General features: G+C 42.1%; 2 protein-coding genes and 1 long non-coding RNA gene across 5 annotated transcripts in view; all 3 read left to right on the plus strand.

The window, feature by feature from the left end:
- The first annotated feature begins 4,744 nt into the window (after positions 1-4,744).
- Positions 4,745-54,666, plus strand: engase (endo-beta-N-acetylglucosaminidase). Of its 3 annotated transcripts, none has more exons than XM_033644744.2 (14): positions 4,746-4,912; positions 19,471-19,550; positions 19,672-19,873; positions 22,550-22,698; positions 22,846-23,000; positions 24,067-24,215; positions 33,570-33,741; positions 43,285-43,391; positions 43,499-43,610; positions 51,245-51,432; positions 51,558-51,700; positions 52,096-52,195; positions 52,280-52,391; positions 53,346-54,666. In XM_033644744.2, exons 1-14 carry the CDS (start codon positions 4,815-4,817, stop codon positions 53,745-53,747), a joined length of 2,169 nt encoding a protein of 722 aa, XP_033500635.1. In that variant the 5' UTR covers positions 4,746-4,814; the 3' UTR covers positions 53,748-54,666. The 3 variants fall into 3 exon arrangements, with proteins under 3 accessions (XP_033500636.1, XP_033500635.1, XP_078017509.1); XM_078161383.1 differs by lacking the exon at positions 4,746-4,912 and adding an exon at positions 5,179-5,197; XM_033644745.2 differs by lacking the exons at positions 19,471-19,550; positions 19,672-19,873 and having other exon boundaries at positions 4,745-4,912.
- A 2,548-nt stretch (positions 54,667-57,214) lies between these two features.
- LOC144458612 (uncharacterized) lies at positions 57,215-59,964 on the plus strand. Its single transcript, XR_013488004.1, has 2 exons — positions 57,215-58,451; positions 58,697-59,964. It is a non-coding gene; the product is annotated as an uncharacterized LOC144458612 (long non-coding RNA).
- A 6,245-nt stretch (positions 59,965-66,209) lies between these two features.
- LOC117268876 (uncharacterized) overlaps positions 66,210-72,089 on the plus strand; it is a 10,889-nt gene continuing 5,009 nt past the window's right edge. Inside the window, exon 1 of the mRNA XM_033645614.2 lies at positions 66,210-66,401. Within this exon, the coding sequence (XP_033501505.2) occupies positions 66,210-66,401 (192 nt within the window). The remainder of the gene's footprint in view (positions 66,402-72,089) is intronic.

Raw genomic sequence — 72,089 nt, forward strand, 5'->3', positions numbered from 1 at the left:
GAGCATGGATACCAAGAGGCGAAGCTCAATAGAGCGCCCCATAGCAACAGACTCGCCCATGGTTTCGTCCTACTGCCGCCATATTGGAGTGTCAGCAGACCGCAGCAGACCCGCTTGCATACAAAAACACACAGACAAACTTAAGTATATCGCTATTAATTATGCTTACAATGCTACTCACCTCGTGATAGCTTGGTCACAGCTGCTTTTTCACGTTTTTGTAAAGCAAAATATAGACCTTTAAAAAAAAAACACAAAACGAAGAAAAACAGCCTAGATGGCATCTCTACATGTTACATCCGCTTATGAGAAGATTAACTTAATCACTCAATCTACAAAAAAAAATTCAATATTTTAATTAGAAACACATTAATGGCGAAGTCACATAGTCAGGAATAAAGATTTATTTACAGTTTGTACAGTAAGGGGACAGTAATAATAATATAGGCTATTTTAATATGATATATTTTAATGCTAAAGCAGTAATCAGTTCTGATATAAATGGTCCAAGAGGCCATATATATATATATATATATATGTATATATGTATATATATTTGGTAGATTGGCTTATAGAGTGATTTTGAAGGAGTAATTAAGTTAATCTTCTATAAGTGTTATCTTCCCTCCAAAACTGGCATATTAAATGGATATTAAAACACTTTAAAACTTAGACCTCAGGAGTTCTTACCTGTCGGGATCCTTCGGGAAACGATGGAAGGCCAGGTGCGGGGTGTTCCACTGATAGTTGTTGCAGTTAATTGCACTACACTGTTTTCATTTACTTTTTTTCTCCTCTCTCCTTGACATCTTGCATGTTGTCTGGGCGCAACCAGAGATATTATCCAATATCTCTGGCGCAACAGTCCAAGCTCAACAGTCCAAAATGGCGGTAGCGCCCCTAGTGGCTGTTGGCAGAAATTCAACTGAGCTTCACCCCTTGGTATCCATACTCTTTGTCCACAGTGCATTCATTTCTATTGAGGAAGGAGCTGTATGCACAAGTAAAATAGAATAACTCACTGAATTTTCAACTGATTTTCACGCAGTTTGGTTTGTTACAAACGGCACACATGTAGCTATGATACAGGATGCTTTCGTACATTAAAAATGCGGGATTTCATGCTTTAATACTTTATGCAGATAGCAACAGCATGTCATTTAGGTCACAACACAGTTCTTTTATTCACCTCAACCCCAGAGTGGGATATATATATAAATATATATATATATATATATATATACACATGTATATATACATATATATACATATATATATACACACACACATATACTGTATATACTGTATAAACATACTGTATAAACACAATATACCCGATACAAAACATAGTATAACATATTAATACATTTATTAATATATTTTAATAAAGAAAATGCTTGATTGTTGATTGAGTTTATTTCTCACACACACTCACTCTCTTTTATACCCACAGCCATCAGACTTCATAATTCTTTGTTAAATAGATGATCTTACAGACTTCTTTGAAATTTCCTTTGGGGATTAATAAAGTTCTTCTTATTCTTATTACAGTGACTGCTGTGATCCCTCAAAAGTAGTAAAAAAACATTTTCAATATTTACATAAACACTGAAATTAATTTTGGTATTGGTATTATAACTATGAAAATGGGACTGTGGTCAAGATATTTTGAAAAAAGATACAGAAGGATGAGCAGCAGGGGATATTTGCAGCACACCTGGTGGAAAAGTGAATATGTGCACAAAGGTGTGCTATACATAATATGCTATACTGTTTTGTCTTGTGTATATTGTGTTTATACAGTATGTTTATACAGTATATATATACTGTACATATATATACAGTACAGGCCAAAAGTTTGGACACACCTTCTCATTCAATGCGTTTTCTTTATTTTCATGACTATTTACATTGTAGATTCTCACTGAAGGCATCAAAACTATGAATGAACACATGTGGAGTTATGTACTTAACAAAAAAAGGTGAAATAACTGAAAACATGTTTTATATTCTAGTTTCTTCAAAATAGCCACCCTTTGCTCTGATTACCGCTTTGCACACTCTTGGCATTCTCTTGATGAGCTTCAAGAGGTAGTCACCTGAAATGGTTTCCACTTCACAGGTGTGCCTTATCAGGGTTAATTAGTGGAATTTCTTGCTTTATCAATGGGGTTGGGACCATCAGTTGTGTTGTGCAGAAGTCAGGTTAATACACAGCCGACAGCCCTATTGGACAACTGTTAAAATTCATATTATGGCAAGAACCAATCAGCTAACTAAAGAAAAACGAGTGGCCATCATTACTTTAAGAAATGAAGGTCAGTCAGTCCGGAAAATTGCAAAAACTTTAAATGTGTCCCCAAGTGGAGTCGCAAAAACCATCAAGCGCTACAACGAAACTGGCACACATGAGGACCGACCCAGGAAAGGAAGACCAAGAGTCACCTCTGCTTCTGAGGATAAGTTCATCCGAGTCACCAGCCTCAGAAATGGCAAGTTAACAGCAGCTCAGATCAGAGACCAGATGAATGCCACACAGAGTTCTAGCAGCAGACCCATCTCTAGAACAACTGTTAAGAGGAGACTGCGCCAATCAGGCCTTCATGGTCAAATAGCTGCTAGGAAACCACTGCTAAGGAGAGGCAACAAGCAGAAGAGATTTGTTTGGGCCAAGAAACACAAGGAATGGACATTAGACCAGTGGAAATCTGTGCTTTGGTCTGATGAGTCCAAATTTGAGATCTTTGGTTCCAACCGCCGTGTCATTGTGAGACGCAGAAAAGGTGAACGGATGGATTCCACATGCCTGGTTCCCACTGTGAAGCATGGAGGAGGAGGTGTGATGGTGTGGGGGTGTTTTGCTGGTGACACTGTTGAAGGCACACTGAACCAGCATGGCTACCACAGCATCCTGCAGCGACATGCCATCCCATCCGGTTTGCGTTTAGTTGGACGATCATTTATTTTTCAACAGGACAATGACCCCAAACACACCTCCAGGCTGTGTAAGGGCTATTTGACCAAGAAGGAGAGTGATGGAGTGCTGCGGCAGATGACCTGGCCTCCACAGTCACCGGACCTGAACCCAATCGAGATGGTTTGGGGTGAGCTGGACCACAGAGTGAAGGCAAAGGGGCCAACAAGTGCTAAACACCTCTGGGAACTCCTTCAAGACTGTTGGAAAACCATTTCAGGTGACTACCTCTTGAAGCTCATCAAGAGAATGCCAAGAGTGTGCAAAGCAGTAATCAGAGCAAAGGGTGGCTATTTTGAAGAAACTAGAATATAAAACATGTTTTCAGTTATTTCACCTTTTTTTGTTAAGTACATAACTCCACATGTGTTCATTCATAGTTTTGATGCCTTCAGTGAGAATCTACAATGTAAATAGTCATGAAAATAAAGAAAATGCATTGAATGAGAAGGTGTGTCCAAACTTTTGGCCTGTACTGTATATATATATATATATATATATATATACATATCCCACTCTGGGGTTGAGGTGAATAAAAGAACTGTGTTGTGACCTAAATGACATGCTGTTGCTATCTGCATAAAGTATTAAAGCATGAAATCCCGCATTTTTAATGTACGAAAGCATCCTGTATCATAACTACATGTGTGCCGTTTGTAACAAACCAAACCGCGTGAAAATCAGCTGAAAATTCAGTGAGTTATTCTATTTTACTTGTGCATACAGCTCCTTCCTCAATAGAAGTGAATGCACTGTGGAGGCGAAGCGAGACCCATCCAAGATGGCGGCCGGCTAGGACGCGCTCAGGCAGTCAATGCGACGTCTATGTATATAAAGAGACAGTGTCCTTTTTGGAGAGGCAGGGACTTTAATAAAGACATCTGAATGTTCTTGTTCCAATTGTAGTAATTAGTAGGTGAAAAAGTATGTTTGTAGGCTAGTAAAAGTAGTAGTAGAAGTAGTAGTTGTAGTAGAAGTAGCTGTAGCAGCACTACTGTGTGTTTGTCTGAGTTTGTCTGTGTGTGTGACAGTGTGTGAGAGAGATAGACAGATGCATCAGTGAGAGACAGAAAGTGATGGTCTCATCAGCCAATCACCTGTGTCTTCATAGCTGGGGCATTTTCTGCCAGTCAGTATAGCTGCTGATAAGACAGAGAAAAACCACTTGAAAAAGACACCCAATGAAATCCTACGTCCTATTCAATAAAATCTCCTTATTGTGAGCATCACAAGACTTTGTTGAAGAAGCAGATATATCATTTGTGTGGATAATGTTATTCTTTTGGCACTCAATTGCTTTTTTGTGTTTTTTCTATTGCTTCTGACTGTGGAGCTTCCCTGGTGTGGGATTAATAAAGTCTTATTTTATCTTAGAAGTTTTGGGTTTGTGGGGATGGGTGTGAAGTTTTTCATTTGTGTTTGTAATTTTGAGAAATGGAGCATTCAAGAAATTCAAGAAATGCCTCTTAGCAATCAAGAAAAACTGGCACTGCATGAACTCCTCCAAAAGAGACAATACAAACAAAAAGTTGCTGGATAGTGTTAAACTGACTGCATCTCTATTAATGCAGGTCTGCATTGTAACATAGTAAAAACTCAAATTAACCCAATAACTTTATATAAAAGATACTTAATACACTGCCTTATGTAAGTCACATTTTTGTATATTATTGGTTACTTTAGTACAAGGCCTTTAGGTTTTTGTCATTTTAGCGTTTAGAAATGACGCTCTTATTGTGAAGGAGTGGGGTCGGAAGTGTTGAGCTGTTGTTGCTGGCAGAACACACACTTAGTGTTTTTCCTTTGTAGAACAGTTTGTCTCTCAGCTTTGTTGAGAAGAATGGCTCTGAGTGACGACGCAAACAGTCTTCCACTGCGCAGAGAGGACGGAGAGGAACATGATGATGTCGGCGTGAGGAGCGACTCGCGAGACTTACTGTAACGTTACTCAGTTACTCTCACTGTGCTTACAGTTTACAGTAGCACGGTGGCAATTTAATTCACGTAAAGTTGAATTCTTCTAGTCATTGAGAGAGATAGCAGTTAGCTAACATGGTAACACAGTTAGCTAACACGGTTAACTGTAAAATGATAAGGTCACTGGCTCCGTGGTGTTTCGACCTTTAATGATCAGGCTGGTTCGAGGTGAAGTTGGCCTCTGCTGGAAAGTGAACGAAATGTGTTCCTTTTACTTTTAATAGGCACTATAGCTGACTTGAAAAAGTACGTGTACTCCATGCAGTATGTACGCAATCTGGACATGACCTTTGACCCTCTTTCTTATTTATCCGTTACCCGGAGAGCTCTGCTGTTGTTATTTTGCAATAATTATGCATACATTGTAGCTTCTAACATATTATATTCACGATAGTAAAAGTACAGAGACTGTACATTTCTCATTGTAGTAATACTTATGCTCTTTTGTTGTGGGTTATGTTTCTGATTATTTTATTCAATTAAACAATAAGTAATACTTTTGTTACTACTTAAGTGGTCATCAGTTACTTCAATTAATCAATCAGTTTTATTTATAAAGCCCAATATCACAAATCACAATTTGCCTCACAGGGCTTTACAACATACAACATCCCTCTGTCCTTAGGACCCTCGTAGCGAATAAGGAAAAACTCCCCCAAAAAAAACCCTTTCACAGGGAAAAAAATGGTAGAAAGCTCAGGAAGAGCAGCTGAGGAGGGATCCCTCTTCCAGGACGGACAGACGTGCAATAGATGTCGTACAGAACAGATCAACTTGTGCAATAACCCCTTTCACCCTGACTGTATATATTCTGTTTGTGTAAATAATCTTGTTCAGTTTACAATATATATATATATATATGTATATATATATTTATTTACGTTTATGTTTGTTAATAATTCCTGTTTATTTAACTATATATTTGTTAATACTATTGTTTAAATTTCTTATATTTTCACGTATCTTTCCTCTCTTGCAAGGAGCACCTGTAACATAAATAATTTCCCCTCTGGGATCAATAAAGTATTTCTGATTCTGATTCTGATCATGATAAATTAACAGTAATCCGTATGACACAATGAGACAGAAAGAGAGACAGAGACCGAGAGAGATGCAGGACAGACGGTAATGACAGTAGCTTACAACAACATTAATGAAAGTAATAATATTATAATAATAATTACGGCTATTGTGGTACAATATGTTGAAAGTATATATTAATATCTGATAGTATACATATGTGACAATAATCATATGTGTATAATAACAGTAGAAGTATGACTAATGATAACAGCAGCAGCAGGAGGCATTTGGCAGGACCACGGCAGCAGCACAACCACACACGTCACACTATTCAGGCACCGCTGTGATATAAGTTAACCTGCGAGACAATGGAGCACAAAGGCTCCGGAGAAGAAGCCGAGTTAGTGACATGCAGTACGGCCGAGTTAGCAAGATGCAGTAACAGGACATGAGAGAGAGAGAGAGAGAGAGAGAGAGAAACTGCCTGGTGTATTATAGGAGGTCCTTGAATGCAATGTCATCCATCATAGCAGCTTCTGACAGCTGTTAGTCAGCAGTCAATGTGCTGTCAAGCTGTCACCTGTTTGCATCTCAGTCAATGTGATGTATCGTCTGCTGTGCAGAGGATTGTGGGTCAGAATGGTTCAAAAAGCATGCCGGCTTGTCCTAAGTGCTACATCGTAGGCAACTGGACTTTCTTGAGTTTCTTGAAGACGTATCACCTCTCATCCCAGAGGTTTCTTCAGCTCTAATACTGATAGTTAAATTTGAACTAATGAATCTTTTTGAACAACTCTTCCAAGTGTCCGATACGTATCAGGCCAGCTTGTCGAACATCTGAGAGCTCATGAATCCCTCCTGCCAGTCACAATTATTGTAGTTAACCATTCAAACTGCCTATTAGTGAACCAGATGGAATTGGATTGGACTCCAGTTCAGACGGCTGAGTAGTTACATTCATTGAATTAGACTGAGTGAACCATTCTCTCAAGGTGGGTCCTAAGGACAGAGGGATGTCTTACGCTGTAAAGCCCTGTGAGGCAAATTGTGATTTGTGATATTGGGCTTTATAAATAAAATTGATTGATTGATATTCTGCTTGCCCAGGAAGAATGACAAATCAGTGTGGTCAGGTCATATTTCTGTAACATCTGTTCTATTTCATCCTTCCTGACCACCAGAGGCAGTGCTTTAAGCACTGAATGTCTCCATCTCGTGCATGCGCAGGTCGAATATCTATACCAACAAAGTCACCTGTGACCCCTGATGACCCCGGATAACCTATATCTCCCAGTGACATCAGAGGATCTGTTCCTGTTCATCTTCTCGCTTTTCGCAGGTGGACTGCACGTCACTGAGCTCTAGCTAAAAGCTAAAATTTCAACGTTGCTTCACTGCTGTTCGTCGCGGGTAGCCTTGTGACAACTTTGTCGGAGTTGCGAGCTGCTCGCCCTCCAAGGGCTGCGACGAGCTAACACTCTGATGAGAGGATTGTTGCGGTTTGCCGTGGACTCTCCTTCGGATCATCATCCTAAAATCGGTTGGTCTCTAACGTTACAGCTTAGTGATAAATTTACTTTATTAAGTTTTTTCTTATTATTTATAACGCTAACTAATTGTTGGTGAAGGCAGTGTACTCGCTCCCTCTCCCGACATTTGTAGTGTTATTTAATGTACTTTGTTTACCTGTCTTAGCGGTTAGCATTGTGCCCGCTTGAGCTAACTTGTAGCTGTGCTTGCTTTACTTTCATGGTTTTCACCGGCGTTTTCGCTCAGCCTGCTTAATTTATACATGTTGGTGACAACTCAGTTGTGCCATTTTTTGTGTTTATAGTCACAGCAATCTAACCTTTGTTGGTGAAGGCAGTGCTCTCGGTCCCGCTCCCAGCATAGGTGTGTATTATTAACTATTTAAAGAGTTAGCTGTGTGTGCTTTGATTTCATAGTTATCACCTGCATTTTCGCTCGGCCTGCTTTAATTTATACATTTTGGTGGCAACTCGGTTGTGCCAATTTTTGTGTTTATAGCCACAGCAATCTAACCTTTGTTGGTGAAAGCAGTGCTCTCGCTCCCGCTCCCAGCATAGGTGTGTTGTCCACCTATTGACTGTATAGTTAGCTGAGGTGTTTACACTTAAGCCTAACTTATATATATTTGTTGCAACCCTTGTTGGTGACGGTAGTGTGTTCGCTCCCCCTCCCAGCATTTGTTGTTATTCTTTGGGTTAAATTCCGCTGGTTGTCACTATGTTGGGCAACCACTGTTGTTCGGCTTGTATGGCTTCTCTGCAGCCTGAAGATGGCCATGACGTGTCCCTCGTGCCTTGGTCTCGAGCATCTGAGGGAGGGCCTTTCGGAGGATCCATGCATGAACTGCAGCTTCATGCCTCGGGTAGTCTGAGTGGGCGGAAGTTCGCTGCAGAGATCAGCCTCTCATTGGGCGGAACAAGCCACCCGCCCTACCACCTCTGGTTGTGCAGCAGTTTTCAACCGTTTTCAACACGTCCTTTACTAACTTTTGCGGTGTTTGATCTTGCGGGGATGTAGCCATTTTTCTGCCATGGTTCGCGTCCTGTAGGCAATATTTTTGTGGGCGTGTTACACCAAAACCTGTTTCCCCCCGGCAATATTTTTGCAAGCGCACCGTTGCTGTGGCACCGCCCAGAACGATTGTGATTGGTTGAAAGAAGTACAAGCAGCCAGGGCGTTTTTTTCTCCAATCTCAAAGTGAGAGTTGGCCCAGCCAGACCTTTCTTTTCTTGAGAAAGGTCTGGTGAGTGAGACTATGCCTCGGGCAGTGAGGGCTGCTAGACTGGCTGAGGTGGAACAACTGTTGGGCCATGTTCCATCACCAGAACAGTTGACTCCAGCTCAACCTAGCCGGTCAAAACGTCAGGCTGTTGAGACTGAGGGCGCCTCCTCCAGGAAGTAGGCCAAAGAGTCCAAACTTTCCTCCAAGGTGGACCAGTTAACTGAGGAGCTTAACCAGATGAAATCCCTCTTCCTAGCCCTCCAGTCTGGGACTGGTGCAGGGGATGTGGGTGCTACTGCTCCTCCTGCGGCCATGTTGGATCCGGAGGATGATGATGTGCTCTCTATGGCGGCTTCGGCCACTGAGTTTGCTGAATATGGGGCAGACGTGGTCTCCCAGGAGCCAGCCTCCCGTGCCTCTGATGTGAGCTTCCGTTCTTCGGCCCGCAGTTCTGGGGCCAGTTCCAAGGATAACTCTATGGGGCTATCATTCGTATGGCCCTGGCCCGCCTTCAGTTGGATGTTCCACAAGCTCAGCCAGCTCCTGCCAGTGCTTTTTTCAGGCATAGTCCGGCCCCTGCCACCTTTATTGCATGCTGCTGGAGGGATACTAGAGCCCTCTCTCATGCAACATGCGATGGCCGAACCCTGGCAGCCATGCAGGATGCAGCCAAGTTTGGCTTGGGTCGCATGCCAGCGATTGAGCCGACTATGGCTGCTCTCATTGTCTTGCCTGATGAGACTCTGAGGCCAGATGCAAGGTGTCCTCGCCCCCAGTGTCGGGTCACAGATGACCTGCTCTCCAAAGCCTATGACGCAGCGTCACGCATGGGACGCATAGGTAATTCATTGTCACACCTCATGCTCGCTCTCTCAGCATCCCTGCAGGAGGCTATGCTGGATGCTTCCATCCACAATTTTAGTGATGTGTCTCTGCAGGCTTTTGCGCTTATGTCCAGAGAGCTTGGGCGGTTGACGTCTACTCTCGTCCAGGCTCATCGCCAGGTTTGGCTGGCACAGTCACCTCTCACTGAGTCATGCAGGAGGACCCTCCGCAGTGTTCTGGTGGAACCTGGTGAGCTGTTTGGGTCAGCTGCTTTAGAGGCACTCGAGCGCACGGTCCAAGCCAGACAGACAAGACAACAGCTTTCTGAGCTCCACAGAAGTGCGCCTCCTCCCAGCAGGCCTAGGGGTTCTTCAGCTGCCCCCCAGCGCTGCTCTCATCCACAGACTTACCCCAGTGGCCACCTTAGGTCTCAGTGCCCGGCTCAGCAGCCTGCTCAGCGGGCAGCCCAGGACTTTCGTGTCCCTGAGCGACTGCCCTCTAGACAACCTCAGACCTTTTATGCTGCCCGTCGCCCCCCCAGAGCCTCTAGAGGCCGGGGGGCCAGGCGTTGAGGGCCCGGGGCCGGTCGTCGTTTGGCCTTTCACTTTCCCCACGGGTGTTCACCAGGTGCGTGGCAGTAGCCCTATCGCCACTACAGTTGCGGGGCATGAAGATCCTGCCATACCTGGACGACTGGCTCATCTGTGCACCATCCCAGTCTCAGGTGGCCCAGGACACGGTGCTGCTCCTCTTTCATGTGGCCCAGCTGGGTGTCATGGTCAATCTCAAAAAGAGTTGCCTGGTTCCCTCACAAAGTACAATTTTTCTGGGGGTGGCTCTGAACACGATCACCATGAAGGCCTGTCCATCGCCTCACCAGGTGGAAGACATCCTCCGCCTCCTTCCCCTCTTCCGAGAGGGCAGGTGGCTACCCTATCTCCAGTTTATGCACCTCTTAGGAAAGCTGACGGCTGCTGCAACTGTGATTCCCTTAGGTTTGCTGTCACTACGCCCCCTTCAGAGGTGGCTGAACAGCTTCCACTTGGATGCCAAATGGCACCGGCGCAGGACATTAAAGGTGTCGCGGCGTTGCCTCCTTGCTCTGGCTCCATGGAGAGAGCGGTCATATCTGCTTCAGTGCATGTCCATGGGCTCCATTCCATCCCGTTGAGAGGCCATTACAACAGATGCCTCCCTCTCAGGATGGGGTGCAGTGTGTCAGAACTGGACAGCTCAGAGGCTGTGGTCTGCTGGGGACTGCACAGAGCACATCAATGTGCTGGAGCTACGGGCCGTGCACATGGCACTCAGGTACTTGATTCCACATCTGAGAGGGAGGCGTGTGCTTGTACGGTCAGACAATGTCTCAACCGTCTCTCACATAAACCACCAGGGGAGCACCAGGTCTGCACAGTTGTTGCAGGTGTCCCGGGATCTCTTGATGTGGGCGGGCCCCCGCCTAGCCAGCCTGAGGGCAATGTATCTGCCTGGGGAGCGGAACCAGGCTGCAGACTTCCTCTCCCATTGCAAGCCTCCGCCGGGGGAGTGGCGGGTTCATCCAGAGGTGGTGCTCAACATCTGGGACATATTCGGCAGGGCAGAGGTAGATCTTTTTGTCACAGAGGAGTCGACCCATTGCCCCCTCTGGTTCTCCTGGACAGAGGAGACAAGCCCTTTGAGCCAGGATGCTCTTGCCCACGATTGGCCAGAGGGTCTTCTTTATGCATTCCCACCAATCCCTCTGATTCTTCCAGTACTGCAGAGGGCCCTCCAGCGGGGCCACAGGTTGTTGCTGGTAGCCCCCTTCTGGCCAGGGAGGACATGGTTTCCTCTGCTGCACAGGCTCTGCCACAGCTTACCATGGCGCCTCCCCGACAGGAAGGATCTCCTGTCTCAGTTAGGGGGCCAAATTTGGCATTCCGACCCTCACCGTCTGCAGCTATGGGTCTGGCCGCTGCAGGGCCCGACCCACTGCTGACTGATTGCACAGACACTGTCTGCAATACTGTACTGAATGCCAGGGCGCCTTCTACCAGAGTCCAGTATGAAAACAGGTGGAAGTTGTTTTCTGCGTGGTGTTCGGACAGGGGTGAGGACCCAGTGAGCTTTTCAGTTCCTAAAGTGCTTGAGTTCCTACAGTCGCTCCTACAGGACGGCCAGTCCCCCGCTACCCTGAAGGTATACGTGGCAGCCATTTCCTCTCGACATGCTTGAGTTGATAACAACATGGTGGGGTGCCACAGACTTGTGTCCCTCTTTCTAAAGGGAGCTTTGAGGCTACGTCCTCCACAAGCGCCTAGAGCTCCAGCATGGGATCTGCATATAGTGTTGGATGCTCTGTGTTTACCTCCTTTTGAGCCCCTGGCACAGGCGGAACTGAAGTGGATGTCTGCAAAGACTGCTTTTCTACTTGCCATCACTTCAGCAAAGCGTTTTGGGGAGCTACATGCCCTGTCCGTGAGTGACTCATGTCTGAGGTGGAATTCCGATGGCTCAGGGGTCACTCTGTGGCCGAATACAGCTTTTCTTCCTAAGGTTCTGTCACCATCAAACCTTAATCGACCGATCCATCTGGTGCAGTTTACCCCCCCAGAAGGCGAGGGGAAGGACAAATTGAGGCTGCTGTGTTCTGTGCGGGCTTTAAGAGTCTATGTAACTGCAGCCGCGAGTATAAGGTGGTCAGAACAGCTGTTTCTCTGTTATGGCAGTCCTAAGAAAGGCTGCGCTCTCTCCAAACAGCGGCTGTCTCACTGGATTGTGGATGTCATCACCTAGGCATATAAAACAAGTGGTCAACCCCTGCCATCCGGGGTGAGGTGCCATTCTACTCGGGCTGTCTCTACATGGGCAGCCCTGCAAGGTGTGCCCCTGGAGGCCATATGTGCTGCGGCATCATGGGCTTCATGGAATACCTTCTCCAGGTTCTGTCGGGTGAATGTTGCCACTTCCCATCCACTGGGTGTGGTCCTGTTGTCCGGGTCTACTGCTTCCTCTCAATGAGGTATGTATTGGGATTCCTCGTGACTTTGTTGTTATGGGTCATCCAGTGCTTAAAGCACCGTTTTGTGAGAAGATTCTGCAGGAACAGATTCTCTGATGTCACCGGGAGATATAGGTTATCCAAGGTCATCAGGGGTCACAGGTGACTTTGTTGGTATAGATACTCGACCTGCACATGCGCGAGATGGAGACATTCAGTGCTTAAAGCACCGCCTCTGGCGTTCAGGAAGGATGAAACAGAACGAAAGTTATGTATGTAACTACGGTTCTATGAATCCTGGATGACCGCCAGAGTGTTCTGTCACTCAGAATCCTTGTGGTTTCGTGATAAGATTCTGTAGAAACAGATCCTCTGATGTCACCGGGAGATATAGGTTATCCGGGGTCATCAGGGGTCACAGGTGACTTTGTTGGTATAGATACTCGATCTGTGCATGCGCGAGATGGAGACAGTCAGTACTTAAAGCACCGCCTCTGGTGGTCATCCAGGATTCATAGAACTGTAGTTACATACATAACTTTCGTTTCATGGGCTAGATACATCCCAGCAAGCAATAGTCGTGATTTAAACGTATTGGCTATATTTAGCTCTGATTTAGTCTAGCTACATGTAACCCAAATCTAGCCGATTTAATTCTGAAATTGATTAAATGTAATTTTCGCCATTGCAGATGGCGTGTGGTATGATATTCAATCACGTATGGAGAGTCAACAGTAATTAAAATATGTTTATCTCCATTTTTTGGACATGGTCTCTACATAGCCGTATAACTGATGATGTCTACACTTTGGCTATGGTTAGATGTCTACCAAATTTTCACTGACAGCCCAAATTCAGCCGTGATTTAGCCTAGACGTCAGGTCTTCATGTAGACGGCTATTAGACGTTTTTTAAACCAAAAAATGCTTGCTGGGATACAAGCATGGGCTCATTACTTAAAGAATACATTATATAACACATAAATTGCTTAACTAAAGTTAGATGTTTTACTGTATACCATAAAACATTATTTTGTATCAATACTCACCCCCTGTTGCTTGGAATATCCAACAAAAAAAGTTATATTCCATAAATAGCATTAGAGCAGTCAGCTTGCCACTCAAATGACCTGCTAGATGTCACGTTAGGCTCGTTCGAGATGAGCCAAGCCTGTGCAGATTTGATCACCGGTGAACGCTGCACAATATATGCCAGTTAGTTTTGTGTCCGACTTCATCCTGACTTGCTCTGACGTCATCCAAAAGTGGACAGCGATAATCTCGCGAGAGTGACGTGGCCACAGTTTTTACGGCCAGGCTCTACAGTTGCTCTCCACTGACTGTAAGACCCGGAGCATGATGGGAAATGCCTGGCTCTCACCTGATCTAACAGGTGATTGGTTTGGTATTGACTCAACAAGATGTTGAATTTCAGATATTCAGATTTTATTTGTCTGATTTGAAGGTTTATTCTGTGAACGGAAAAGATGTTGTGTGACTGATGGTGAAATTTAGTTGTCAGAGACTAAATACATTCATCATAAACTATACAGAGTCTACTGTATATTAACATTGGACTGTTGTAATTATTGAAGTATTACACAGCGTTACAAAGACTTGTGGTCAGTGGGATGTGAGGATTCTTAAAATAACATCTGTACAGATGTGAAGTCCTGACTGTATCTGACCGATCTTTAATGAAAGCTGTTGTCTTGTATTTTTTCCCTCTGAAAATATTAACCTTACAGTCAAGACACAATTTATTTAGCCTCTGTAGGTCTGCTCAGCTGCTCTGCAGCAGCTAACTGATATGATGCTAATTTACATGAGAATTCTTGTAAAATGGAGGTTGAACCATGAACATAAATTACAGATTGCCTGTAAAGCATTTTAATAACTCAATAATAATAATAATAATAATAAACTTTATTTATATAGCACCTTTCATACAGGGAGGTGTAGCTCAAAGTGCTTTACAACAAAATAAAAACAGACAAATACAATTTTAAAAAAACAAAAAAAAAACAAGTGCAAATCCTGCACAATGAAACCAAGAATAATATAATATGTAAAAGATAAAAGTAAAACAGCGGAATGCATGGAAGTAGATAAAAAATGTGAACGATGGGGATAAAAATCAGGGAATAGTGACTTAGTTGAAAGCAATGTTGAATAAATAAGTTTTCAATTGTTGTTTGAAAATGTTCACAGAGCTTGTATCTCTTATATCCTTGGGTAGTGAGTTCCATAATTTTGGTGCATAGTTAAAAAAGGCTGAGCTGCCAATTTTCTTATTAGAGTAGTTTGTATTTAAAAAGCCGGCAGCAGAGGATCTAAGAGGCCGTGAAGGATTATAAAACGACAAAGAATTAGTAATGTAGGCTGGTCCCAACCAGAGCATGCGAGCGGAGCGGGTGAAAATTTCCGCTCCTCGCTCGCAGACCTGTCATTTTGCCCTGTTCGTCTGCTCCGCTTGGTTCAGCGCATTCTTCGCTCCGCTCCGCTCCATCATAAATTTTATCCCGCTCCACTCGCTCACCACTCCGCTCAAAACAACTGCATCGTACTACCCTAACCTGTAATCTTCTATTCACAAATAAAACGGGGTCTGCCCATTTTTCCGACAGCCCATTGGTCCGACATCCCATTGTTCCGACCATATTAAACCCATTGTTCATGATGCCCTGTGGTTAAGGTCTGGTTAGGTTTAGGCACAAAAACCACTTGGTTAGGGTCAGAAAAAAAATCATGGTGTGGGTTAAAATGAAAAAGAAAGTGGTAAACACATAAGCCGTGAGCCTGCTTCAACTCAAGCCTTTCCCAGCTGACCCAGAGCTGGTCGCAGCGGACCATCAAGGCAGAAATATGCCCGCTGGGAGCCATTCAGCACCGCGGAGAGCTCCCCACACGACCCCGACCCCAGAGTTAATAACAGGAGGTTATGGTGTTTCATTCTCTCCTCTCTATGACACTTGTATCTCGACCAGTAGCCTACTTTTTTTGCGTTGCTGATCCTCTATGGTACACAAATAGGCTACAGTAATAATCACATATCGAAACAACGGGACGTCTGACTAATGAGAGGTCGGAACAATGAGAGGTCGGAACAATGCTACGGCACCAATAAAACATGAGCTTGGTAGATTCTCCGGGGAAGCCCCTCATCTCTCCCCGCAGTTAGGGACCGTTCTACACGGTACCGCTGGCAGGGTGGAAATAGTCAAAGTGTGGAGGAGACGGACCAGGTTAAGCGGCCGACCTCCGAAGCCCTCTCGCCTCTCCCCGCAGTTAGGGACTGTTCTCCACGGTACCGCTGCTTCTCTTCTCAGTTTCTTTTCTGAAGTACACAGTAAACTCCATAGTTTTGAAAGAAAATAGTGTGGGTGTGCGCAGGTGCAAAGATGCATTCTGGATGGGGCATGAGCGACCGGAGCGAAATTGGAGCGAGAGATAAGGCTCCGCTCCACCTTTTAAAAAAATAGCCGCTCCTCGCTCAACGCAAAATCCTCCCGCTCCCCGCTCCGCTCTGCTCACATGCTCTGGTCCCAACCCATTAAGAGCCTTAAAAACGAGTAAAAACTTTAAAATCAATCCTAAAAGATACTGGAAGCCAGTGAAGGTTAGCTAAAACTGGGGTGATATGCTCTCTCTTTCTTGTTCTAGTTAACAGCCTGGCAGCAGAGTTCTGAATTAATTGTAATTTGTCAATGGATTGCTTTGGAAGACCAGTGAAGAGAGCATTACAGTAGTCAAGTCTGCTTGAAATGAAAGCTGTTTTGGTCACCTTCTTTATGTGAGATTTAAAATTTAGGTCTGAGTCAAGGATAACAGCCAGGCTCGTGACTTCAGATTTAACCTGCACAGCCAAACTGCCAAGTTTGGAAAGAATTATCTCCCGTTTTGCTTGGGGACCAACTAATAAGATTTCGGTTTTGTCACCATTTAATTTAAGAAAATTGGTTTGCATCCACTTGTCTACTGCAGCCAATCCAGATGTTAGATGACAGATGGATTGGGTCTAGTGAAATATATAGTTGGGTGTCATCTGCATAGCTGTGGAAATTGAGGTTATGTTCTCTGTGTCATCACCTAATGGAAGCATGTACAGTGAAATATAAGAACTGGAAACTGACAATACACTGATATATGGGTCTGATAACATTTTTAATAAATCGACATCACATCAGACAGGATGTGAGTGTTTCTGTGACTTCCTGTACGGACTGAAGGCTGCTGGAAACTGTCGGGAAACTGTCCGACTTCACCGCAGCTTTTTGTCACCGCCCCCGGCTGCAGCTGTCTGCTCTTGTCTACTTTCCAAGCAAGGCACAGTTCCTCTCAAATGAGCCTATTGTCTCAGGAAAAGAATGATTTTGTCGGAGACAGACAAAAAAACAAAAGGAGAGCGTAATTCATTGCATTTTGTCCTTTTTTTTGTGAGCTGCAGACACTGCTAGAATCCTGGGCTGTAGGTAGAGGAGTTAGAAGCCACAGATGTAAAGGAGGATGGTGTTCCTGAAGAGCCAGCTGCATTAATGGTTGACCAAGTTAAACTGGTTGTTGTACTGGTAAGTGACGTGACGGAGGTGTCGTCTTCTCTTTCTCTACATGTACGAGGACCATCTAAATCGGACTCAGGTCGAGACCTCTGCAAGCCAAGGCCAATGGTGCATTCATCCGCTGCTTGGGTGGTTGTTCTTCAGAGTTCAGTGTGTTAATGAGATGTGGCAAGTTTTAATGTGGAAACAACATGGACACTACAAAGAAGATGTGTTGTATTTTATTGCTCAGAGCATTTAAACAACACATAGATTATAAGACCAAAGGAAACAGATCGGGTGAGCCATGAAATATGATGGGGTCAGTCATTCTTCAGATTTTTCTAACATCATGTGAATGCAGGACAAGGCTGTGGAGGTTACTGAGATGGCTGCAGTGCTATGTGCCTCAAAGAAGTTTACATTGCCTATGTGGGATGCGGAAATGTGTTAAAGTGAATATTAGCTTTATTGATGTAAACTTATACATGACTGGTACTGCAATGAAGAGGAGTTTTGTGGGGCGGGCAGCACGAGCTGTCAAATGTGCATGTCCTTTGCGGAGTGTTACAGAGAAACTCACACCATGTTTTGGTAAATGAATGAAACCCCATGTGTGTAGAGAGACGTGAGCTCTGAGTTTCAGAGTCATTAAGGTCACATGTGAGCCGTTGACCCACCTGGCCATTGTCTGTCGTTAGGGTTAGATGGGTCCAGGTGTGAATGGGTGTTAAGGTGTCTGGGGAATAAACTTAGGACTGCATTGTAAGTGGTGTTGTAGGCCACTTTCTCTGTTTAACAGTGGTCATTCCAGTTTGACGTAGATGGCTTCTTTCACTCTTCTTTCAAACCATTTGTCTTCTCTGGCCAAGATGTGTACATTGCTGTGCTGGAAGGAAATGTGCCCTCTCCTTTAGATGAAAGTGGACAGCTGAGTCTTGACCCAAGGAGCTGGCTCTCTTGTGCTGTGCCATGTGCTTGTGGAGTGGTTGTTCTGTTTACCCAGTGTACAATCTGTGCAATCCTGGCTTCATTGAACTGCATACACTACTCATTACTCAATAATGTAGTGTTTGCTGCTGTATATAAATCAGCTGAGCAAACCTGTCCTCCTCAAACAACAGAAATACATTAAAAACATTGGCCCAACAGTCAAAGACAGAACAGAAATACAAGACAAAGAATCCTCAAAACCCACTTACTGCAAGTCTCTGTGTTGCTAAATACTACAGTAATTAAAACAGTCCAATATTGATATACAATAGACTCTGTTTAGTTTATGATCTAAATGAGTGTATTTAGTCTGACTACTAAACTTTACCATCAGTCACACAACATGTAATCTGTTAAGAGAATAAACCTTCAAATCGGACAAATAAAATAAAACTCTCTCCAATTCAACACAAATGAAAAGTTTATATAAAACTTCATATTGTTGAGTCAACATCTAAACCAATCAGCTGTTACGAGGCAGGCGTTTCCCATCATGCCCTGGGTCATGCAGTTGGTGGAGAGCAAAAGCAGTGCCTGGTTCTAAAAACTGCAGCGCCTCAATCTTTTGAGAATATCGTTATTCACTTGTGCACGATGTCAGAGCAAGTCGGGATGAAGCTGGACGCAAATCCAACTAGCATGCGTTGTGCAGTGATCAGCTGTGATAATTCTGCCTAGGCCTGGCTCATCTCGAATGAACCTATTATTAACAATGTGGCAAGGTTGCAAGGCACTGCCATTGGGAGGTGCCGTTGCCATGAGGGGGTGTACTTGGTCTGAAATAGTGTTTGGGTGTCTGGTGCATGTCAAGTGACATCCACATGAATGTTTCCAAGTAGAACATTGCATTGTAGAAAGGTCTCAAGTCCACTCTTAAATGTGGAGACAATGTCCGCCTCCTGGACTTAAACTGCAAGATGGTACCTCATAAGAGGTGCCTGATGGCTGAAGGCTCTGGCTCCCATCCTACTTTTGGAGACATCAGGAAAAACTAGTAACTTTGCATTCTTGAAGTGCAGTGATTTGTTGGGATAATATGGTACTATCTCTGAGATATGATGGAGCCTGACCATGGGTCATGAAAACAGCATATTCTGATTCAATATTCTAAATAAGACCTTCTTTTGAATGTAGCGTTTTCTGATTAAGACATGGGACATGCCGGCATTTGTCAGGTTTTAGGAGCGTTCCTTGGAAATGTATACAGCACCTTTAGAATATGCTTCTCAATTGGGGTGTTCACCGCAATTTGCAACCCACAGCATCTTACCTTATCATCAAGTGTTGTTTTGTTTTTGTTTTTTTTTAAAGACAAAAACAAGTCTTGAAATGTGTTTTACTGCCCAGACTTCCATGTAGAGTTTATTCAAATGCATGAGTCTCACTTTACCACCTTGTACTTTCATTAGATTGGAGTCTTGTTTGGATCAACCAATGGATTCAAGCAGTGTCCATGAAGTGATCAAGTATCTTCCCTCACCACTACCAGGTGAAGAGATTTTGTTGCTAGTAGTGCATCTGTAAGACAGTCTGAAAAAATCTGAGCTGCAGTTAATGTCAGAAATCAAACCACACTTTAAACATGTTGTTTCATTTCCTCTCCCTCTCAGTCAAACATTACGATGCTGAAACCACTGAACCAATCAGTTGTGGTCTTCAAACTTTGGAGGAGCTGTTGTTGTGGAAACGAAGTGAGGCAAACCCCTTCAATGTGGCAGTAGTCCCCCTGGCACCTCGGGAGCCTCCCCTGACTAGTTGTCTACGTCGGACATTGGTGTCTCATGACATGATGGGTGGCTACCTAGATGACAGGTATGGATGCATAGTTTGGGATTAAAAACTTGTAGTTTTCTGGTCATTGAGACCTCTGCTTCTTAAAGTTATACTCCCTTCCTTCGAGCTCATGACTCATGTACAGTTCACAAGGATATTTCAAGACTTTGGGGCACTACTTGGTGCTATAGGTAGTGTACACTTCATTGTCCAAAATGCATGCACGCCTGAACACAACTCTGATATATGACTGTTGAGCATGTCATTCCAAAGCCGTGTAACATGTAACTTTTGTGGAAGATGTTGAACCTGCTGCAGTGATTTACTCTCATTCAAACACAAGAGCATCAGTAGGTGATCAGGTCTGGACATTGGATGGGGTTGAAGTGTGGGCTCTGGCTTTGTATACATATGTTAAGGCTGTCAGCATTAATGCGTTAATCACGATGCAGTTAAGGTCTATACATAATGCCTTTTTTTATATGCTTTTTTTTATGTGATTGCATTTATCTTGTGCTGCTATTTTGTCTCTTCAGTGAACCCTTACTTAAAGCTATAGTGCGTAACTTCTGTCACCTCCCAGCATTATTACAACTAATAAGCCGGCGGCACTTCTATGTACACAGAGTAACATTCGCCACACACCGTGTACACAGAGTAACACTTGCCAGTCGCCACACACCGTGTACACAGAGTGACACTGGCCAGTCGCCACACACCATGTACACAGAGTAACACTCGCTACACACCGTGTACACAGAGTAACACTCGCTTCACACCGTGTACACAATGCTACACAACGTGGCGAACACCAGGCTGCTAACATTACATTACGTTCATAGCACCATTTCCAAGAAAATAATAAAGTACTAGGTCCAGTACATGTAACAGCAACACATAGTACTCATAATACCGTAAGAAACCTCGGAGTAATATTTGATCAAGATTTGTCTTTTAATTCTCATTTAAAACAAACCTCACAGACTGCATTTTTTCATCTGCGTAATATTGCGAAAATTAGGCCTATCCTGACCCGAAAAGATGCAGAAAAATTGGTCCACGCTTTTGTTACCTCTAGGCTGGATTACTGTAACTCTCTATTATCAGGTAGCTCTAGTAAGTCCTTAAAAACTCTCCAGCTAATTCAGAATGCAGCAGCACGTGTACTAACAGGAACTAAGAAACGAGATCATATTTCTCCTGTTTTAGCTTCTCTGCACTGGCTCCCTGTAAAATCCAGAATTGAATTTAAAATCCTACTGTTAACTTATAAAGCTCTAAATGGTCAAGCTCCGTCATATCTTAGAGAGCTCATAGTGCCATATTATCCCACCAGAACACTGCGCTCTGAGAACGCAGGGTTACTCGTGGTCCCTAAAGTCTCCAAAAGTAGATCAGGAGCCAGAGCCTTCAGGCTCCTCTCCTGTGGAATCATCTTCCTGTTACGGTCTGGGAGGCAGACACCGTCTCCACATTTAAGACTAGACTTAAGACTTTCCTCTTTGATAAAGCTTATAGTTAGGGCTGGCTCAGGCTTGCCCTGTACCAGCCCTTAGTTAGGCTGACTTAGGCCTAGTCTGCCGGAGGACCCCCTATAATACACCGGGCACCTTCTCTCCTTCTCTCTCTCTCTCTCTCTCTCTCTCTCTCTCTCTCTCTCTCGTATTCTATTACTGCATCTTGCTAACTCGGCCATTCTGGATGTCACTAACTCGCCTTCTTCTCCGGAGCCTTTGTGCTCCACTGTCTCTCAGATTAACTCATATCGCAGCGGTGCCTGGACAGCGTGACGTGTGTGGTTGTGCTGCTGCCGTGGTCCTGCCAGATGCCTCCTGCTGCTGCTGCCATCATTAGTCATTAGTCATACTTCTACTGTTATTATACACATATGACTATTGTCACACATTGATACTGCCAGATATTAATACATACTTTCAACATATTGTACCACAGTAGCCAGAACTAGAACTATAATATTATTACTTTCAATAATGTTGTTGTAAGCTACTGTCATTACCTGCATCTCTCTCTCTCTCTCTCTCTCTCTCTCTCTCAAATTCAAATTCAAATTCAAATTCAAATGGCTTTATTGGCATGAGGTAACACTGTACATATTGCCAAAGCAAGCGTTTGGAATTCAAAATAATAATAACAATAAAGGAAAACAATATTTACAATAAATTTGTTATAATCTATACATCTCTCTCTCTCTCTCTCTCTCTCTCTCTCTCTCTCTCTCTGTCTCATTGTGTCATGCGGATTACTGTTAATTTCTTATGCTGATCTGTTCTGTACGACATCTATTGCACGTCTGTCCGTCCTGGAAGAGGGATCCCTCCTCAGTTGCTCTTCCTGAGGTTTCTACCGTTTTTTTTCCCCGTTAAAGGGTTTTTTTTGGGGAGTTTTTCCTTATCCGCTGCGAGGGTCCAAAGGACAGAGGGATGTCGTATGCTGTAAAGCCCTGTGAGGCAAATTGTGATTTGTGATATTGGGCTTTATAAATAAAATTGATTGATTGATTGATTGATTGATTGAATTGACTTTGTCATTATGGGGCACTGAGTGTAGATTAATGTGGAAAAAAAAATAATTTAAATGATTGTAGCATCAGGCTGCAACATAACAAAAGTGACAAAAGTGAAGGGGGTCTGAATACTTTCTGAATGCACTGAATCTACTATGTAATGTCATGCCATGCTCTCCTTTGTTGTCAAGGTTTGTCCAGGGCACCAATGCAGAGGCTCCATATGCCTTCTACCACTGGCAGTACATTGATATTTTCAACTACTTCACACACAACCTGGTGACCATTCCTCCTGCTGTGTGGACCAATGCTGCACATAAACATGGAGTCATTGTTCTTGGTGAGTGAAAAGGCCGAATATAGCAGAACCAGGCCCAATTTAGTAATGCTGGATATTATCATTTGATATAGAATTTGATGCACGAATATTTCAGTACTGTCTTAATCAGGCTTTCTGTCTTCATGTTTAAAATGTTCCATTTCCCAGGGACTTTGATCACTGAGTGGACTGATGGAGCCGCAGTGTGCGAGGCCTTCCTAAAAGATGAGGAGTCATACCGGGCAGTGGCTGATAAACTAGTCCAGATCAGCCACTGCTACGGCTTCGATGGCTGGCTCATTAACATAGAGAACTCCCTCAGTGTGAGTGATACTTCTAAACTGGCCATCACTTTACTTAGACTGATATTCTGTGCCCATAAATAAGCCATACACTGAGATACTCAGTTATGATTTTGATTTTCTAAATCAAAATTTGGAGGTCATAAGTTAAAAATTAAATTTACCAAGTCAAATTATAATTTACGACATCTAAAAATAATAACATGCTTAGTCTTTACTTAATATGAGTACTTTTATTTTTTTTATACCTAACTCTCCAGCATAGATAGGGTTTCTTCTTAACTCCACTCTCAATTTGATTTCCTGTTAATCATACATTTCTGTACTTTGTACAGCCTTAATGTGCCCCTTATTTGGATGACAGCCACTTTGTGTCATTTATTTGCTTAGCACAGCCTCTAAATTCATGAAAGCAATTTGGTTTGCTTTCTCTTAATGTAAAAATAAAATATGTGTAGCTTTTATAAGAACAAATGGGTTATTGCTCAAAGGCAAAAGAATTCTATTACAGTGCACTAGTACAATTAGAATTAAACAAAGTAATATTCCTAGCAACTCCATTTTGAGACCTGTAGACAGATCCCAGCCCATCCACATTAACTTGCAATTTTTACTTCTTTGTACAAATATTTTGAGGATGAAATATACTGAATTTTGTGATCCCTGTCTATTTGTCCAACACTACCAGCAGGTCAAAAATGTCACTCAACCTGTGAAGTATTTCACCATTTGAATATATATATATATATATCTATATCTTAGTTGTTGAATGGACTGCCATTAAATGTGGTACACAGACATTCAGGATAGGATTAATTACAATGGCTTTGGTGACGCTTTGACTTTTCATCTAGCGACACCATTGGGTCACATTTTAATGTGTCCATTACTTGAGTTTACGACCAAATACTTGCAGAACTAATGACATGCCCTTCATCCTCAGGCGGAGATTGTGTTCACTGATGATTATCAAATGTTAGCATGCTCAACATCACACATTTTGTCGTGGCTTTCTCTTTAACATCTTGATATTTACCATGCTAACTGAAGCATGCAATGTCCTGCTTGTTTTGTCCCCTGCTGGCAGACGGATGCAGTGAAGAACACACCTTTGTTCCTGCGCTATCTGGCAGACCAGATGCACGAGCGACTGTCTGGCAGCCTGGTCCTGTGGTACGACAGTGTGATCGAGAACGGACGACTAACATGGCAAAATGAACTCAACCAGTCCAACAGGTAGAGACATCGGTTCCTTTATGGTTTGAAAACTTAAAGTGAAACAGACAACTCCAATTTTTCCAAGTGGTATTATTATTGGTGTCAGTGTTGCAAGTTTTCTTTGCTGTTTTCATCTGAGCCTTGCCTGCTCTGAGGCTCTTTTTCTTTTGCCGGGTAGAGTTTCCACAGTTTCTTTCATTGTTCCTTTGTCTGCCATTTCTACTACTGGGGATAGTAACTGCAGTACTTTCACTGATACTGTTTGGTAACCAGGGATAGCCACTGGGAAATATGAAAGCGCTATCCTCTTCCCGAAGGTTGACACCCTTCTTTCGTGTTGTAAATCTAGCCTTCATTTTCCCGGGAGATTGTAGCCAGTGGCAGACAGAATTGCATTGTGAAAGCGAGGCTTATGAGTAACCAATCTAAAAGCCACAAAATGTCCACAGGCTGAGATCAGTGCATAAATAGTCTATTTATTGAAGACATCTGTGGTACAGCCCTGCGCGGGACTGTTTTCTTCAACCCGCTCCTGCCCGCTCCCGCTGAATTTCTGACCATTGCCGCCCACAACCGCAACGTGTGTATTACACTCCCGCCCGCTCCCGCAATGTGTATGTCCACTCCCACCCGCACCCGTAAAACTCTGAGAATTTCTGCCCGCACAATAATAGAGATTGATGATTTTGTGTCTTCTCCCGTCCCGCAGGAGAAAACACGTCATTTTATAGGCTGTTAATAAAGAGATTCATGGGGTTGTTTGTTTTGTTTCCCTGGCCTGCAGTCTTTTGACACACTGGTCAGGAATAGCACTCCTATTTCGTTGTTTTCATTTAGTTTTTAACGAAATAAAGGCTGCTTCATATTCTATTCTCCTCCTCTGTATTTTATTTATTTTTCTACCTTTATATAATCACGCAGTGATTGAGGTTAAGGCAGGCCTGGCACCAGGATGAAGTTACTGAGGGGGCGGTTAAAAATTATGAGGGGGCAAATCTTTATTATGCAACATAGGTTCACACAGTGAGTTATAAAGAGTGCGCAGCCGTGCGTAATTGTCGCGCGTAATGACAGCTCGTTGCCAGTGAAACACAATAAACTGCATGTCTTCTTTCATGTTTGTCTCATGACAGATGGAGCTGACAGACAAACAGACAGGTGGAGCAAGCGGCAAATTGGTATGAAAGCTGGTTCAGGCCAGGGCCTATTTGTCCATTTATGAATAAATATAGAGTGGAAACGCTTATGCATGTGCACCAAGATCCTGCAGTGGTTTTTTTTAGCCGCCCGTTCCCGCCTGCAGCAAAGTCCAAACTGCCCGCTCGCGCAATATTTGCATTGGGACCCGGCGGGACCCAGTCCCAATGCAGCCCTCTAATCTGTGGACTGATGATAGTCTGGGACTGAAATGTTAACTGCTGTATATTCACAATCATGTTTTTGCGCTTCGAGCACTTTTTTGTGCACAAATGTTCTAAATAACTATACTAGTTCTCAGCCTGTGGACCTTTTTGTGGCTTTGTAGCCTAGTTACATTGGTTTGCGGGTATCTCTTCTGCTGTCCTTTCTTGTTTGACTTGTACTGACACACCCAATACAACCTTTTTTGTTGCCCAAGCAGGCGCAGTTTCACAGCAGCCCTAAGTCATTAATCTATAGCCATTATATTGTGCAATCATCATTTAAACTTCACAGTGAAAAGTTAAGGCAAAAAAAAATCCTTTTCCACCTGAAAATTAGTAACAGAAGTAAATGCAACCCCAATTCCAAAAAGTTGGGATGCTGTGTAAAACAAAAATAAAAACTTGATAAAAAATAAAAATGCAATGATGTGCAAATCTGTTTTGACCTTTACTTAGATATGAAGATATGCATTGTTCAAACTGATACACTTTATTGTTTTTGGTAAAGATACACTCATTCAGAGTTTGATGCCTGGAACACATCTGAAAAAGTTGGGACAGGAGCATGTTTACCACTGTGTTAAATCACCTTTTCTTTTAACACTCATTAAGCATTTGGGAACAAAGGACATTAATTGTTGAAGTTTTAAAAGTGAAATTCTTTACCAGTCTTGCTTGATGTACGACTTAAGTTGCTCAACAGTCGTATTTTGCGCTTCATAATTTGGATGGCAGGCAGGTTGGTCTAGTGCCTGCACTCTTTTACTACGAAGTCATGCTGTTGGAACACATGCAAAATGTGTCTCATTGTCTTGCTGGAATAAGCAGGGACATCTCTGAAAAAGACATTGGGCCTCATTCACTAATATGTGCGTGGAAATGTTCTTACTTTGCGCACAAAATAAGTGCATACACAAAATCACTGTGGGATTCATGACACCTGCGCACTGGCCAGTTTTGTTCTCACCACCTTGCGTATGTGTGTGAATCAGAATCATTCTAAATTGACAGGCGCGTGCTCGCAATTTGTGATTAGCATACTACCACGCCCCCATATCTCCATATAAGGAAACCACTTGCCTAGAGTTGATTCATGAATGAAGGAAGCGGTTACGCGAGGAGAGAAGTACTAAAATTCACAGTTTGTTAGAAGCAATGGCGCCAAAAGGCAAAAACAAAAGAACTTTACAACCACAGAAATCGAAACAATTGTGTCCGAGGTGGAAGCCAGAAAAGGAATTTTCCAGAGTGTCTCTTCGGGAGTAACCATGGCAAAAAAAAAAAGGCTGTCAACGTAGTATCCCGGAGAAGCGCACTGTGTGAAAAAAAAGTGGTTCGACATAAAAGTTGATGCCAAAAAACGCATTACGGGTGGAGGACAAAGTCCACCTGATCTAACGCCACAGGATGAGAGACTAGCAGCAATAATTGGACAAACATCCATTCATGGAATATGTCCAGGAAATGAAGGTGAAAGTGATGACATCCAAGGAGAACCCCAAGGTAACTTTACTGTTATATTTGCAATTATGTGTGTTCCTAATTAACAGGCACAAGTCAATCGGGAAAACATTTTATTCAAATGAAAATGGCAAATCCGTTTGCAACAGTTTAACAACTTAATATGAATCGTAGGCCCAGACGATGCAGTGGATGAACCAGTGCCATCGACCTCTCACTCCCAGCTGCCAGCCCCACAGTCAATGCCTCAGAGCACGCCTCAGGAGTCTCATCGGCATGCCCATGTCCTGACTGACGAAGTTGTCCAAAATCAGCTGGCTCTCCTGGATGCAGTGAAGGAAATAGCGACAGGCATAAATAACATAAACGAAACACTGAAACAGTTATTGAATGTCCTCGCCAATAAATAAGTGCATGTGTATTGAAGTGCTGTGTGTTTAATTTACTTAATAAAAATGTAGACAAAGCCGAGGGAAGAATCATAACTTATTCAGTTTGCATTTTGAAATTACGCATTGTAACTTACCATCATTAAAGACGCTGCATCAATTCATGACAGGCCTGAATTGCAGCCCTGGCAGGAGGTCCCACATGTGGCTATGCGTCCTCTTGCGCGTAGTTTTGTGGCTGCGCACCGGGTCTTACAGGAATGCCAGGGGTCATTGCAAGATTGTGGAGGACACAGCATGCCAGGATGATCTTGCACACCTTCTCAGGGGTATAAAGTAGTTTGCCACCGGCTGTATCCAAACACATCCAACGGCCCTTAAGCACGCCAAAAGTGCGCTCTATTACGGCGCATGTGTGGGCATGTATGTTATTATAGTGCACCTCTTGAGGGGTTTCAGGGTTTGCGTATGGTGTCATCAGCCATGTTTTAAGGCCGTATCCCCGGTCACCTAAACAATATAACATTTTAGCATTAACGGAATAGAGACTTACTAAAAATCCTAACTAAAAACAATTGAAATAAAAGACAAGAACAAAAGATGCTCACCAACAAGCCATCCACTTCTCACAGCCCCTGCCTCCAAACGCATTCCCACTGTACTGTTTTGCAAAATAAATGAGTCATGGGTGCCTCCTGGCCAGCGGGCCACAGCGTTAAGGATATGGCAGTCGGCATTACAGATCATCTGCACGTTGATGGAGTGATAGTTTTTTCTGTTCATGTATTGCATTGAGTCAATCGATGGAGCATTCATGCGCATATGGGTACAGTCTGTTGCGCCAATTGTATTTGGCATTCCAGCTATGCCATGGAACCCCCGCTTCACATCGGTCTGATTATGTTCATCATATGGGAATTTGATATATTCAGGCAATAGCCTTAGGATGCCATTTAATACCCGTGGGATGACACAGCTCAGAGAGGGTTGTGAAATCCCAGCCCAGTCTGCTATTTCTCTCTGAAATGTACCTGTAGCCAGGAAACTGAGGGTGGACAGGAGTGGCACCTGATGAGGTATCGGATGAGAACGGCGTGTCGGGTGATTTAGATGCTCCAGAGAATCGCATAGTTGCAATAGCACATGCCTTGGCAATCGGAAACGGCTGATAAGCCATTCATCATTTTTCTCAAACATGTTGTGTCGGTCCCTGAATACGCGCTCTCTCCTAAGGGCATGGGCTGCAATATCCTCTAGCAAGGCTAGATATGCCATCTTAACACTTGCTCAGGTGAATCAGAATCGTTTATATACCCTGCATGCCCTTTAAAATGCTACCAATTAAACAATTGACTTTGGCCACAGATGCATAAGGCTGGTGTGTGCCACCAGCCTTGCAGCAGCTAGCCTCCACCAGCCCTGCAGCAGCTAGCCTCCACTAGCCCTGCAGCAGCTAGCCTCCACCAGCTTTGCAGCAGCTAGCCTCCACCAGCCTTGCAGTAGCTAGCCTCCAGCAGCCCTGCAGCAGCTAGCCTCCACCAGCCTTGCAGCAGCTAGCCTCCACCAGCCCTGCAGCAGCTAGCCTTCACTAGCCCTGCAGCAGCTAGCCTCCAGCAGCCTTGCAGCAGCTAGCCTCCACCAGCCTTGCAGCAGCTAGCCTCCACCAGCCCTGCAGCAGCTAGCCTCCAGCAGCCATGCAGCAGCTAGCCTCCAGCAGCCCTGCAGCAGCTAGCCTCCACCAGCCTTGCAGCAGCTAGCCTCCACCAGCCCTGCAGCAGCTAGCCTTCACTAGCCCTGCAGCAGCTAGCCTCCACTAGCCCTGCAGCAGCTAGCCTCCAGCAGCCTTGCAGCAGCTAGCCTCCACCAGCCCTGCAACAGCTAGCTGCGCTCAGCTATTGTTTTTCATCATGGCAAATGTAGTGCTTGCTCTTCTGGCTTTTTTCTCTCTGCCTACCATCAGCGAACTTGAAGTGGTTGGGAACAGTAGGCATCCCATTGAATACGGGGAAGACTGTACTACTCTAAATCATTACTTGCTTCCCAGAAAAAGCACCGGCTGGGATACCATTTTTTTCAAGTTCTGTCCCATCCGGACCATGCATTGTACTGATGATGCCATTTTGCCTCACTTTGTTGTATTATTTAGTGCATATGACTGGTTGCTATCGCTTTATTCTTATCCCCCAAGTCCTAGCAGTCCAAGGAATAGGCATAGTTCTATTCAACCAGTACCTACACACCCAGTGAGGAAGAAATGTTTTATTTTTCTTTTGCTTTTATTGTCTGGTAATATTGAACTCAACCCCGGCCCTGATATAAACTGTTTGAGTACTCCAGTTGATTTTAAATCCAGATCAGGGCTTGGTGTTGTATACCTAAACGTCAGAAGTCTATTGCCAAAACTTGACCTAGTTAAAATCTGGGTTAAATCGACTGACACTGACATTCTTGTCCTATCTGAAACTTGGCTAAAGAAATTCATCACAGACAAAGACATTGCTATTAAAGGTTACAATGTTTATCGTTGTGACTGTCCCAGAAAAGGTGGTGGCATAGCAATACATGTCAGACAGAAATTTCATGTTACTGTTCAATCATCTCTTTCCCTCAGCAGTCAATCTGAATTTCTTGCTCTGAAGTTGGAGCTTCTAAATGGACACTTTCTCACCATCGTAGGCTGCTATAGACCGCCCTCTGCTAGTAGTGAGACTTTATCATCATTGAATAAACAGCTTTCGACTTTAGACTTCAGTGAGATTCTTCTCACAGGAGATCTGAACTGGGATTGGTTATCTTCTGTTTCTGATAGTTTTAAATCTATGAGTGATTCTTTTAACCTAACACAAATAGTTAACGGGTCAGTACGCCCAAACCTTAAATGTCCAGAGAAATCCTCTCTTCTTGATTTATTCTTAACTAATTCTCCTCATAAATATTCAGATATTGGTATTTTTGCAAAAGATATGAGCGATCATTGTGTTATAGCCACTGTCAGACGAGCTAAGCTCCCAAAAGCAAGGCCACATATTATTCTAAAACGTGATTATAAACATTTTTGTGAGCAGGGTTTTCATCATGATTTATGGCACTTTGATTTGTCCAAGATCTCACTTTTTAATGATGTAGAGCTGACCTGGAAGTACTTTTATGATGCTCTTAGTATTATTATAAATAAACATGCCCCCCTCCGCAAATTTAGAGTGAAGGGTAGAAATAATCCTTGGTTCTCCCCTGAGTTGTCCAGCCTCCTTAAAGCAAGGGATGATGCCTGGGCTAAGGCCAGAAAATCTAAATTCCAGGATGACTGGCTGATATTCAAACAGCTCAGAAATCGCTTTACTTTCCTTGTTAAAAAGGCTAAGTCTGATTTTTATGTTGATAAAACTACCCGTAACCTAAATGATCCTAAGAAGTTTTGGAAAGTAGTCAAATCTTCATTTGGGGATGAAACCACAGACGAATTGCCTGTTTGCATAGTAAAAGATGCACATATTCTAGCTGACAAACCAGCCATTCTTAATTATTTTAATGAGCACTTTGTTTCTTCAGGATCTCTATTTGAGTCCTCACATCCACATCAATCAAATGTACAAGGGGTTTGCCTTCAATCACCACCTTTTAATGCTACTGCTTCAGGATTTGATCTGACTCCTTTTGATGTAGCTGAGGTCCTTAGGGCTCTACAGCAATTGGGTCTAAGTAAATCTGCCGGACCTGACAATCTTGAGCCCTTCTTTTTGAGGTCAGCTGCAGATTTTATAGCAGAACCTCTGTGTCATATTTTTAATTTAACTGTTTCTGAAAATAAGATTCCGAGAATATGGAAGTCTGCTTATGTTCTTCCCCTGCTGAAAGGTGGTGATCCCTCCATAGTTAACAACTATAGGCCAGTCTCTAAACTGTGTGTTCTCTCCAAAGTTTTAGAAAAGTTGGTCAGTGAACAACTCAAATGCTTTTTAGATGCTCATGGTCTCCTCTCACAATATCAGTCAGGTTTTCGTAAACAGCACAGTACAATAACTGCCGCTGTTAAAGTGGCAAACAACATCATAGAGGCACTAGACGGCTGGTAATATTGTGCAGCTCTTTTTATAGACTTGTCAAAGGCATTTGACACAGTCGACCATGTCATCCTTGCAGATAGACTCCAAAAGATTGGCTTATCTAACCAGGCTGTAAACTGGTTCTCTAATTATTTATCAGGTAGAACGCAGTGTGTCCAGGCCGCTGGGTCTTTTTCCTCTTTCCTCCCTGTTCTAAAGGGCGTGCCTCGAGGTTCCATATTAGGGCACTGTTGTTCACAATTTATGTGAATAATCTTTGTGATAATTTGTCTGATGCTGTGTCCCATTTTTATGCTGATGATACAGTAATTTATTGTTCTTCTTCTTCAGCTTTAAAATCGCTTAAAGTGCTGAATGCAGATAAATCAAAGACCATGCTATTTTCAAATGGCAAGCAGCTTTCATCTCACCTTCCTAGGTTGTCAACTGTTCATGGGGTTGAAATTGATATGGTCACATCTTATAAATACTTAGGCATTCTAATTGATGAGAACCTGTCCTTTAAACTGCACATCGATAAACTCGTTTCTAAGCTGAAATTGAAATTGGGTTTCTTTTTTAGAAATAAATCATGTTTTTCATTGCAAGTCAGAAAACATTTGATCACCACAACTTTTTTACCCTTGTTGGACTATGGAGACCTGCTTTTTACGAATGCTCCTGATCAGTTTTTAAAGAAATTGGATACTGTATACCACTGTGCTTTGCGTTTTATTACTGGTTGCAGCTACCGTGTACATCACTGTTCCTTATATGCCATCGCACATTGTCCATCTTTCTATGTTCGTAGACTCTCTCACTGGCTGACCTTTATTTATAAATCTATTCTTGGACTTCTGCCTACATATTTGTGTTTACACATGTGTAGAAACCTCAGCCGATTTGGCCTGCGTTCTCAGGACATCATACAAATGCGGGTCCCGAGAGTCAGAACTGAACTGGGCAAAAAGGCTTTTAAATTTTCTGCACCGTCTACCTGGAACGATGTGCAGAAGGACTTGAAACTGACACATCTTGTAACTCTGGGGGAATTCAAGACAATTATAAAAGACAGAGAATTACGTTCAATTGGATCTTGTGATTGCACTGTGTAATCATGTAATCCCACTCTGGTTTTCCTGTAGTATGTGATCGTATTTTATTTGTGTCTTGTGTGTTTGGTGTAACCATTTTGCTTTTGTGCTGCCGTCTTGACCAGGTCACTCTTGGAAAAGAGGTTTTAAATCTCAATGAGTTTTTTTACCTGGCTAAATAAAGGATATTGATTGATACTGATTGAATCTGTATGGTCCTTTTTCTCTTTAGCCTGGATGACATAATGTCCATGGTTTCCCAAAACACTTTGAAATGTGGACTTGGCAGACCACAGCACACTTTTCCACATTGTGTCAGTCCAGCTCAGATGAGCTCGAGTCCAGAGAAGTCAGCGGTGTGCCTGGATGTTGTTGATGCATGGCTTTCACTTAACATGGTAGAGTCTTAACTTGAATTTGTAGATGCAGCAATGAGCTGTGTTTACTGGAAGTGATATCCTTTATTCAGTCATGTTAGTCTTAAATGCAGGGATCGAAGGTCACTGGCATCTAGTATTGGTTTTCAGCCTTGTCCCCTAAGTGCAGAGATATCTTTGGATTTTCTGAATCTTTTGATGATGATAATTTGGATTGTAGATGGTAAAATCCCCACATTATGAGAGAGTTTTTCACAAAGTAGTGAACCTTGTGCCATCCTTGCTTGTGAACAGCTGAGCCTTTTGATTATGTGTTTTTCATACCCAATCATGATACTGTCAGCTGCTAGCAATAGCTTGTCTGCAATCGCGTGACTATTATGATGTGCAAAATTCAGATGGAGGGCAGGAAGTGTGAATTGGAAATAGAGGAACGTGACTACATAAAAGGGTTGGATGAACCTGCAGGCAGCAGGTATCATCAGAAAATTGAAACTCATGTTGGATGTGATCCATACAAATGAAGAAAAGTGTTTTTTCCTATAACTTGACCAAATTGCCTGTTCATTAATATCCAACATTGTATTGCAATCTCTCCATAACAGGATGTTTTTCGATGCTTGTGATGGTTTCTTCACCAACTACAACTGGACAGAGCAGAACCTGGAGTGGATGAAGGACTACAGTGGGGTCCAAGGCCGCCAGTCTGACGTCTATATTGGAGTGGATGTGTTTGCCCGAGGCAACGTGGTGGGAGGAAAGTTGGAAACCAATAAGGTAAACACTGTGGAACATGTGTTTCTGCTTATGAAGAAGCATTGATCTAGAGCCCTGCGCGGGACTGTTTTCTTCAACCCGCTCCTGCCCGCTCCCGCTGAATTTCTGACCATTACCCCCCGCAACCGCAACGTGTGTATTACACTCCCGCCCGCTCCCACAATGTGTATGTGCACTCCCGCCCGCACCCACAAAACTCTGAGAATTTATGCCCGCACGATAATAGAGATCGATGATTTTGTGTCTTCTCCCATCCCGCAGGAGAAAACACGTCATTTTATAGGCTATTAATAAAGAGATTCATGGGGTTGTTTGTTTTGTTTCCCTGGCCTGCAGTCTTTTGACACACTGGTCAGGAATAGCGCTCCTATTTCGTTGTTTTCATTTAGTTTTTAACGAAATAAAGGCTGTTTCATATTCTATTCTCCTCCTCTGTATTTTATTTATTTTTCTACCTTTATATAATCACGCAGTGATTGAGGTTAAGGCAGGCCTGGTGCCAGGATGAAGTTACTGAGGGGGCGGTTAAAAATTCCGAGGGGGCAAATCTTTATTATGCAACATAGGTTCACACAGTGAGTTATAAAGAGCGTGCAGCTGTGCGTAATTGTCACGCGTAATGACAGCTCGTCGCTGGTGTTTTTTTTTGTTGTTTATGTTGTTTTTTTTCTGAGGCTCACCCTTCTGATGAAAGATTGTTACACTTGAACAGTTTTAAATTAAAACAGGACGGCACACGTTGTGAAGGTAGATACTGTCACTATAAATGACTTTATAGTGGAAGAGGAAGAGAGAGTTCCTCGTTTGAAGCCTGAGTGGAGCCGACTTGTGAAGCAACCTGTAGCAACTTAGCTTGGTTTGCTAAGCTAATGGCTACATCCAGCCCTCCCAATGAAAACCAGCAACTCATTAAGAAAAACAGGATCATTGTCAACCTCAAGGAAGACATCCGAAGGCTGTCAGCGGAACTCAAGTCCCAATCTGAGCTGCTGACAAACACCCTGGACGTGGCTCACGAGCAGTCTCTACAGATCTCCTCATTAAAAGCTGCTCTTCAGGACACAGTAGCCTGGGATCCTACCTCCTCTCCTCCGCAGCCCAGCAGTTTAACGCCCCGTCGTAAGCCGCAATGGTTGGAGGTGGTGTTGCGGAGCAAAAAAAGGACCTCGCTCGGCATCGGTCTCTCATCCCACCTCAGCCTTTCCAACAGATTTGAGCCTCTGTCATCGCGGGTCGAAGCGCCGGACTCCGATAAGCTCAAGGATGATGCAGCCCATTCCACGTCTCCCCAGTCCGGGAGTCATCCTCTGCCGGCAGCTCCCCTCCTGGCTGAAAGCTGGCAGGCTCCCCGCGTGGACAGCTCTGTGTCCCCCCTCGCACACACCACGGAAACAGAGCGGCAACAGAGGAAACACAATGGCTTAACTCATAAAGGTGAGACTATGAAACTGAGCAATAACAAAGTTAACGGGTCACAAGCCAGTGCCAGGCCGAGAGCCAGAGAGCATTCGTCCAAAAACAAAGCTAAGAGGATATTCTGATTGGGGATTTTATAATGAGGCAGGTGGAAATGGCCAGGACTGAAAATCTAACTGTGAATAACACATCAGTCAGAGAGGTGGCAGCTATGCTACCAGACATCATGTCTACACGGCCACATATTAAGAAGATTGTTATTCATGCTGGCTCATTTGACATCCTCACGAATAAATCTGGGTCTGAGACCCTAAAGAAAGACTTTTTGTTTTTATTGGAAACACTTAAAAAAAACTTCACTCAGGAGTGTCTTTCATCTCTGGACCTATCCCAACACTCAGCAGAGGTTGCGAGTCCTTCAGCAGACTCCTTGGCTTAAGCACCTGGCTGTCATCAGCCTGCCTCGAGCAACAGGTTGGATTTATTGATAATTTTAATATTCTTTGGAACATAAAAAGCCGCTTCATGCCAGACGGGATTCACCCAAACAACCTTGGCTCCAGACATCTTGGCTGCAACATACAGTACAGGCCAAAAGTTTGGACACACCTTCTCATTCAATGCGTTTTCTTTATTTTCATGACTATTTACATTGTAGATTCTCACTGAAGGCATCAAAACTATGAATGAACACATGTGGAGTTATGTACTTAACAAAAAAAGGTGAAATAACTGAAAACATGTTTTATATTCTAGTTTCTTCAAAATAGCCACCCTTTGCTCTGATTACTGCTTTGCACACTCTTGGCATTCTCTTGATGAGCTTCAAGAGGTAGTCACCTGTAATGGTTTCCACTTCACAGGTGTGCCTTATCAGGGTTAATTAGTGGAATTTCTTGCTTTATCAATGGGGTTGGGACCATCAGTTGTGTTGTGCAGAAGTCAGGTTAATACACAGCCGACAGCCCTATTGGACAACTGTTAAAATTCATATTATGGCAAGAACCAATCAGCTAACTAAAGAAAAACGAGTGGCCATCATTACTTTAAGAAATGAAGGTCAGTCAGTCCGGAAAATTGCAAAAACTTTAAATGTGTCCCCAAGTGGAGTCGCAAAAACCATCAAGCGCTACAACGAAACTGGCACACATGAGGACCGACCCAGGAAAGGAAGAGTCACCTCTGCTTCTGAGGATGAGTTCATCCGAGTCACCAGCCTCAGAAATGGCAAGTTAACAGCAGCTCAGATCAGAGACCAGATGAATGCCACACAGAGTTCTAGCAGCAGACCCATCTCTAGAACAGCTGTTAAGAGGAGACTGCGCCAATCAGGCCTTCATGGTCAAATAGCTGCTAGGAAACCACTGCTAAGGAGAGGCAACAAGCAGAAGAGATTTGTTTGGGCCAAGAAACACAAGGAATGGACATTAGACCAGTGGAAATCTGTGCTTTGGTCTGATGAGTCCAAATTTGAGATCTTTGGTTCCAACCGCCGTGTCTTTGTGAGACGCAGAAAAGGTGAATGGATGGATTCCACATGCCTGGTTCCCACTGTGAAGCATGGAGGAGGTGTGATGGTGTGGGGGTGTTTTGCTGGTGACACTGTTGGGGATTTATTCAAAATTGAAGGCACACTGAACCAGCATGGCTACCACAGCATCCTGCAGCGACATGCCATCCCATCCGGTTTGCGTTTAGTTGGACGATCATTTATTTTTCAACAGGACAATGACCCCAAACACACCTCCAGGCTGTGTAAGGGCTATTTGACCAAGAAGGAGAGTGATGGAGTGCTGCGGCAGATGACCTGGCCTCCACAGTCACCGGACCTGAACCCAATCGAGATGGTTTGGGGTGAGCTGGACCGCAGAGTGAAGGCAAAGGGGCCAACAAGTGCTAAACACCTCTGGGAACTCCTTCAAGACTGTTGGAAAACCATTTCAGGTGACTACCTCTTGAAGCTCATCGAGAGAATGCCAAGAGTGTGCAAAGCAGTAATCAGAGCAAAGGGTGGCTATTTTGAAGAAACTAGAATATAAAACATGTTTTCAGTTATTTCACCTTTTTTTGTTAAGTACATAATTCCACATGTGTTCATTCATAGTTTTGATGCCTTCAGTGAGAATCTACAATGTAAATAGTCATGAAAATAAAGAAAACACATTGAATGAGAAGGTGTGTCCAAACTTTTGGCCTGTACTGTACATCACACCATCGAGTCATCTTATCAGAACATATATGCACTGATAAGCAGGAAGGTCAGCACACAGGGAGCAGACAGACAGACAGTTACTGCTCCCAAAACAACAACCGCCTCCCATGATGATGACGTCACGGTCTGTGACTCTGTCCTCCACATTACAAGAAACCTGCAGAGATTGTCCCTGTACCAGCAAGAATGTCAAGAAAAGAAGAGATAGGACAGTCACCATGCCGCTTTCCCCCTTATGCTGGCAATTTCACTCAGCCGGCGGCATGGCAAAAATAAAAACAACTGCAGAAAATCAAGGACGGTCAACCCATCAAATCTGATATGTATCTCATGTCAATCACAGTCTGTCTCTAAACTTATGCCAGATAACGTTTCACAACTAGCACTTCTAAATAGCAGGTCTCTGGCTGGCAAATCCTTCATAATCAATGATTTTATTAACAAGCACAAACTTGATTTTATGTTTTTAACTGAAACTTGGCTAGGTCAGGAAAATAGTGCAGCAGTTTTGATTGAGACAACCCCTCCAAATTTTAGTTTCTTTAATGAAGCAAGAATACATAAGAGAGGAGGCGGAGTTGCCACTCTGTTCAAGGACAGCTTCCAGTGTAAGCAAATGTTTTATGGTCAATTTGACTCCTTTGAATATGTTGCCACTCAGTTAAAATCCCCCTGTCGAGCAATTTTAGTGACCATCTACAGATGCAAGGTTTTTTGATGAGTTTGCCAAATTGCTGTCTATTGTGTGCATGGATTTTGACTGTGTTGTTTTAGTGGGAGATTTTAACATTCATGTTGATAATCTTACAGATGGGTGTGCTAAGGAACTGTTAAATATTCTGGATAACTTTGGGCTTTCTCAGCATGTCACAGAACCAACACATAACAGAGGACACATATTAGATCTAATTATTTCCAAAGGTCTTAATACCTCTGAGGTTGTGGTGAACGATGTCGCTTTATCTGACCATTACTGTGATTCGTTCAAAATGACCACCCTTGCTAATCCTATGAAAAGTGAAGCAGAGGTGATCAGAAAGCGTTATATAAATGATAACACCTGTGCATTATTCACCCAGGGTTTTACACCATCACCAACCCTGCCCTCAGCTCTAGTTGATGACCTTGTAAGCAGTTTGTTGTGACTGTTATTGATTCTATCGCCCCAATTAAGACCAAAGTTCTGTCAGGTAGGAAAAAGGCACCCTGGAGAAACGCCACACTGGTTAAAGAATACAAAAGAGTATGTAGACAAGCTGAAAGCAGGTGGCGAAAAAACAAACTCCAGGTATATTACGACATTTATAAAGAGAGTCTTCACAACTATAACCAGGAACTGAAGAATGCAAAGCAATCATATTTTTCAGAGATTATCAATAGAAACAGTAATAATGCCCGCACACTTTTTTCTGTAGTGGACAGACTGACCAACCCCACAGCATCACTCCCTCCTGAACTACTGTCCAACAAGTCATGTAATGACTTTGCAGAATTCTTCACAAACAAAATATTACAGATAAGACAGGCAGTGTGCAGCTCCAACTCAGGAATGATAACACTTGTGCCTTCCTGTCCTCCGGTTAATCTAGGACATTTTAGCCTCCTAGATTACACAACTCTAACAGAAACGGGTTCAAAATTAAAGCCCACAACATGCTGCCTTGATATTCTGCCTTCAAACTTTTTTAAAACCATTTTTAACTGCATAGCTCCGGATGTACTGCAGATAATAATACTCTTAAAGCAGGCCAGTTTCCCCAGGCCTTGAAAACTGCAGTAATAAAAAAAATCAAATCTGGATGCCACAACAATTAGTAACTATAGGCCAATATCAAATCTGCCATTTTTGGGGAAAATTATTGAAAGAGTTGTCTTCCAGCAAACCAATACTTTTATGATGCAAAACAATCTTTTTAACACATTTCAGTCTGGATTTCGGCCACGCCACAGCACCAAGACTGTACTTATCAAAGTCTTAAATGATATTCATCAGAATAATGATGCATGCAAATCCTCTGTCCTGGTATTACTAGATCTCAGTGCTGCATTTGATACAGTTAAACATAATATACTACTTAGCAGATTGGAAAAGTGGGTGGGACTCACTGGCACTGTGCTACAATGGTTCACATCTTACTTAGAAGATAGGGACTTTTTTGTGTCAATTGGTAACCATGAATCTGAACTAACTACGATCACATGTGGGATTCCTCAAGGGTCCATTCTCGGACCACTTCTATTCAACATCTATATGCTACCCCTAGCCCAGATTATGGAACATCACAACATCGCCTATCATGCGTATGCCGACGACACACAACTCTATATCTCAGTGTCATCACATGACTACAGTCCCTTACTCTCACTGAGTAACTGTATTCATCAAATCAATGACTGGATGTGCCAGAATTTTCTCCAGCTAAATCCAGAAAAGACAGAGGTATTAATTTTTGGCCCTAAAAATGAAAGGGCAAAGATCAGCGCCCACCTTGGCTCTATGTCATTGACAGCTACAAATCAAGCCAGAAATCTTGGTGTTATTATTGACTCAGACCTGAACTTCAACAGCCATTTAAAGTTTATTACTAAATCTGCCTATTACCACCTGAAAAACATAGCTATAATTAAGGGGTTTCTGTCTAAACAAGACATGGAAAAACTTATTCATGCATTCATTTTTAGTAGGTTGGATTATTGCAATGGCTTATTTACAGGCCTTAACAAAAAATCAATCAGACAGCTGCAGCTGATTCAGAACGCTGCCGCCAGAGTCCTTACAAACACCTGGGGTCTGTTTCACAAAGCAGGTTTAGTGAAAACTCAGAGTCTGTTAACCCTGAAATGAGGGAAACTCTGAGTTTTCCGTTTCAAAAAGGGAGGTAACTCAAACCAGAGAAAGAGGAGTAACTCTAGCCTGTTTCAGAGAGAGAGGTAACTTAAGCTCTCGGTCAGTTACCGTAGTAACAGACTCTATGAACCTAACCTGGTCGGGACCAGGTTTTTGTCAATGAACCTCGAGTTTCTCTCTGTCTCCGCCCTCTTTCAGAGCCACACAGTCCATTTGATTTCCTCATTCATTCAGTCAGCAGGCGAGTTTTGGCGTAGCCTAGTTCTGCCGTCTGTCATTTTAAAAAATCAGAGTCAGTATATTAGAAGTCCATTAGGCACAGTAGGTGGCGACTTTTTTCAATAACATGGCATGTCCTTTTGATAACGATCCTGTGGATGAAGGTGCAATATTACTGCGCAGAGAATTAAATATTCGTCGGGAGATGGTTATCAGACCACGCATAGATGTTTTAGCATTTCCACACAATTATCTTTTTGAGCTGTACTGTTTCACGTCACAGTCCATCACCTACATACACAACCTAATCCGTCCTTACATTTGCAACATTACCAATCGTAGTCATGCTCTCACATCCCAGCAGATATTATGTGTTGCGCTGCGTTTCTTTGCAAATGGAAGTTTTTGTACAATGTCGGAGATGCTGAGCACTTGAGTAAGGCAACTGTATGCAGGGCGGTCAGAAAAGTGTGCTCGTTTTACGGGCATCTGCCTTCTTTCTGTTGGCTGAGTAGAAGTCTGTGTTAGTTTAAATAGGCTTAATTATTTAACAGAACATGATATAGATGAGAAGATATTTATGTGTGTGAAAACAGCATTATGTTGGGGATAAAACAACTGCACAGTCAAACAGCCACTTAATATTTACTTTACAATGTAAAACATGATCAGAATGAGGTACCCCCATGAGATTATGCCGAGGTCTTACCTGTTTGAACAATGTTTTTATATTTCATCCTAAACTGCTGCCAAGTGCGCTTCTCCCCTGCGGGATTGCACCTAAATGAAATAAATTAATAGGCTACCATTCAAGCAGTTTTCCCCTGTAATATTATTGTGATTGCAAAGGACTACATTTAAACTTACGCATTGACCCGAGCAGCAATGTTCTCCCATGCCGTCTCCCTCTCTTTTGCAGCTGCAGCGGTGTTGTACTTCTTTTTGAAAACGTGTGCAAACTCGCCGTATGAGCGCATTAAGATTTTTAATTCTAATGGGGTGAAAAACGCAGCCCTCCTCTTCCCCGTTGCCATGGTGACTTGTCGAATCGGGGCTCCATTGATGCTGGCTTTTTATAGTTGTGGTGCACGCGCTTAACTCCAGGTAAAACTACTCTGAGTTGATTAAACTGATTCAAATCAGCTGTTCTGGAACCGGAAACTCAGAGTTTCCTATCTCAGAGTAGATCAACTCAGAGTTCAGGATTAGACTCAGAGTTTGTTGAACCTGCTTTGTGAAACGGACCCCAGGAAACTAGACCATATTACACCGGTCATTAAATTGTTACACTGGCTTCCTGTGAGTCAAAGAATAGATTTTAAAATCTTACTGCTGGTCTACAAAGCCCTGAATGGTCTCGGACCAAAATACATGCTTGATCTACTGGTTCCCTACGAAGCATCCAGACCCCTTAGGTCATCTGGAACTGGTTTGTTGTGTGTTCCAAGAGCAAGAACCAAGCAAGGTGAGGCAGCATTCAGTTATTATGCTCCTCACCTGTGGAACAAACTTCCTGTAGATCTGAGGTCTGCTCAAACTGTCAGCTCCTTTAAATCAGGGCTAAAAACACTATTGTTTACTGAAGCATACTCTTAGATTAAATACTTACCTGCTGTATTCTACTGCCCGTACTTTTTAACTACACACTGCTGATTTATGCCTTTTATTATTCTACTTCTTTTCTTATCCTGACTGTTCTATTTGGGTTTATTGTTAAATCGGCTGCAAATGTCAGAGATTTCAGGGCTGAGGACTGAGTGCGGGCTGAAATCTCCAATAGGAGGGGTTTCAGAGTCTAAGGAATTAAGAGGTTGGGCTGGCGTCATCCCTGCGGGGGGTGACCGGGAAGTCTGAGTCAGCTGCTGTGACTCGACACTGGGGAGCACGCTGTGAATTCAAATCTAGTAGGGAGATGTCCTGTGATGGATCTTTAGAGTTCATTACGATCTGAATAAGACCAGTGTGTGGAACCTGTGTCCGGCGGGACGGTAAGACTCTGAGTGAAGGACTCAAGAGCAAATAGTGGGCGGGCATTGGGTGTATTATTAAGGGAGGCGTCCTATACACTCATTAAAAAACAGACCCGACCAACCAAATTCAAGATGGTTCAGAGCCAGGGACAAGAGATCCTAGCTGAAATCTCTGACAGAGCCGGTTTTTGAAATTAAACTTAAATGTTGTCTAAGAGCACTTTTTGGTGGCAAGGAGTCGCAGGACTGATAAGGCCTATCACGCCCTGGACCCTTGGCCGTATATACAAATGTTCTATAGTTTAACGATAATGACTGTGTATGCAGTGCTCTTAGATGCAATGTATTGAGCCTGTTTTTATTTTATGTTACTGTATTTTATTATCCCTATCATTCTCAATTTCTGTTTCCCTTTTTAATTGACTGTTTTTATTGTTTTAAATTGTGTCTTGTTGCTTTTAATGTCTCTGTAAAGCACTTTGAATTACCTTGTGTTGAATTGTGCTATACAAATAAACTTGCCTTGCCTTGCCTTGCCTTGCCTTGCCTTGCCTTTGTCTCATGACAGATGGAGCTGACAGACAGACAAACAGGTGGAGCAAGCGGCAAATTGGTATGAAAGCTGGTTCAGGCCAGGGCATATTTGTCCATTTATGAATAAATATAGAGTGGAAACGCTTATGCATGTGCACCAAGATCCCGCAGTGGTTTTTTTTAGCCGCCCGTTCCCGCCCGCAGCAAAGTCCAAACCGCCCGCTCCCGCAATATTTGCGTTGGGTCCCGCGGGACCCGGCGGGACCCAGTCCCAATGCAGCCCTCTACATTGATCATCATCAAAACATTTACAGTATGGACTGTTTTGTTTTGGTCATCAACAGGCACTGGAAATCATTCGGAAGCACAACTTCTCTGTAGCCATCTTTGCTCCAGGGTGGGTGTACGAGACTCACAATGATAGGACCGAATTTCGCAAGAATCAGGACAAGTAAGATCAACACAGCATTAACACAGATGTCACAGTGACCTTTAACGTGGATGTATGCATGTCAGTCAGTGAGGCTGTTTTTAAACAGTGTGCTGTCCTGCCTGCAGGTTCTGGGCTCTTCTGTCGGACTACCTGTACATTCATCGGCCAACCTCACCTCTCCCTTTCATCTCCTCCTTCTGCCAGGGCTTTGGGAAGGCTATCTACTGGAGAGGACAGGTACTGCAGGAGGTGGATCTGCAACTAGAGGCAGATGGTGTGGGCTTGTGAATAGTTCATCAGTGCAGTTATCAAAGAAACTATTTATATGATTGCATTAATCCACCTCTAATTCAGACATAGTACTTCTGCATCTCATGTTGCAAATGCTCAGATCATATCCTCATTGTTTTGACACAACAGTGTCAGAAAGGATTAATAAGCCCTGGTAATTCAACATGTCCCTGTAGTTATTTAGTTGTAACCTGGTATAAAATGACTATCACAAACATCAAGTATAAATGGTCACAGCGTTTTTCTAAGTCACTAACATGAGACAAGCTTTAGCATTTTGGTTCCCTCTCTCTCTCTCTCTCTCTCTCCTGTGGCTCTTTCTCCCTCTCTCGCTTTCTCTCACACACACACACACACACACACACACACACAAAGACTCACAAGCATGACACATGGGCACCCGGTAGCTCAGTGGTTAGAGCAGGCCTTCCATGTACAAAGGCAATGTCCTTTGTCAGCAGCAGCCACGGGTTCAGTTCCAGCCTGTGGCCATTTGCTGCGTTTCAAATAAATAAAAATAATGAATTATCACATGTGACATCGCCACGGTTACAGTTTAACTTAATGAGATTATTGATAGTGTGAGCAGACACGGCGTATCTCTTTGTATCTGTAGGGCTCCAGACCACGACTATTTAGTCATATTTTTCGACCATGGAGCACTAGTGCAACTTGCAAATACTATTGATATACAGTACAGGCCAAAAGTTTGGACACACCTTCTCATTCAATGCGTTTTCTTTATTTTCATGACTATTTACATTGTAGATTCTCACTGAAGGCATCAAAACTATGAATGAACACATGTGGAGTTATGTACTTAACAAAAAAAGGTGAAATAACTGAAAACATGTTTTATATTCTAGTTTCTTCAAAATAGCCACCCTTTGCTCTGATTACCGCTTTGCACACTCTTGGCATTCTCTTGATGAGCTTCAAGAGGTAGTCACCTGAAATGGTTTCCACTTCACAGGTGTGCCTTATCAGGGTTAATTAGTGGAATTTCTTGCTTTATCAATGGGGTTGGGACCATCAGTTGTGTTGTGCAGAAGTCAGGTTAATACACAGCCGACAGCCCTATTGGACAACTGTTAAAATTCATATTATGGCAAGAACCAATCAGCTAACTAAAGAAAAACGAGTGGCCATCATTACTTTAAGAAATGAAGGTCAGTCAGTCCGGAAAATTGCAAAAACTTTAAATGTGTCCCCAAGTGGAGTTGCAAAAACCATCAAGCGCTACAACGAAACTGGCACACATGAGGACCGACCCAGGAAAGGAAGACCAAGAGTCACCTCTGCTTCTGAGGATAAGTTCATCCGAGTCACCAGCCTCAGAAATGGCAAGTTAACAGCAGCTCAGATCAGAGACCAGATGAATGCCACACAGAGTTCTAGCAGCAGACCCATCTCTAGAACAGTTGTTAAGAGGAGACTGCGCCAATCAGGCCTTCATGGTCAAATAGCTGCTAGGAAACCACTGCTAAGGAGAGGCAACAAGCAGAAGAGATTTGTTTGGGCCAAGAAACACAAGGAATGGACATTAGACCAGTGGAAATCTGTGCTTTGGTCTGATGAGTCCAAATTTGAGATCTTTGGTTCCAACCGCCGTGTCTTTGTGAGACGCAGAAAAGGTGAACGGATGGATTCCACATGCCTGGTTCCCACTGTGAAGCATGGAGGAGGAGGTGTGATGGTGTGGGGGTGTTTTGCTGGTGACACTGTTGGGGATTTATTCAAAATTGAAGGCACACTGAACCAGCATGGCTACCACAGCATCCTGCAGCGACATGCCATCCCATCCAGTTTGCGTTTAGTTGGACGATCATTTATTTTTCAACAGGACAATGACCCCAAACACACCTCCAGGCTGTGTAAGGGCTATTTGACCAAGAAGGAGAGTGATGGAGTGCTGCGGCAGATGACCTGGCCTCCACAGTCACCGGACCTGAACCCAATTGAGATGGTTTGGGGTGAGCTGGACCGCAGAGTGAAGGCAAAGGGGCCAACAAGTGCTAAACACCTCTGGGAACTCCTTCAAGACTGTTGGAAAACCATTTCAGGTGACTACCTCTTGAAGCTCATCGAGAGAATGCCAAGAGTGTGCAAAGCAGTAATCAGAGCAAAGGGTGGCTATTTTGAAGAAACTAGAATATAAAACATGTTTTCAGTTATTTCACCTTTTTTTGTTAAGTACATAACTCCACATGTGTTCATTCATAGTTTTGATGCCTTCAGTGAGAATCTACAATGTAAATAGTCATGAAAATAAAGAAAACGCATTGAATGAGAAGGTGTGTCCAAACTTTTGGCCTGTACTGTAGGAGCTGGAGAGCTGTTAGTGTGTTTCCAGCTCACAGTGAATAAATCCTCGCATTTAAAGACGCCGCGGCAACAGTTCAACTTTCTGCTAACTGCTAACAACTGTTGACCAGAAGCTTCAAGTTCACAGCAGAGAAATCAACACTTCCAGCCTAAGACGAGCCAGGTACTTCAAAAAAAGCACCAGTGGCTCTGCTTATATTTGTTTAATTCTAACAATACTTTATTTAACTTTATTGTAAAAGTACTTTATTCAACTTTATTATAACAGTATTTTATTGGACTTTATTATAACAGTACTTTAATTTTATTGACTGTAGCTACTTTATTTAACTTTATTGTAACTGTAGTTTATTGAATAACTGTGTGTTTCAGTATTCTACAGTATTTTAGAGGAGATTTCAAAATTTCGAGATATATATCGTGTATAGCGATTTAGTCTAAAAATATTACAGTATTATTTTTAAGCCATGTTACCCAGCCCTAGAGGAAATAAAGGTAAACACAGATGATGGTTGTGCATAATGGCACTGCTGCCTTCACGTCTGCCGGGGTTTAATGAACTGCATGTGGAGCTTTTCATACAGTCTAGTCCACACGGACCCGTGTACTTCTGAAACCAAAGTTTTTCGGGCTCTGGTTTCCAAAAAAAATTTGTCCACACGAGTGGTGTGATAAAAAAATATGATATCCACACGAAACCGCAAAACCTGCTACCAAGTGATGTAATACACATGCCAAAGCAGTAGGTGGCAATGTAACTTCTAACGGAAAGGCCATTTTAACTAATCAGAAGTCAGAGTTAATACCGGAATAGGGAAGTGCGGAAAATAAAAACAACCCGATCCACAAAAGTAGCACGACCTAATTCAACAGCAGAGGCGTCTGGATGACCAACTACACTACCGCGATTCGGTTCTGGATCTGGCTGGGTTGGACCTCCATTGGCAGGCCTGTTGCTGCTTTCGTGGTAGTGTAGTTGGGGTAGCTAGCAACAGGAGCAGCCCCCTTCGTTGGTCGTTAGGTCGAGCAGCTGGATATGCCATCCAAAGAGGGCAGATAGCACGCTCACAAACAAAGTTAGTGTGACATATAGGATATTAATGTGTATCTGCCCACTCAATTGTGACATTATTTTATGCATATGATATCCATTTTGTATCTTTACAGATACCATACAGATACCCCCATTCAATTTAAAGCATAACTGATTTGAGTAAAGGCACAAGAGCAAATCTGGGTATATAAACGGTTGGTTTGCGCTGTGTTCTTCAGTTGGCAGTTACACCTAGAGTAAAGCTACTGAAGACCAGCAAAATCACTTTGTGTTTTTATTTATTCTTTCAGGTGGGTAAATGTCACCTAAGCACCTTCAGATTTTATCAGTAGTGTACCCTTAATAGATAATTTGTTTATATAGTTTGTATTGTGCTTTGTGATATTGTTTGAGGGAACTGTAATGTAAGGTAACTGCATATGAGTGGATGCAACTGTCGCTAATGCTAGCGTAGTTCCTCAGGGATTTAAGCTATTACTTTAATTTTGACAATCTAACCTGTGACAACACATTAGCTAAGGGTTTAAGGACTGTAACTGTTGGTAGCTGTTGTTGATTTTGTTAAAATATGTTGAATTATAATTTTATGGGTTATTGTTTGTCGGACGATTGAGCTTAGCTAACTAACGCTAACGTCAGCTGTCACTTGTTGCCATAGCAACGGTAAACATTCACATATGGGCTAAGTGCAGAGTGCACAATCAAGCTTCATTGTAAATATAGTTAAGATCAGAGTTGGGTAAGGGTTACTTTAAAAGTAATCAAATTACTTTATTGCATTACTTTTTTGAAAAGTAACCAGTTGCTTTACTGCGTTACTCCCTGAGTAAAGTAACTCAAGTACTTTTAAAGTACCTTTGAGTATTCTACATTTCCTATTGGGCAATGGACTACAGGGCGCTTAGCCTACATTTTTTGTCTCCAAAATTAAAGTTATGGACCACTTGCCCTTCACTGAGATCCAATTCTCCCATCACAGCCGTCACTTTGACCAATAGAAACACAGAACGATCTGCTGCCGTAGACAACTGTATGACAACAACACCCAAGTGTTTTTAATATTTCCTCTAGGGATGTTACCACACAGAGTAAAAGGGGAAAATGATAGTGTGAAACAGCAGAGGCACTTTGTCAACCCAATGACTACGACTAGTACTGTCATTAGCATCAAGCTAGCAAACAATGTTACGTCCTCATAATGGAGATGGACATAAAGTAATAACATTAACAAATAGTGGTGGGGCTTTTACTCACCACAACTGCAGAGGCTACCAGCTTCATTTGAAACAAACTACATTATAGACAGTCTGTTATTTATCATTCCCTCTGTATCTTTATATATTTACTTTTTATCCGCTAGAGTTGCCTTGATAAAGTTAATGCATCGCGCCGTCATTTCAAACTCAACACTTCCCAAATTTGTTTCAAATTAAAAGCCCCCTTATAACCTCGGCTGAGAGAATCCCTCCATTTTCTAAATAGGCTTTTATTGTGAAACATTTGTAGGAACTTGGTTGTGGAGGATACAGTAGCTTGAATGTTTACGTACGGTGCTTCAAATCTAGCTCCTGCCATCTGCTGACGCTTTTTACGTTACTACAATAACATTTCGGCTGACACATGAATAGACACAGTGACTCAAATGATAGTAAAAGTAATAAAAATAGGACAAGAATAACCTGATGACATCACACACGTCGTGAAAGACGACCAGGGATAACTGGTGTGGACCATCGTGTAGTGTGTCGTGTCTGTCGGCCAAGTCACGGCACGATTTTATGACTCCACAATCGTGCAATGTGACATAGTGACTTTCAGAACGGGCAGAAAAGTTGTGTAGTACTAATGTGTACCAGGCATAATGCAAGTCCTGAGTCTGACCTGTCTGTCAGCGAGTCCTCCTCCATCTATTGAGTTGTGGGGATTTTACTGATGATCCTGCGGAATGTTTTAGACTCCACCATAGACAATGGCAGCATTTCTTCTACCACGTAGCTAGCCACAAGCTTCATGGCTTCTTCTGAACTGATAGGTTTAACGTTATCTCCGTTATTAGAACCAAAAGACAGTCGTTGCTGTTTTGGAGCTGAAAGACCAGCGTTCTAAAAGTAACAGAAGTAACTGATGGCTTGTTTGAAAATGTACTCAAGTATTTGATTACTCAAACAGCAAACTAACGCGTTAGGTTACTTGTTACTGCAAAAAGTAATCAAAGTACTCTAACGCTTAACACGTTATACCCAACTGTGGTTAAGACACATTGTATTTAACACAGGATGTGGGATTTTAGTACTTAGCAAACTTTTAGAAAAGAGCTATTCACCATCGCTCTGACGTCAAACAATGGAGACAGGTAATAAAATACTACGGTTATCCTATCTACACGCAACTGCTGGCACCGGAGTCTTCCAAAAACTTCACCCTGGACTCCGGTTTCAAAGAAACGCGGTTTTGGGGGCCCCAAAGTGCGGTTGTGTGTGGCCAAACAGCCAAATCGCGTAGAATGATAAACGGTTTCAGAAGTACACGGGTCTGTGTGGACAACAGAATCTGTAGGATTCACTGATTTTCATCTATAGATCAGTGCAGACTGATTTACCAGTGTTTCTGCTTTAACCACTTGAACGTTACCAAAACCTAAGTTTTGATGCAGATTTAAATTCATCTACTGGCTGAAGAGGGCTTGATTAAAATGTTTATTTACATTTTAAGCATTATTTCATTATTGCTATACATTTTCTCCAAATATTTAGCTGGCTCTTTGTCATCAGACTGGTTAGATGGCAGATAGACGTGCCAGAGACGGACGGTCTGTTCTCGGTGCAAAGTCAAAAACCCATTCTACTCCTACATGACAATATCAGACACAGCGAATTTGAAGTTTTAGTGACCAAAAAGCATCACAAAGTATCAGACATAGGATAAAATTTTCACAGTATGACTGCTGCTGCATCTAAAACCAACCTGAATGCTGCATAAATAATAATATAATACATGGATTGACACAACAAGCACCAAATACTGACAACACTTGTATGTATTCTTAGAACTCAGTTTTTCATCCAGCACTTTGTCACGTAGCTGTTGTTAGACCTCAGTGATACATCCAGCACTTTGTCATGTAGCTGTTGTTAGAACTCAGTAATACATCCAGTACTTTGTTATGTGGTAGGGGCAAATCAAAGCATTTCTTAAATAATTAGTATCGGCTATATTGAGCCATGCAGAGCCTGATCCTGTCCTTTGTTGTACTTAAGCTGTTACACAGGTGTTTTACTTGCAAAGTAAGTGCAGCCATTGTCAACTCTCCAACTCTGTCTCTCCAACACTTTACACCCCGCCTTCCGTGAAACACCAAATATCACAAACAATAGCGAACGTAGTATAAGACTGTTTATTATTTTATTATTTGCCTGAATTATGAGCACATGTTTTATGTCAGCTACTGCTGAGAATACTCTCTGAAAGGGACAGAGAAATTCCCACGAGACAGCAACAAGGCCTAAAAGATCTAAGAGAAGGTTATTTTATTCTTTATTCTGTTTAAAAAAAAAACAAAAAACAACAACATTAAGAAACAGAAGTTTCTGACCTTTGTTCAACGTCGTATCTCAGGAACAGAAGGGTAGACATTTGGTCAGATTGGTGACATTGGTGACACTAATCTTGGGTGGCCACCTTGAGACTGTGCTGATTGTATACATCTGTGCTGCAGGGGGGAATAAGCACTCATATTTTGACAGATATGGATGTTAACTGTAACTGCAACTTCAGTGGTGCAAGAAAGCATACATTACAAAGCATTAGTTCTATTTTTTTTAATATATTGCAGAGATATTCAGTTACATAGCATATTCATTGGATTGTTTTTAATAAGTGTACACTGTGTATTATATAAGAAAATACAAGTATCGTATTGGGACTCGTATTGGCAGATACTTAAAGTGAAATGACTCAGATCAGGATCGGGAGCAAAAAAGTTGATGGGGACATCACCAAAGAGCTGCACTGATCACGTCGCACTAGTCCTCACATCTCTACACTGGCTTGCAGTTAGTTTTGTTGATTGTATTTATTATATTATTATTATTTAGTTGATTATAACATTTTCTTTCTGGGTGTGTGCTTGTTTATTCAGGGAAATGTAATGAAGGTTTGTATATTTGCTTGATGACTGCACTTTTGTTTTGTGTGTGTGCAGCGTGAGGTAGACAGGAGCTGGTTTAACCTGACTGCCCAGGAGATCCAGCCCTTGTACTACTATAAGGAGCTAGAGGGCCGGGGCTGGCTGAGCAGCCGTGGCTGCCCCGAGGATGCCTGGAATGGAGGCTCTTCACTGCTGCTGGACGGACTCATCCCTGCCACTCACACATCTCCAGTTTGTGCCAAGTGTGTGTGTTTCTTGTTCACCCTTGCTTATTTTCATGTGGGGGAAAAGTGATCTTGTCAACACTGCCTCCCCACACACACAAGTCTCACAGTTAATACACAGTACTCTGTTGTGAATCTCTCAGGATCTTCTCCCTCCATGTACCCCTGGCATCCAAGACTCTGGTGACCCTCATCTACAAGCCATCTACTGGGATCAGAGTTTCTTTGGAGCTGAAGACAACAGACGCCAGTCTTTGCACACACATGGAGATCCAGGATGTCAATGGTTGATTTCTCACAATCTATCCAGTATCCATACCTCCTCATCCTACCCCAGCTATAATCATTTAGGAATAATGAATCTCATCAATGTGTACCCACTCATGAAAAGGTTTTATTCAGCAGGCAGAAACAAATGATTTACACTGAGTTTTGCAGTTAAAGAGAATTTGCTGAATTCAGCTATGAACACTTGTACGAGAAATTCTCACAGAAAACATGTCATTCCATTAAGGATCAAATATTCTATGGAAAAATTTTCAGCCTCAAGTATGTCCCACCCAGGGATATTATATTATTCCTGCTATTAGCACCCCAAATGCTTATTTTTGTAAATGTGTTCTTTAGATTTGTATCTTTATGTCCTGGGTTGGATGTTAATGCCATGCATTACGTGTGCAGTTACCGTTGTGTCTCCCATGGTGCCGGATGAGGGGCTCCAGTTGGTGAGCCAGTTCTCTCAGCTGTGTGGCAACTTGAGTCCAGATGGTTGGACTGTTGGGTAAGGCACTCTAACAGTAAATAACAGCTAAGTTAATGGACTTCATCATACAGTCTTTGTGTACCCTTCATGTCACTGTGGTAGGTGTTCACAGTTGGAGCTTAGTGGCTGTGCTCTTCGAGAAGTTTGTTTCAACATCCAGCGGGATGGTGGGCCTCAGGACACACCTTTCAGCTGCAGGGTGGGAGAAATCATGGTGAGAAAGGGAGATGCTTGTGTTGAATGTGTTCTCTACACTGTACAGGGTTAGAGGCCCAGATATAAACACATAGAAAAACTTTTTAAGTTGTTTTAACTGCTTTCAGTGCTGGCACTTCAACCAACACTTCAACTGACATTGTCTTCCAGTCTATTCACGGGAGCTGACACTAATTTGTTTCAGACACTTTCAGCACAATTTATCACTTACATTAAAGCTGACATGTCAACTGCTTTCAGTGCTTACATTTCAGCTGACACTTCAACAAACATCATTTTTCACATTTTTACTTTATTATTTTCTCTACTTTATTGAGTATTCAGTAATTGTGTTTCAGTTGCTACTTCAACAAAGTTTTTTTTCCAATGATTTGGCACAAACACCAACTTGGACTTAACAATGAACTGATTAGATTTTGGTGGTCAAAGGTCAAGGTCACTGTGACCTCCTCTGTGTCATTCTTGTGAACGTGATATATCAAGAACACCTCTAGGGAATTTCTTTGAATTTTCAATTTTTTTTAAAAAAAAAATTAAGATATTTTTTGGGCATTTTGCCTTTAATGGACAAGACAGCCAAGTGTGAAAGGGGGAGAGAGAGGGAATGACATGCAGCAAAGGGCTGCAGGCTGGAGTCGAACCTGGCCGCTGCGGCAACAGCCTTGTACATGGGGCGCCTGCTCTAACCACAAAGCCACCAACGCTCCATGAATTTTGAATTTTTGAATTTTGCATCGTGTCTTTCTTGTGCATGCATGTTTTCACTGACATGGATGTAAACTGTAAGTGCAACTTGAGTGGTGTGCAGAGGCATACAACTGCAAAGTGGTAATTCTAGTTTCACATAAAATGTAGCCTTTTCTAGATATAAATGTAACACAGCTGAACACAAGTATGTATGTAGATAAGAATTCCTCCCTTTTTAATTGTTTTTGTCCCCCTTCTCTATAAGCTCTTGGATGGAGCCAGTCTGCATGTTCCCCCTGGGGTGGTTCAGGGCTTGTGCATTTATGACGTGGTGTGGCTGCGTGGTGCTGGTTCCTTACCAGAGTCTACCTCTCCTTGCCTGCGTCTCAACGCCACTCTGCGCTGGGACTACCCAACCAAGCTCGTGCGCCACTTCAAGGTGTACTGGCGACGGCTTAGAGGACCAGATCCCCGAATCTCCTCTGGTCAGCTGGTTCTGGTGGGCCGGGCATATTCTAATCTTTTCAGAGTAACAGAGCTAGCAGTGCCAGAGCCACCCAGCCTGCTGGAGCTGGTAGTGGAGCCAGTGATCAGAAAGGGCATCCCTGTTCCGGAGAGCCACTGGGGAAGAAGAAGCCTTAGCTACACAGAGGACTCAACAAAATGACTATACATAACTGTTATCATAACAATTTCTTTTTGGCTCCAATGTTGTAACAAGAATGTTTTAGGGGCCCAAATCCCAACTCAGTGTCCACATACTTGCTTTTTTCGCAAGCTTTCAACCATTCCAAGCTGTTTTCATCAAGGCTATTGCTAAAATCATAAAAGCTATTGAGCTTGGCTTTCTACCTCCATGAGAAGTGGACAAACTCTGTCCATGGCTGAAGAACCTGTGATAAGATTAAAAGCTTCAAAAAATACAAAATAACAAACCAGCAAGTGGATCTTATAGGAGCAGTCAGTGGTGGGTTAGGGTTAAATACCCTTATTCACTTTATTATCAAGAGTCAGATGTTCAGACTTATATCACTTTAACATCTGCACAATAAATATGAAGCTCCAGCCAGCATGGGAATATGGATAGAGGTCTGATTTCTCAAAATAAAGTCAAAAACTGTTGTTTTTAGAAGGAATTATTTAATTATTATTAATTAATATCTATAGTGACATTCTGCCTTTACATGCCTCTTCTCAAACCTCTGTATATTTGCTCTGCTTCACTTGATGAGCATCTGTCTATGCACAGGTTAAGTTCAGATTTTGTGATGTGGTATGCTGGTAGCTTTTGACTGCAACTGCAAAACTCGAAAGGGATATTTATGGTGGCTGAGACAGTTTGAACAAACTGCATATTCAAACACTTTGCAAACACGAACAAGACAAGTGCATTAACAGAAACCACAGATGCAAAAGCTAAAACATAATTGCAAAAGCCATAACAGAAGTGAGTGACAACAGATGTTGACAATGTCACGGGTCAACTATAGTGACAGGACCCAGGACTATTATTGCCTACACGTGTAAGTGGAGAGTTCTTGCCTGTTTGAGAAGTAAATGAAGCATTGTTTGCTGGCCTCTTTAAACCCACTGGAGTGCTGTCGATCCACTTGAACTAGTTCTAACTAGCTTATCGTGCATGCAAATATATACATTGAAATTCGGTCAATATGGACATAGTTAGCTCAGTTAGATTCTCCACAATTTAATTGCTCAGTTCATTTGAAGGAAACATGAGCACCAAAGTATTTTTTATTCATACTGGCATGGGAAAGAAAAGAGACGAAAGAAGAAGACTCCCTGCCTTTGAAGTGATCCCTAAGTCCAAATATGTTTCCATTCCTCGATTTTATATATTCATTCATTCATTCATTTTCCATAACCGCTTATCCTGTTAAGGGTTGCGGGGGATGGAGCCTATCCCAGCTGACATTGGGTGAGAGGCAGGGTACACCCTGGACACTTCGTCAGACCATCACAGGGCTGACACATACAGACATTCACACCTCCGGCCAATTTAGAGTCACCGATTAACCTGCATGTCTTTGGAATGTGGGAGAAAGATGGAGTACCCGTAGAAAACCCACACTGACATGTGGAAAACATGCAAACTCCAACCTGGGTTCAAACCAGGAACCCAGTCTTCAACACTTTTCAGGCTAAGGACCCCTTAGCTGAAAGAAAGATGGAGACCCCTGCTACATAAATTGTATAAAATCAGGTTAATACAGTTATTCAACAATGAAATGCATATCAATTTCTAAGAATTCCAAGCTTTTAACATTTTTAAGGTTTTTAAAGTTTTTTAACAAAAAATGAACAGGCAAATGTCTAATTGTTTTAATACAGTTTTCTTGTTAACCTGTAGGCCTGTTAGTCAAGAATATTTGTACAAAAAACATTTTTACAAAAAACAAGTAAGCACCAACTCCTCATTCAGTCCCTTTGGCTCTAGAGTGTCAAGGAAATGAATCCAGAAACATTCCTTTTGCAAAAGGATTTTATCCCGATCTCCACCTCTAGGTGGAATCTTAACTGCCTCAATGCCCATATATCTGAGATCTGCTGTAGTGTGGTAGTAGCTGTTAAAATGTCTGGCTACTGCCGATTTAGAATCATGATTGCGGATGGAACATTTATGTTCACAGATTCTAGTTTTTAGTTCCCGTTTTGTTTTACCAACATAGTACAGATTGCAAGGACACTTCAATAAATATACAACAAATTTAGTGTTGCATGTTATTCTACCTTTGACTTTCACAATCTTACCAGTTTTAGGATGTGAGAAATAATTTTCTCTGATCAGATTTGAGCATTGAACACAATTGAAACAAGGAAAATTGCCATTTGGCGCACTGGACAAAAAATGATGAGAAAGTTTTTTTGGTAAAACAGATCTCACCAAATAGTTGCTCAAATTGGGCTGTCTTTTAAAGAAGAATCTTGGTGGCTCTTGAAAAGCTCTTCCGATATTGGGATCTGTGTTCAGAATACCAATAGTTATTTACAACCTTTTTGAGTGCACTGGAAATAGGGCTATATGTGCACACCATTGAAACCGAGTTAGAATGAACTTTTTCTTTCGGCTCTAACAAGACATTCCTCTGGATCTGACGAACTTTATCCATGGTTTTTTCAACCAGAGTGTTGCTATAACCTCTAGAGACAAAATTCTTACAGAGCTCCTTGGCTTGTGACTCAGAGATTTCATCCGAATCACAAATACGTTTATACCTTAGAATTTGGCTGTATGGCAAACTCCTCTTAAGCGAGGGTGGATGATAACTGCTGTAGTGGAGAAAAGTGTTCCTATCTGTCTCTTTTTTATACACCTCTGTGTGTAAAATATTGACATTTTTCTTAACCAGAACATCTAGAAATGAAATCTTCTCCAAATCAAAATTAAGTGTAAACTTAATAGATTCTTTTTTGCTGTTCAAATATTCATGAAATTTCTTCAGATCCTCTGCATTACCACTCCATACAAAAAATAAATCATCAATGTATCTCCAATATGTTTTAATGAATGATGAAAAAGGATTGTTGTTTTAAATAAAATCTTCCTCAAACTTGCTCATAAATAAATTTGCATAGTTTGGTGCTACAGGAGAACCCATTGCTGTGCCTCTGCACTGTAAATAATAACGATCTTGAAATTTGAAGTAGTACTACTTCAAATTTGGAGAAGATTTCATTTCTAGATGTTCTGGTTAAGAAAAATGTCAATATTTTACACACAGAGGTGTATAAAAAAGAGACAGATAGGAACACTTTTCTCCACTACAGCAGTTATCATCCACCCTCGCTTAAGAGGAGTTTGCCATACAGCCAAATTCTAAGGTATAAACGTATTTGTGATTCGGATGAAATCTCTGAGTCACAAGCCAAGGAGCTCTGTAAGAATTTTGTCTCTAGAGGTTATAACAACACTCTGGTTGAAAAAACCATGGATAAAGTTCGTCAGATCCAGAGGAATGTCTTGTTAGAGCCGAAAGAAAAAGTTCATTCTAACTCAGTTTCAATGGTGTGCACATATAGCCCTATTTCCAGTGCACTCAAAAAGGTTGTAAATAACTATTGGTATATTCTGAACACAGATCCCAATATCGGAAGAGCTTTTCAAGAGCCACCAAGATTCTTCTTTAAAAGACAGCCCAATTTGAGCAACTATTTGGTGAGATCCGTTTTACCAAAAAAACTTTCTCATCATTTTTTGTCCAGTGTGCCAAATGGCAATTTTCCTTGTTTCAATTGTGTTCAATGCCCAAATCTGATCAGAGAAAATTATTTCTCACATCCTAACACTGGTAAGATTGTGAAAGTCAAAGGTAGAATAACATGCAACATTAAATTTGTTGTATATTTATTGAAGTGTCTTTGCAATCTGTACTATGTTGGTAAAACAAAACGGGAACTAAAAACTAGAATCTGTGAACATAAATGTTCCATCCCCAATCATGATTCTAAATCGGCAGTAGCCAGACATTTTAACAGCTACTACCACACTACAGCAGATCTCAGATATATGGGCATTGAGGCAGTTATAAAAATAAAATCCTTTTGCAAAAGGAATGTTTCTGGATTCATTTCCTTGACACTCTAGAGCCAAAGGGACTGAATGAGGAGTTGGTGCTTACTTGTTTTTTGTAAAAATGTTTTTGTACAAATGTTCTTGACTAACAGGCCTACAGGTTAACAAGAAAACTGTATTAAAACAATTAGACATTTGCCTGTTCATTTTTTGTTAAAAAACCTTAAAAACCTTAAAAAAGTTAAAAGCTTGGAATTCTTAGAAATTGATATGCATTTCATTGTTGAATAACTGTTTTAAAAAAATATCACTATTGTGGTTACTTGATTGTTTGTGTTGATATAAGAAGGGATACATTGTTAGGTTCCTTTTTTCTTTTTTCTTCTCTTGCCATTACCTGCCGCTGCTGTGTCAGCCTGATTACTGATAAGTGACACCTGTGTGTGTGATCCATTCACTTTGTTGCTTGTGCACGCTGAGGAAGGGTTTCACCCGAAACGTTCGCGTGGCAATAAACACTATAATTGGAGTGCTGTCCTGTACCTTTTGTACACAATTTTTTACATTTTTTTGAGGATTCAGCACCCATTCATACTTCTGAGGGTTGAGCGTGTTTGTTTGGACTTCTGATAAAATCAGGTTGCACATCAAAGTGGGCCTACAATAATGTGTAAGGTGGCTTAAAGTTCCATGCATAAACATACCGTTTTATGACCTACTAAAATAAGAATTATTGGCGAATTCATATATTTTTTACATCATGTCTGTTTCTAAGGTGGACAGTGTTTCAGAGTCTCTTGCTTGCTTCACAAGAATGTCCATAAACTACTAATGCTACAGGTAACTGGCCAATATGTTTCAGTAGTACATAACTGTTAGCTTACTCAGTCACCTCACCATTGTGGATAGGTGCCACACAGTGATTTAGCTGGCTAAAATTATAACACAAGGACATGGGTAATAGCCTATTATCACTGTTGTGTACTGTAACCTAACACCCCCCACCCCCAAGTTCAAACGTAGTTCATCAAACTAAGACCACAGGTACTCTGACATAAATCATATTTTTTTGTCTTTCTACTCAGTGTTACCTTACAGGGATAGCCCCTGAGTGCAGCTTGTTCTCCCGGTTTGAAAGGCCAGTGGGCTCTGTCATGTATCTGTCAGTCAAGGTAAAAGGAGCTTTTGTTGTCTATTTAAAACATCAGTCACTCACAATTGTAGCCAGTGAGATTTCTTTTCAAACAGTGTATTGCATGGGCAGTTGGGTTGCATGGGAGCCCATATAAATCAATGTGTCACAGTTAAAAGCCCCTGCTTGTGAAAGGGACTTGTTTAAAAAGTGTTTTGAATGATAGTGTAAGATTTTGTAGTCATCACAAGGCATCAGTATATTTGCAGCATGTTTTCAGTGTTACAGAAGTGAGTAAAAAGAGAATGGCATTTGAAAATATTTTGGAGACATGCAGGGCAGTGCTGGCCTGTGGAACAGGCGGTATAGGCGAATGCTAAGGGTGCCATCGTCGGCGCCACAAATGGGGGAAGAGAAAAAAATCAAAATGTTAATAGTTTACTGTTTTTACTAATGGTCTAACTACTATTATTTTATATTATTACATAAGGCCATTACAACATAACTACATAGCAAAGCCTACTAAATAATAGAGAGGCCTTTTTTCTGGGTTCCTGCCACCACCCAGCCCCCCTCACCAGCTCATCACACTTTACCTGCTCTCTGGGGGAAATGGGTTAAAGTGAGTTATCTGACGTCACGTGAACCCCGAAACACACTGTATCGCTATCATGTCAAAATGTCAAGAGCTCTCTGGTACCCATTCAACTACCATTTAGATTTAGATTTAGACTTATTATTTAGATTTAACATTTAACATTTTACTGCTGTAAATGTGGTAAAAGGTGACGTTAAAAAATTCACAACACTTTTTTAAACATTGTTTGAAGCTAAATGTGGCAAAATGTTGATGTTATTTTCAGCGTGAGCAACTTTACAAATGGCACACTCCTGCCCGCTCCTGCTGAATTTCTGACCATTACCACCCGCAACGTGTGTATTACACTCCCACCCGCTCCCGCAATGTGTAAGTCCACTCCCGCCCGCACCCGCAAAACTCTGATTTTTGCCCACACAATAATAGAGATCGATGATTTTGTGTCTTCTCCCGTCCCGCAGGAGAAAACACGTCATTTTATAGGCTATTAATAAAGAGATTCATGGGGTTGTTTGTTTCGTTTCCCTGGCCTGCATGTCTTTTGACGCACTGGTCAGAAATAGCACTTCTATTTCGTTGTTTTCATTTAGTTTTTAACGAAATAAAGGCTGTTTCATATTCTATTCTCCTCTGTATTTTATTTATTTTTCTACCTTTATATAATCACGCAGTGATTGAGGTTAAGGCAGGCCTGGCGCCAGGATGAAGTTACTGAGGGGGCGGTTAAAAATTACGAGGGGGCAAATCTTTATTATGCAACATAGGTTCACACAGTGAGTTATAAAGAGCGCGCAGCCGTGCGTAATTGTCGCACGTAATGACAGCTCGTCGCCGGTGAAACACAATAAACTGCATGTCTTCTTTCATGTTTGTCTCATGACAGATGGAGCTGACAGACAGACAGACAGGTGGAGCAAGCGGCAAATTGGTATGAAAGCTGGTTCAGGCCAGGGCCTATTTGTCCATTTATGAATAAATATACAGTGGAAACGCTTATGCATGTGCACCAAGATCCCGCAGTGGTTTTTTTAGCCGCCCGTTACCACCCGCAGCAAAGTCCAAACCGCCCGCTCCCGCAATATTTGCGTTGGGTCCCGCCGGTCCCAATACAGTCCTCTACTATGGTCACTCCAGAGGTGTATATCGCCCACAATACATTGGAGCTATGCATTTGATTCAAGAAAACATATCCATGGTTAGATAGCAGTAGCCTAATGTAAGATAAACAACAGTTGCACCATCGAAGAGGGAGAAGATTACTTTTTTGCTAATCCCAGCTGATGTTTACACTCTATTAGCCTTGTTAGCCACGCTAGCTTAGCACTTTGCGATGGCTTCTTCTTCTTCTCCTGCTCTCTCTTGATCGGTGTGTCAGATGTTTACTTATTCCTTTGCCTCCTTTAGCGACAGTGGTACATGTAATAAATGCAGTTTATTTGCTGCGTTGAAGGTGAGACTTAGTGAATTGGAAGTGTGGCTCCACACCATGGAAAATCATTCAGTAGCTGTGGTAGTTAGCCAGCCACCTGTAACCGGCACGGAGCCACATAGCATAGCTTCTGCTAGCGGTCCTCCGGCATCCCCCATGCAACCAGGAGGCTGGGTGACTGTTTGAGAGAAGTGTAGTACTAAGCTGAAGCCCACAGTTCACCACCAATCTGTTCATCTTTCTAACCGTTTTTTCCCCACTCACACCCCTGCTGAGGAGAAAAATTTGGTCATTGGCAGCTCTATTCTGTGAAGTTAGGAACACCAGCGACCATAGTCAAAAGTATCCCTGGGGCCAGAGCAGGCGACATCGAGTAAAATTTAAAACTGCTGGCTAAGGCTACGTAGATTATGTAAAATTTGTATTCACATAATAACACCCGGTTACGCCAATCGGAGGTCACTAAAATTAATGTTGCATCGGTGTGTGTGTGCATATGCAAAAACTATGTCGGACTCCGTAGTTTTCTCTGGACCCCTCCCAAATCTGACCAGTGATGAGATGTTTAGCCACATGTCATCATTCAATTGCTGGCTGTCCAGGTGGTGTCCAGCAAACAATGTGGGCTTCATAAATAATTGGCAAACTTTCTGGGGAAAACCTGGTCTTATTAGGAGAGACGGCATTCATCCCACTTTGGATGGAGCCGCTCTCATATCTAGAAACCTGGCCAAGTTTATTAGTAATTCAAAACCCCAACCACCCAGAGTTGAGACCAGGAATCAGAGTCGCAGTCCTACATGCTTCTCTGAGCCGAGGAGGAGGAGTTGCAGCCATTTTTGACTCTATTAATCAGCCCTAAACCTAAACTAAATTATAATTTCTTTGAAAGCCTTGTCCTTAGTCTTTTACATCCGACCTGGAAAACCTCACAGCCACTTTTATTTGTTATAGTGTACCGTGCTCCTGGCCTGTATTCTGAATTTGTATCTGAATTCTCAGAGTTTTTATCCAGTTTATTTCTTAAATCAGATGAAGTTATTATTGTTGGTGTCTCAAGGCAATTGAATCGAACGCAACTGGACTTGGTTTTGTCTTAGAAGATGTTTCACCTCTTATCCAAGAGGCTTCATCAGTTCATGCTTGTCTGACTAGGCTGGAACTAGTCAGGCTAGTTCCAGAGATAACTATGACCTGGATGAATGAGAATATCCACAGGCATTATTGTTGGTGATTTTAATATTCATGTTGACTTGATAATGACTGCCTCGCTAATGCGTTTATCTCATTATTAGACTCCATTAGCTTCAGTCAGAGTGTACGTAAACCCACTCACTGTTTTAATCACAAATCTCGATCTTGTTGAGGTATGGAATTGAAATTGAAAACTTAAAAGTCTTTCCGCGGAATCCCTCTTTATCAGGCCATTACTTAATAACTTGATTTCTTACTACTCAATTACACGTCACCCGGCAAAACCTACTCTACTAGATGTTTATCAGATAGTGCTGTAGCAAAATTTAAGGAAATGATTCCATCGACATTAAATTTAATACCATGTCCCACTGTAACAGAGGTTTCCCATACTGACTTTAAACTCTTCCAAACTGATTATCTTGTTGATAGTGCTGCAGGCTCACTGCAAACAACACTCTGAACCCAGCAAGCAATAGTCGTGATATAAACGTATTGGCTATATTTAGCTCTGATTTAGTCTAGCTACATGTAACCCAAATCTAGCCAATTAAATTTTGAAATTGATTAAATGTAATTTTCGCCATTGCAGATGGCGTGCGGTATGATATTCAATCACGTATGGAGAGTCAACAGTAATTAAAATATGTTTATCTCCATTTTTTGGACATGGTCATAGCCGTATAATTGATGACGTCTACACTTTGGCTATGGTTAGACGTCTACCAAATTTTCACTGACAGTCCAAATTCAGCCGTGATTTAGCCTAGACGTTAGGTCTTCATGTAAACGGCTATTAGACGTTTTTTAAACCAAAAAATGCTTGCTGGGAAGCACCTCTTAAAAAGAAGTTAATGAAACAAAGAAAGTCAGCACTGTGGTACAACTCCCAAACCCAAAAAATAAAACAAATATTACGAAAATTTGAAAGGAATTGGTGTTATACCAAGCTGGAAGAATCTTGTTTAGTCTGGGAAGACAGTCTTAAAACATAAAGGAGGGCCCTCCGCAATGCCAGAGCAAACTATTACTCACCATTGACACAAGAAAATAAGAACAACCCCAGGTGTCTTTTCAGCAATGTAGCCAGGCTGACAGAGAGTCACAGCTCTAATGAGCCTTGTATTCCTTTAGCCCTCAGCAGTAATGATTTTATGAGCTTTAGTCCTCTAGTATTAGAGGAAAAATTCATGACCTCTTGCCCTCACACAGAACAAATCTGCCTTCAAACACAGAAACTTCATCACAGCTGTAAGACCTGATATATATTTGGTAGGGATGGGCAGCACAAACAAAAACACTATTCGAAAATCGTGGCAACTATTTGACAATTTTTCGAATAATCCCCCCCGGAGCCACGTACACAGAGATCCATTCATCATGAAATGTCCGCACATACTCGGGCGGAACATACGCGGAACGGACTCCACGGAGGTCCGCGCGGACTCAAAGCGGACGTCCGCAAGCCCTGTGCGCGCAAAGCTCCGCGCACCAGTGACTGCTCGGCATGTATTTTTCACATCGCTGGGATTTTTCACGGACATTTTTACAGGAAACTACAACGCGGAAGTGCGCTCGACTATGAAAGCCCGAATGACTACGGACATTCCTTGCGGAGTAGTAGTCTCTGCATGTTTCTCCTGTTTGTAGAAGAGCATCAAACTAGCTGGTAGCCCATCTCACACCGCTGTAGCAATCCTATACTGCCCTCGTGCGGTTAGGAGTTGAATTGCATGTCAAATAAAGGGGGGAAATAAGACAGCGAATAGTAATAGTCGCATTAAAAAATCGATTTTTCAAAAATAAAATGACTATTCGAAATTCGAAAATCGTGACCCATCCCTAATATTTGGATTGCTTCTCTCCAATTACCCTTCCACAACTGACCTCAATGATTTCTTCATCTACATCATTAGTACAGTGGATTAGCAGATAAATTGTGCACTTTTTGAAAAAAGCATGACATTTCTACTATAGTTTGTACATACCATAAGGTTTATTTTTAAATGTGGAGGGAAGTCAGATTTGACCTCTGAGGCCCGGGAGAGGTCAAATTCAAGATGGCCGCCAATAATATTCAAATATGCTTAACTTTGGAACCAAACACAGTAGAAAAATATTTAAGGTGTCATTTCCAACTAAATTTAGGGTGCCCATTCAGTTGATGATACTTTTGAAATCACCAGATTTCAAGAAAATGCATTTAGGTCAAAGTCATGGTCAAATTATGCAGACGGAGTGAGCTAAAGGGTGCAAAAGATTTATTTACAAGTTTCCAACATAATAACAGTAATGATAATGATCATTAAAAATGTATTTACTTACAATATTTCAGTAGGCCTACTATGCTTCTTATACTGAAACTTGCTTTGAAATCAGTAATAACACGTCTACATTTACATGCCAGCTATTAGCTCTCAAGCCTGTTTGATACCAGCGGCACAGTATTGAACTAGGCTACTTTGCTATAACCATTAATTCAGCTATAGTCCTACTTCACACAAATGACCAAGCTGAAATCTCTAGAACATGCGCTGTTCAATCATTCAACTGACTTCAGCTCATGTATGTTCCAGACTGTCTTCTAGTTTAGCTAGCAGAATTATTTTGATCAGTGCCCGCCTTTTTTTTTTTTTTTTTACCACAGAAGCTAGATAGCTAACTAACTAGGCAGACTCATTCCTGGCTATAATCACATTCAATGTATTTGCATGTTAAGGCTTTACTTAAGTATACTTATATTGGTGGCGTTTCCCAGATGGCTCTTAGCGCTAAGAGCTTCTTGAGAACGCTCTTAAGCCTCCCGTGAAAGAAAAACACATTTCCCAGATCGCTCTTAGCTTAAGAAGATCTTTCACTAAGAAGGAGTTGTAAGCTCGAGCTAACCCACTCTTAACAGTCTTCTTAGCGACCAAATGCTCACAGATCCAGCTGCGTCAGGCAAATTAATATTACACTAGGCTTTCTGACTAATTACTGTCTGAGTAATTTTTTCCCTGTTTTTCTGAGTAATATTTTCTATTTTTCGGTGTAATTTTTTCCCTGTTTTTCTGAGTAATATTTTCTGTTTTTCAGAGTAATTTATTTATTTTTCTGGTTTTTGGTGTAATTTTTTCTGTTTTTCTGAGTAATTTTTTCCCTGTTTTTCGTGGTAATTTTTTTCTGTTTTTCAGGGGGGGTTCTGTTTTTGGTGGTAAGTTTTTTCTGTTATTCGTGGTAATTTTTTTTCCTGAACGAGGAGACGAGATACTTCAAAATCTCGCGAGAAGCTCCCACCTGGCACCTGCAAGTGACCGGTGCCTGCGTAAAGTCGACAAACTAATGATAACAACAACTATATAACTTAAAGACAAGAGTATCTCCCAGTGTCTCAAACCCAAAACAAAGTGAAACTGGATTAAACTAAACAAGCGGGTTATGTTGGCTTCCATTATATCGAGCTCTCAAGAAAGGAATGAAAGTGTCTGTTGTTCTATTGGTCTCTTAAAAAAAATACCACGATAAACAGAAAAAATTACACCGAAAAACAGAAAAAATAAAAAAATTACTCCGAAAAACAGAAAAAAATACTCAATAAAACAGACTTTTTTTTTATTTGTCAAGTGAATGCAATACGCTTCCGTAGATATTGAAACAGTGCATACCGTATATATTTTGATCTATTTTATACTTCAGATTTATATTGTTTAGCATTAATTGATGACAGAAAAGAATGGATTTCATTCTGCAGGGAAACGCATGTCCTTACAGTGCATATGACAATAAACACTTTGAATCTTGAATCTATATGTTATGAAGACCCTATGTGCGCTCAAAGCTGTGGCACAAGTTACACACCGAAATCTGGTGGAAGAAAAATAATAAGAAGAAGAAAAATAAGTATGAGGAATAACAAGTGTGTTCCTGTATGTGCTGTGCACATCAGGCACAGAAATAAAATGAATCATCATGACTATCATTTATCATAATTTGTCCGCACATATCCCACATCTGTATGCACATATAAGATAGTTTACCACATCCAAAAAATGCATCAGGGCACAACAGAAACACATCCACCCTCCAAACCTGCGACATTCTGATATCAGGCAACTGACAGGTGTAATTGAGCTCAGCTGGAACCGCATCAATGGATGCTCCACCCGCTACTCTATATAAAGGCATTGCCACATCACACGTGTGAGATACCATGGCCAAACCGTATATGTAAATGCATTTGTGCGTCAGCACTTCAGACCACTCGACATGCTGTCAGACCGAGCTGTCCAAATGAAGTACCGAGATACAACGCCTCATCAACAAGTGTCTCCACACATCAGGAGGGCAACCTGGTGCAATTTTGCCCTCAGCCCGGAGGTGCAATGCCTGGCTGCGCTGCGTTTTTACGCAGTGGGGAGCTTCCTGGACGTGGTGGGAGACAGCACCAGCCTCAGCAAGGTGTCTGTGTTTTTTGTTTAAATATAATACTTTTCCTTATGATTCTCTTACCAAGACTACTTCTTATTTAGCTGTAGTATTGTTTTCATCATGAAAATAGGTTATTAACAAATATTTATCGTCTTAGTTTTTCATTAGAATTATTAGAACACACATACACATGAGCAGCAGGGAATTAGTGCGTTAGGAAGCAGCGCTATGTGTGACTTATGCGCTGATTAAGTGGTGGGTGATCGATTTGCCTAACATCGATTGTTTCAGCACCACGGTAGCGGACAGCTCCTGATAAGAGCTTCTTAAAGAGCGATCTTAAGAGCGATCCTTAGAAGGGCATTAAGAATGCATCTGGGAAACACTCGTATCTTAGCAACCCTTCATACCAAAGACGTTCTTAACTGTGCTCTTAAGTCTTAAGATCGCTCTTAACTGGGAAACGCGGCCATTGTCTGTACATAGTCAGTCAGTTTACCTGGTAGGATATTTATGTCAGAAGTGCTCTCTGTCTCGTCACTTGTGCATACTGTACTGTACTCATCATGTTGCCTACTGACTACATCGCTACTGGCATTAGCTACTGATGATCTAGAGGGCCATCTGCTGATAATAATGTGCTTAGCAGGAAAAATAACCACACATCCCAGTAAATGATAACTAATTACTGAATAATACATGAGAGTAAAAAGTAATTGAAATATTTTTGGGGGTCATTAAAAAAAAATTTAAAAAAAGAGGGGAAAAGGCAAATTTATACCTTGACCTTAACCTAAATGCATTTTCTTGAATTCCATTGATCTCAAGAGTATCACTAACTGAATGGGAACCCTAAACTTAGTTGGAAATGACACCTTAAATATTTTTCTATTGTGTTTGGTTCCAAAGTTAAGCATATTTGAATATTATTGGCGGCCATCTTGAATTTGACCTCTCCCGGGCCTCACAGGTCAAATCTGACTTCCCTCCACATCTGAAAATAAACCTTATGGTATGTACTAACTATGGCAGAAACTTCATGCTTTTTTCAAAAAGTGCACAGTTCCTCATAATTTGAGAACTTATCCGCTGTACTACATTGTCTCTTAGACCCCATCCCAACTAAACTATGAAGTTTTACCTTTAGTTAACACTTCTATATTAGCAATGATAAATATATCTTTATTAACAGGCCATGTACCACATCCTTAAAGCTAGCTGTAATTAAACCTTTTCTGAAAAAGCCCACCCTAGATCCAGAGGTGTTAACCAAATGTAGAGCCATATCTAATCTTCCCTTTCTTTCAAAGATCCTTGAGAAAGTAGTCACAGACCAGCTGTGTGATTTTCTCCATGACAATAATATATTTGAGGAATTTCAGTCAGGATTTAGAGTGCATCACAGCACAGAGACAGCGCTAGTAAAATTACAAATGATCTTGTGATTGCTTCAGACACAGGACTTGTCTCTGTACTTGTTTTATTAGATCGCAGTGCTGCATTTGACACAACTGTCCATCAAATTCTGCTACAGAGACTGGAACATTTAATTGGCCTTAAAGGTTCTGCACTAAGCTGGTTAAAATCCTATTAATCTGATCAATTTCAGTGTGTTCATGTTCATGACAAATCATCTCTAAATACTAAAGGTTGTTTTGGAGTTCCACAAGATTCTGTGCTCGGACCAGTGCGATTCAATTTACATATGCTTCCCTTAGATAACATCATTAGAAATCACTATGTTAACGTCCATTGTTATGCAGATTATACACAATTATATCTATTGATAAAGACAGTAGAACAGGATCAATTAACTAAACTTCAAAAGTGCCTTAAAGACATAAAAACCTGGATGAGCTACAAATTCCTTATGTTGAATTCAGACAAAACTGAAGTCATTGTTCTTGGCCCTAAACACCTCAGAAACTGAAGATATAGTTTCTCTGGATGGTATTGCTCTGGCCTCTAGCACTACCGTAAGAAACCTCGGAGTAATATTTGATCAAGATTTGTCTTTTAACCCCCATATAAAACAAACTTCACAGACAGCATTCTTTAATTTGAGTCGTGATGCAAAAAGTAGACCTATCCTGTCCCAAAAAGTTGCAGAAAAATTGGCCCATGCATTTGTTACCTCAAGGCTGGATTACTGCAATTCCCTATTATAAGGTTGCTCTAATAAGTCTTTAAAAACTCTCCAGCTGATCCAGAATGCAGCAGCACGTGTACTGATAGGAACTAAGAAAAGACATCATATTTCTCCTGTTTTAGCTTCTCTGCACTGGCTCCCTGTAAAATCCAGAATTGAATTTAAAATCCTACTGTTAACTTATAAAGCTCTAAATAGTCAGGCTCCGTCATATCTTAGAGAGCTCATAGTGCCATATTATCCCACTAGAACACTGTGCTCTATGAATGCAGGGTTACTTGTGGTTCTTAAAGTCTCCAAACGTAGAACAGGAACCACAGCCTTCAGCTATCAGGCTCCTCTCCTGTGGAATCATCTTCTTGTTGCAGTCCGGGAGGCAGACACCGTCTCCACATTTAAGACTAGACTTAAGACTTTTCTTTTTGATAAAGCTTATAGTTAGGGCTGGCTCAGGCTTGCCTTGGACCAGCCCCTAGTTAGGCAGATATAGGCCTAGTCTGCCAGGTGACCTCCTATAATACATCAGCCCCTTTTCTCCCTTTCGCTCTCTCCTCAGTTTCTGTAAAGCTGGTTCTTCTTCACTTGCTAACATTCACATCCTATTACTGCATATCTCTAACTTGGCTTTACTGCATGTCACTTATTTGGCTTCTTCTCCAGAGCCTTTGTGCTCCGTTGTCTTGCAGGTTCCCCCGCATCACAGCTATGCCTGGATCATGTGTTGTGATTTCGCTGCTGCCGTGGTCCTGCCTGATGCCTCCTACTGCTGCTGTTATTATTAGTAACACTTCTACTATTATAATACACATACAATTATTATTGTCTCTTACATATACTACTATATATTAATACTTACAACATATGGTACCACAATTACTGTTATTATTATTATTATTATATTATTATTACTAACATTAATGTTATTGTAGCCATTGTCATCACTGTCTGCCCTGCGTCTCTCTTGGCTCTGTCTCTCTTTACATATCATTTTGTCATATGGATTACTGTATTCATTCAAATAAACACAAGAAGTTTTCTGCTCTAGAGAAAGGATCAGCACTCAGTGAATAACCTCCTAAGCCCTATGATAAGCTATTATGGCAAGGTTTAACTATACAGACCAGTGAGCAGTGATAACTAACATGTCTTTGAGGTTATCGGGTGGGAACCTCCTTTCACCAGTGTTTCGTCTAGTTGGTCCCACAACACCTCCAGGAGGCTAGACAGTGATCTCTGGCGTCCCAGAGACACTCCCCTAATGCTAGGTCTCACTGCTCCCCGCACCAACCCAATAACCTCCTTTACCTTACTTACGCATGGCTTTCTCAGCCCAAACAGCACTGCCACCTTCAACCAAACCCAGGCTCCGTACATGTGAGCTCCAGGTAGGAGCAGTGCTGATACTACCTTTCCTAGCACATTCATACCATACTCTATTTCACACGCTATATAGCATAACTCCAACATAAACTAAAGTCAAAGGAGATAGATAAACTCACGATCAGCAAGCACACTCACCTTGCAGCATCTGCCTCCTGAACTGTCGATCTTGGGTTCCACTTCCTCCCCTTGGTTGGATTTGGAACCACACTAACTACCACGTACTTACTCCCAGAAAACAAGAGCTCTGTCCTGACCTTGGTACATTTAAATTCCTCTGTTAAACTAGATACTGGCAGCTGAAGAATCCCTTTTCCATACAATGCAACACTACTTAGGCACCTAGGAGCGCCCAACCACTTCCTAATATAAGAGACAACCGACCTTTCAATTCTCTCCCCACCAACCACCCACTTAGAAGCTCTGATGATATTGGAATTTCATAAACTGACAATGGCCACATTAACCTAGGCTATAGCCCAAATTGCAAATACCACAACTTCAGCTTTCCTGGAAGTTCTGATTTATCTATTCTATCCAGTCCTTCAGCCACATCTTTTCTAAATTTCACCACCTGTTCCTTATCATTCAACTCTACACTGTACCACCTACCTAAGCTCTTAACAGACTTTTCCCTCATTGTTAGGATTTCCTCATCATCTATGAAAAACTTCCTATCACTTAACTTCCCTCTACATATCGAGAAGCTTCTAGACTTACTAGGCTTGATCTTCATGCTGGCCCACTTGAGGTTCTTATTTACCTTCTCTAGTAGCCTCTTTGTACATGGCATTGTTGTGGTCACCAGTGTCATGTCATCCATGTAAGCCCTAACTGGTGGAAGATGCAACCCATTCTGCCGTCTCTCCCCACCAACCACCCACTTAGAAGCTCTGATGATTACTTCCATTGCCATAGTAAATGCTAATGGATAAATTGTACATCTTGCCATGATGCCTATTTCTAGCCTCTGCCAACCTGTTGTGAAACCTGCCGTACTTAGACACAATCTAATATCCTGAAAGTATGCTTTCACCAAGTTAACAACTACCTGTGGCACTTTGAAGTAGTCAAACGCACTCCAAATGAGGCTATGCGGTACTGAACCAAACGCATTTGCAAGATCTAAAAATATTACATGCAAGTTGCTTTTCTTAATCTTCGCTGCCTGAATCTGGTGCCAGACCATGCTAGTATGCTCTAAACACCCTGCAAAACCTGGTATTCCTGCCTTCTGCACCATAGTATCTATTAAGCTATTCCTTTCTAAGTAGCTAGCTAATCTCTTCGCTGCTACACTAAAGAAAATCTTTCCCTTCACATTCAAGAGAGAAATCATCCGGAATTGGCTAAGGTCCACAGACTCCTTCTCCTTAGGAATAAGGACACCCCCTGCCCTACACCATGCTCTTGGGATAATTTGTTTCTCCCAAACTATTCTTAGCTGTTTCCACAAAAATTTAAGGATATCAGGTGCACTTTTATAAACCCGGTAGGGGACTCCATTAGGCCCTGGGGCCGAAGAAGCCTTTGCACGCCTGACCACCTCCTGAACTTCCTTCCACCTAGGTGGCCTGACATCCATCTCATGCTCTATCCCTCCTAATGGAGGGATATCGGGTGGGAAACGTACTATCCTATTCTTCTCTAAATCTGAATATATATTTCTCAGATATTCTTCAACCTCTAGCCTTTCTGCTTTGAGCTGCCCTCCCTTTTCCTGGCTGAACAATCCTTTAACAAACTTAAAAGGGTCTCTGAAAAAAACTGTCCTTACATGTTCCTTCTTCCTCCTCTTTTTCCTGAGATGCTCTGCCCTTCTAAGAACTGCTAGCCTGCTTCTCAACTCCTCTTGCAGCACATTAATTCCCTCCCTTTCTTCTTCTGTAGCCTTTTTCCACTGCTTTCTCAACTGTCTCCTTTCCTTAACTAACTTCTCTATTTCTCTTTGCCACCTAGATTTACCTGACTGTGCCCTCTCACCCCTCTTTCTCTCATGCACCCCGAACCTCTCTGCACCATATGAGTAAATTATATCTCCCATCTTTTCTGACCTTTCTACTGTATTTCCTCTAAGCCTACTTAAGATTACTGACAAATCTCCATTAACTTCTCTCTCTGACTGGCATACTGACCTCAGTGTCATCTGCATCCTCTCTTACTACCCCCTCCTCCTCCTCAGTGACAGT

The sequence above is a fragment of the Epinephelus lanceolatus genome, chromosome 18, assembly GCF_041903045.1.
Source record: "Epinephelus lanceolatus isolate andai-2023 chromosome 18, ASM4190304v1, whole genome shotgun sequence".
Lineage (NCBI taxonomy): Eukaryota > Metazoa > Chordata > Actinopteri > Perciformes > Serranidae > Epinephelus > Epinephelus lanceolatus.

Excerpts from the sequence above, each read along its gene's own strand:
- engase (XM_033644744.2), top strand. The coding sequence starts at position 4,815 with ATGGCTCTGAGTGACGACGCAAACAGTCTTCCACTGCGCAGAGAGGAC. Across the intron at positions 23,001-24,066 it reads ACATAGAGAACTCCCTCAGT|ACGGATGCAGTGAAGAACAC; the intron begins GTGAGTGATACT and ends CCCTGCTGGCAG. Across the intron at positions 33,742-43,284 it reads GAAAGTTGGAAACCAATAAG|GCACTGGAAATCATTCGGAA; the intron begins GTAAACACTGTG and ends GGTCATCAACAG.